The sequence below is a fragment of the Ixodes scapularis genome, unplaced genomic scaffold (assembly GCF_016920785.2).
Source record: "Ixodes scapularis isolate PalLabHiFi unplaced genomic scaffold, ASM1692078v2 PGA_scaffold7__128_contigs__length_106722199, whole genome shotgun sequence".
NCBI lineage: Eukaryota > Metazoa > Arthropoda > Arachnida > Ixodida > Ixodidae > Ixodes > Ixodes scapularis.
The window spans coordinates 39,226,502-39,298,590 of NW_024609882.1; the positions used below are offsets into that span (position 1 = coordinate 39,226,502).

At 43.5% G+C, this 72,089-nt stretch overlaps 1 protein-coding gene across 1 annotated transcript; it reads right to left on the minus strand.

Moving 5' to 3' along the window:
- Positions 1 to 5,082: 5,082 nt before the first annotated feature.
- On the minus strand, positions 5,083 to 35,805 carry LOC8029805 (DNA damage-regulated autophagy modulator protein 1). Its single transcript, XM_029995594.4, has 7 exons — positions 35,740 to 35,805; positions 28,928 to 29,093; positions 17,001 to 17,068; positions 14,330 to 14,502; positions 12,813 to 12,990; positions 11,911 to 11,975; positions 5,083 to 7,694 (listed from the first exon to the last, which is right to left on the minus strand). Exons 2-7 carry the CDS (start codon positions 29,056 to 29,058, stop codon positions 7,521 to 7,523), a joined length of 789 nt encoding a protein of 262 aa, XP_029851454.2. The 5' UTR covers positions 29,059 to 29,093; positions 35,740 to 35,805; the 3' UTR covers positions 5,083 to 7,520.
- Positions 35,806 to 72,089: the final 36,284 nt, after the last annotated feature.

The following is a 72,089-nucleotide window of genomic DNA, read 5'->3' on the forward strand; positions in this document are numbered from 1 at the left end:
CCACGTGTTGTCACCTGTGACGTCACGAGGGTCATGAGTAACGCCGAGAGGGTCACTAAGGTAACAAGTGTCGTCACGAAGGTCACTCGTGAAGGTCATGGCGAAGGTCCCGACCTTCACTCATGAAGGTCACAACCTTCACGAGGCATTCACGAGGGTCACTAGGGTCGCAGTGACGTAACGAGTGACGTCAGGAGTTACGTCAAGAGGGAGGGGGAGGGAGGGGGTGGAGGATGAAGGAGGAGAATGGAGGAGAGGTAGAGGGAGGATGAGGAGGAAGAAAGGACGAGGAGGAGGGGAGGAGGAGAGGAGGTGAAGGCGGGGAGGAGGAGGAGGGGCATACACTCCTCCCTTCCCCCTGAAGAGCTGCGTTCTTCGGCATTACAGGGCATTGTAAACGTGTTTAAAGGGATACTGAACCAAAGAATTTAGTGTCCATAATAAGTGGCGCACGTTCTTCCCACAAGCCAGCAGCCGCCGGTGTGCTCAAGCACACGCAACAAAAATGACGTCAAAGACCTCCATTCGCGGTTACGATGACAGTGAAATGTATGGGCTTCGGGCCAAAGGAGATTAAAGACAAGTTTTTCTTCTATACAGTCCAGTGGTGTCTGGTGTGAAAGGAAAGTGATCAATTGGTATAACAAGCACGTAGCTTTCACTTGTAGAGATGAAAAGCCTGTCTTTATTCTCCTTTGGCCCGAAACCCGTTCATTTCACTCAGCGCAAATGGAGGTCTTTGACGTCATTTTCGTTGCGTGTGCTCGCGCACACCGGCGGCTGCTGGCTCGTGGAAAGAACATGCGCCACTTATTATGGACACTAAATTCTTTGGTTCAATATCCCTTTAATTTTAATTGTTTGAGGCTAGGCCAAGGAGGATGAGGCGGGTAAGTGCGAGCCCCATAAGGCAACGTGCGCGGTGTGTGTTTCAACGTGACACGTTTTTATGTAGTTTCTACATATATCGTGAAGCCGCATCTCGTGAAGCCGTGGCCTGTGACGTCGCATGCCTCACAGTTTTCCGGCTATATTTAGCTGGAAAATTGGCGCCACGTAGCCTCAACAACAATTCGGTTTCTCCGCAAAATTTAGCGGGGAAAATGACGTTACGTGATGTGTCAATGAACGTGAACGTTTTACGTGAACAAGTTCAGTTTCCCCGCTAGATTTAGCGGAGAAATTGACGTCACGCGTCCTCAACGCCAATTCAGTTTCCCCGCTAAATTTAGCGGGAAAAGTGACGTCACATGATCTCAACACCAATTCGATGCCCCGATAAATTTATCGGGGAAACTGAATCGGTTTTGAGGCCATGTGAGGTCAGTTTTGCCACTAAAGTTAGCGGGGAAACTGAATGCGCAGTGTTGTGTTACGGGACATGACAGTCCTACACACCAATTCAGTTTCTTCGTTAAATTTAGCCGGGAATTCAATTAGTGTATTTGTCGGTGCCGTCCCAGAATGCAACGCGTGCGGTTACGCCAACGCCGCTATACGCAGAAACGGACGCCTAAAAGCTGTGCTCTAAAATGACTACGAAATTGTTGGGCAATTGTGTTGCTCGTGACGCGTGTGGTTTCAGTAAGATTTTTTGGGGATTGACGTCTACGCTCGCAGCGCTCTTCGTCGGTTAGCTTAGCGACTGGCTTAACCCGTGACACGTACACACTCGTTATAAATTCCTGGATTAGCGATACGGGCGCTAACGTGGGTTTTAAACTCCCGGCGCTCTTCCAGAGACCTCCATAACCGCTGATGTTTCTCCGAGGAAATCCAACCAGTGTCTGGCGGCCAGCGGTGGCAGGTGAGTGATTACGCAATCACCAGCTAATCAGCGTCGAGTGAGCGTGGCCTCGCGTGTGACGTCATGCCTCAACCAGCCAATCAGCGTCGAGCTATGGGGTGTGACGTCATCACCTAGCTCAGCCAATCGCCCTCGAGTTAATCGGCGGCTTCACTTTTCGGCTTCAGTAATTTGTAGACAACCGCTGGCGATACAGAATACGTTTCACGTGAAAATAACAACGAAAGTTTGGAGTCATCACATTCTTAAACCAACATCGTCACAGTTGACACTCTGACATTGCGCTGATTTCCATCGATAAAACAAAAATGACGTCAGAGTGAACGTTTAGCCAATCACAAATTGCGACCACAGGGACGCTTTGGGTCGCGCACGTCGCTAACACAAGGAGTGCCCCCCAAAGGCAAGATTCAAACAATTCCGTTGAAGGCGTTGACAGCAACCGAGACTAAGGTCCACTTCAATGCCTCCGGGATAACTGAGAAGAGCCATACTACGTATGCCGTGAGGGAACTTGCTCAAAAATTTGAGAGAACGGTTACATCGCTTGCAACGGATTAATCAAAGGCCGAAAACAAAGGACTGTTCACACGGTAACGTTTCCTTACGCTCTTTTATGATACGGGAGCCGACGTTTTATGTTTCCAGTCACCGCTACATCCATGCTTCGTATGGAGTGTGGCAACTAGTTCAAGGAGTAGCTTTGCACGTGACATTCGGAGCACCGATGTCCCGGTCACTCATACGCAACATAAAAAAGCGTAAGCAAACGCTTTTGTGTGTGCTGGCCTTAGTACAGACGCGTGTCTTCTAAACTCCGTGTTGCTTCCCACAACTTCGTCCTGCATTACTACTAGGGCTCAGCTACATACTTCTGTGATTAGCTTTGGAAGCTCCTTTCTCCTCATCTGCAATGCTTTTAGGGGCGAAGCTCCTTAAGGGGTATTCACACGAGGGAGAAATCCCGGGGATTTCTCCCCGGCACGCGCGCATCACGAGATGAAATCGCGAGGCTTTTGCACATCGCAAAGCCTGACGTTTTCGTCGTGGCATGCGCGTGCCGGGGAGAAATCCCCGGGATTTCTCCCTCGTGTGAATACCCCTTTAGGGGCTAGCCATGTCCGTATGTCCGTCCGCCGCACGAGCAGGAGCTCACGAGTTCAGCAGCGAGAGCAAGAAAAAAAATGAAAAAAGGGGGACAAAAAGAAAAAGAAGAAAAAAAAAAATAGAGGGCTCTGAGATGCCATCCCATCTGTCTTCTTAAAAAAAGAAAAAGAAGAAAACCACACATGCTTATGAATGAAAACGGCACCATCAGCACTACCTATGACCAAAATCAGTATCAAGAAAAAGAAGAAAAAAAAAAGAGTAGGGGATTCTGAGCTGCCATCCCATCTGTCTTCTAAAAAAAGAAAAAGAAGAAAACCACACATTCTGACATGAATGAAAACGGCACCATCAGCACTACCCACTGATCTCTATGACAATTGCTGGATCGCGCTTCCCCGCTTGTTCGCTGCAGCGCAAGTGAAGCCACCGGGCTTCACTCGCTTGGGATACGATTTGCCGTTTTTGCTAGCCTTTGCTTTGGTTTTCCAGCGTGCTGACGACACGTTTTCTAGTCGTTCGTCGTCATTCGCCGAAGAAGTTTTTTGAAGACTCTGTGTATTGTTGAGACTTTCCGTTGTGAACACGTGGAAAATTTTACGAAAGTGCAGTGTCGCAGGAAAAAGGCACAACGCGTCGAAAGGAAGGGCTGGCGGCGTGTTCAAAGCATCCTTGGCACGCCGAAGTGCCGTGTCTCTGTGCCTTCGCACGCTTGGATACCGACCAAGAACCGACGCCGTGTGTATGTGTTCAGCGAGTGCAATGTGCGTGAAGCTGTTCGTGCCTCTGGATCAGCGTCTTTTCCCCTCGCGGTTTAGGAACGAGCTTAATCCAGCGTCCACTAGCGACGGAAGATGGGGAGAAGGTACGTCTTTTTTTCGTCCTTAGACGATTTACACAATACCGTGCACAACAGCTCCTCATCACTGATTAGTGCTGGCTTATTATCAACCTACGCGACTCGCCTAATTGTAATTGGTCAACAGATTGCACACGACCATATCGGCCGCGCTTCAAAGATTTTCATTCTCGCCGTCTTGTACATTTGCTTTCGAAAACCCCCCTGGCTCCACGTACAACGTTGCCCTATTCGTGCTCCCACGGAATCTATTAGAGTAGATTTGGGACATAGCCATGGTTAATATAGTACATAAGAATACGTACAGATCTCCCCCTTTTATTGATAGCAACTCACCGGAACAGCTGGACGATCCAGAACTCCGTGGCCGATATATATAAATGATCTAAAGGCATCTACGCGCGACACACGCTCAGAACTTTGGCGCGGCGTCAATTCTTGACCGGTATCCAAGCGTGCGAAGGCACAAAGATGCATCACTCGGCGTGCCAAGGAAGCTTTGATCACGCCGCGACACCGGCGACACGTTTTCGACGAGTTGTACCTTTTGATACGGCTTCACGCACATTGCACTCGCTAAACACATTCACACGGCGTCGGTTCTTGGTCGGTATCCAAGCGCGCGAAGGCACAGAGACACGGCACTTCGGCGTGCCAAGGATGCTTTGAACACGCCGCCAGCCCTTCCTTTCGACGCGTTGTGCCTTTGTCCTGCGACACTGCACTTTCGTAAAATTTTCCACGTGTTCACAACGGAAAGTCTCAACAATACACAGAGTCTTCAAAAAACTTCTTCGGCGAATGACGACGAACGAGTAGAAAACGTGTCGTCAGCACGCTGGAAAACCGCAGCAAAGGCTAGCAAAAACGGCAAATCGTATCCCAAGCGAGTGACGCCCGGTGGCTTCACTTGCGGGAGCGGCAAGCGCGATCCAGCAATTGTCATTGAGATCAGTGGCACTACCTATGACCAAAATCAGTATCATCAGCACCACCCGAGCTTCGCCCCAATCAACATCATTCACCACGTGGAGATGCGGTAATTTTTCTTTTTAAACAAGAGCTTTCCAGATTATTTATATTTGACTTTGAGCGTACTACAGGGCGTGTGGCTCTCAAAGTTTTCCCCCAATAACAGAAAAACACTGTAGAAACTAATCACTGCGTACATAAAGAAAAGGTATACCCTTCAGGGAACTTGACGTAGAAAAAATATAAGATGAACCACAAAGGGGAATTCACCTGAAGACACCGTTGTACTACTGGAATTAGCAAAACAGGTAAGGCTGAGTAAATAACACTTCGGAAGAAACGTGCAAAACGATTCATTTAATAACATGAGAAACATCTGTACAGAGTATTTACAGAATAGGGAGTGCCCCACTGCAGCCCCATTTCTTTCAGTTCACATCCTCCTCTTTTTCATTCGCACTGCAGCATAAACTGAGGAACAATGGCACAATCATGACTACGGTCATTATACTGTACTACATCTCAGTTCAGTAATACCACCGCAGACTTTCCCCTTAAAGAATGGCCTCCAGCAACGTACTAATAAACTTGAATCGCATGAGATCTTATATTGGAAATGTGTAACCCGACACGTATACTGTCCTCCGTTTCATCTTCCGATGGAAGGCAGAGGACGCTCCTAGCGATCGAAGCCAATGTAAGGCAATGCGACCCACGTGACATTCGAGATAAGCCGCAAGGATGTGCGGGGTGCGTAGTCATGTGATAACATTCCCAGCACTGGATTGGCTTGAATGGCTTGCAGCGTCCGTTGCGGTTCATCGTAACGTGTAGCGGAGGATATGCAGACGTCAATTGCGTGGTAAAACTAAAAGGTGCAATGAGCCACACACAATGAGGAAAGCACGGCTCAGTTCCCTCTTGAAGGGAACTGAGCAGCGCTTTCTCTTTTAGGTTTTTATTGTACGTGTGTACAGCTTATAAGAAGCTTTGACATAATTATTTTTCGGAACATCAAGGCTGAAGGAATAAAATAATGTTCCCGAAATATGCATCTGAACTCTTAATGTAAAACAATCTGACACACAAAAAAAGACAAGTATTCGCTGTTTTTTACGGGTCATGTGACGGTTCTGCTGTCAAGGCTGGACAAGGCCAGGGGCAGTTTCTTTTAGCTTTAGCCACTGCTTTTTAGCGCATGACCCAGAGAACTGAATTGGCATGAGCGTGTTCCATGGCTCCGACAGCGATCGCAGCACTGTGTGTGCTCGGAGTAAGCGTGGAACAGAGGGTAATACCGCTTTTTACTAGAGCACCGGATATTCCTAAATAGAGAGGTTAATACCAGTGGACACAACAACATCAGTGGGGACAGAAAGGCAACAGTGACAACATGATCCCATAAGGAAGGTAGGGCTCACCTAAGAAAACTAACGTATACTGGATGAGAACCTTGCTGTGCAGAAATCTGAATTTTAGTAGAGTATTCAGTTTCCTATCTGATCTATTGCACGCAATACTGAATCTGAGAGATCAACGAGAACACTGCACACTCTGCCAGTTTGTCTCCAAAGGCTTTGGGAGAGAGAAAGTTTCTCCAAGTAAACTAGTGTCATGTCTTGACGAGTTCATCCGGCACTAGGTTTATTGCCAGCGCACGGGGATAGCGCCCAGTATGGCCTTTGATTAGTAGTGAATAATCGTTTACGCCTCACCAGGCTTTATATGTTTTAAATTTTCAGTTATGCTTCTCACTCGCTAGTCTTTTTTTTTTATTCTGGTTCACGGTTACCATATGGCCGCCCTTTCCCTTTGTGGTTGCAAATAAAAATAATTTCAAAAGCGTGCAAACAAAGGTGGTCGACTCCCGTCATGACGTCAGGGCTTCCCGTCAATAACTAAAACGAAATGTACAACGGAGTCCTAGAAAATTGCGGTATGATTACAGAGCAGAACATTTCGTTTTCTCTGAAACCATTGATGCATATATTGCAATATTTTTAAAGAAAAACATTTTTTTTTGTTCAATATGAATCATTCATAAGGCGTCCATTTCCTACACCCCAACAAAAAGAGGTACTTTCTGTTTCCTGAGCGTTGGGGAGTTCACAGAAACACTTGCGAAATTGTTATCAGCACACCCACCGAAGGACGTCGACAACTAATCACTGAAATCTACCTCAGCAACGCCCCCAACGACAAAGCTATACTTCGTTTCAGCTTAAGTACACACGCAGCCGACGCTACGAACTAATGGACCAATCAAGTAGCGTAAAAAGCGGAAGTCAATGGGTATTTTATATTTATGACCGGTTCAGCGCAGAGCAAACATGACGAACCCCATAATGGCGCACTTTTGACGCTGACTAGTTGGCCCCATCCGCTAGTTTTTTTCTTCGGCTTTCTGGACTTGAGGTAAAACAAAGTATAGCTTATATGTGTGCTTTCTTGGAAGGGCGCCAACGACCGAAGGCACTGTGAACTTTGATTTTTATGCTCTTCGATCTTATAAAGAATATAAAATCTCAATTCTGACGAGATTGCATATTTGTTTACGCTCTAAAAATAATGCCTGCATACTCACCGACTAGCTTTCAGGACAGATTGTACTGATCGGTGGTCGACGCGCTGGCTCGGGCAACTGTACACGGAAGAGTTTTTCGAAGGTTTCAAGCACGTTTCTTGAGCCTGACCGCACGGGTTTCTGATCACAGTCATCCGCCTTTTTGGGCACCACACTGAGTTCGTCCGCGATGATGATGTTTCAGGGAAAGTTCAGAGTTTCAGCATTTCGTTGGGCACTTCCTTCTCCGAGACATCCGCGAGGTTCTCTATATGAAGGGTGACGCGGACGCTCTTCATGTCTGGCACCAACGTGAGGATGTTGCACATGAGACCGATGATGAGAATCCATTCCCCGAACGCGGACCATGCGGTGTTGCCCTTGTACTGCAAACAAAACAATAAACCCGTTATAAGTAAGGTCCCTATTTAGTGTGCTTCAATCCGAAGGTATTGATCAACTGTCTTTCAATTTAACTTATGGCCGTAATAGTGGGGTCCACTCCTTTGAGCTCTTACTCCAGGGCAGTTACTTTTACTCTAGGGCAGTTCATCCTGGACACTTTATACCAGAACCACTCTTCATTCAAATATAATTTATCCCAAGAAGCTTCATGCGAGTTCACGCTGGCCCTATCCTAGGCATAATATGTCCTGCTTTAAGATACGGGGCTGAGTCTATGAACCCACACCAGCTTGCACCGGCGGAGAAAGGGGTGTACCGCGGTGCATAAAATATAATTCTGGTTGGATTTTCAGATAAGCTGCACACGTAAATTGAATACGGTGTTGAGCACTGAGTGCAGTTGGAGCATGAGGCAAAGATAAATTGAATAAACTCACAGTCTAATTTATCCTAGCATGAAATGTCAAGTTATGTACGGGTTGCATTGACGTCATATCAGCCAATTTTCTGCAACATAATTTGTACTATCTTTTTTTTTTTTGCGAGAGCAAGTAGGAATGAAAATCGTCATGGTGCCATGACGAAGGGTATGGTGCACGTATAAAATGTCAATGTCATGAAGCGTTTTGTCATAAAACACTAAAATAAAATACTTTTGTGTTGAAGTGTTCAAGATGTGTTGGGAATAAATAATTGCAGTGAATTGTGGTAGAGTGACAGAAGGTTTTAAATAAAATCACTGGGCTGGGGGGAGGAATGTAGCGCCGCTGCCTTCTCTGCCGGCTAGCAGGACACAATAAAATATTAACATACAGCCGACCAAAACCTCGAAAGGCGATTGGCTGATAGGTTTCGATTGCCATGGCAATCGACACTTTGGTCCCTTGCTATCTTCGAATCTTCGAAAGCGTCGTTCTAAACCAGTCGTGCCAAGATCACTAAGTAGTTTCATCGTGCTGAAAGCGTCACTCGCTACTGTAAGCGTATTTGGCGATATGTATGCAATAAAACTATCCATCGTCATTACCTCCACAGTTCTCTTACGCATCTAAAAAGAGGAAAACTATTTTTCGGTGCCCCCGAGCACAGTAGGTTAGGTTAGGATAGGATGTCAAAATCTTGGTATACAAGAGATTCTCCTATAAGGCTACCCGTCAGCAGTGAATTTAGATTGGCTCACTAAGAATGGAGAAGTGGAGAGGTTAAAGAGAAACTATTCACTCCATGAACCAAAATGACGACCATACGGGTAATTTGGTGCTACTCTCCCGAGGAGTTAGTGACTTTAGTTCTATTGGCCTCGAGATCGACCTAGAGGTGGCGCTACTGTCGTGCTATCATCATCATCAAAGCGGGGATAGGAGAACGGTCGCCCCATAGGCTCTCCACGTTCGTGTGCGAGACGGCGTAAATTCTTGCGTTTATTTTGTAGCATAGTATCGATCGAAAAACAATTCTAGCGGAAAATGGTGCGGTACTTCGGTGCTTCAGTGAAGATCGAATCGTGTTCCCAGCGTACGGCCTAAATTTAAATAATCGCTTATGAAGATGCGTCGTCAGCTCTAGGCAGACGTTGGGAAGCATGGATCGCCGCGATGGATGCCTGTCTCCAGCTAAACTGCATTATTTATGTTAAATGTTCGTTTCCTTTAAAATGGAAGTATCGGTTCATCATCGTAGGAATTCAACAAAACAATAAACTCCAACCCGGATAACGTAATACTGGTACTGTTTGCTGTGAAATCGCAGGTTCTACGCATTTTTTTTTTTTTTACTTTTAGCTCTTTTAGTAATATAAATATTTAGTATGAAGAGAAGTTAGTGGTGGATCAGAAATTGCTGTGCTATAGAGTTCCCCTGCTGTCAAGGTTTACCTTTACTGCTCCATGCTGTCGGCAAGTTTCTCCGAGTCTGAACAATTCTAACGGTGCGATGAGGAGAGTGTGCCTCCACTAGTTACGACCCGGTAACTGTTCGTTGGTAGGACGACTGAAAGAAGTGATACAAAACCTTTCTAATATATATGCTGCGAGTGTAATAAACGAGCGTAACCGAGCAACGCAGCAATGTTCCTGGTATTAAATGCTCTTCACGGTTGTGTGGGCTCACCCGCTTCAATTTTCTTGGTAAGGGACGCGAATGTAAAGAGGCGAATATTTTAAATTTCTGTCTAAATAATCTTCTATTCAAACAGAATAGTCTCTGCAACTCGAACAAACGACACGCACCACAATACAGACAGCATAGGCCGCAGCGATACTCGTTTAGTGATGAGGGCTAGCGACCTTCACGAGACATTCCGATCACCGTCCGCCCTCACCTAACGTATATCGGGACTGGGCAGTTCATAAATTAACCTTCAGATTATTCGAGTGATGCTTTAATTGTGATTTTTGTCGTTTTTTTCGGAATCTGGTGCTGGAGACAATCAAAGAGTCAAAAAATGCCTCCGTTAATATTTTTGACGTCTATATTTCTTTTGTGACACAGGCCTGCACGGTAAACCCCTTCAGCGCGCTTTTCATTGTCACCGAGGGTGATTATACTATTTAAATAACAACTTAAAAAATTACTCCACTTTAAAAGGGATCCCGTGTTCATATTTAAGTTGGTGTGACAACGTGAAGTTTAGAATGGGAATCCAATATGCCATTTATGATATAGTAAAACTAGTAAAAAAATGTTTTAACGTCTTCCATGCAATATAACCGGCGAAAAATCAACTAAAAGATTTATCGATTGATTAGTCTATTAAAGGGTAGCAATCAGTCCGCTTAATTTTCTAATTAAACCACGAATCCAATCAACATTCAATGTTTTATGAAAGCTATGGTTTGCGGGAGATACCAAAAATACGTGGGACGTGCGGTTGTATGCAAACCAACGAATTAAGACTTTGGAAGCGTCCGACTTAATAATAATCACTTTGCTTAATTTTTACGCATTTGAAACGATACAACACAAGCTTTAGTAAGAAGAAACGACCACAAAAACATCAATTATTTAATAAGAAGGGTCCAGCTCAGCCGGAAACGGGCTTGCGTCGTCGAGATCCATGCTTCTGAACGTGCACACATAGCAGACGACGCACGGCGGTATCCCCGCTTTCGCATGTTTCCAATTTCAGCCGCACGGGGGCGACACTGTTCGGTCTCGAGGTGAATACACTCGCGGCCATTGTCGAGCGTGAAGCTGCTGAAAGCTTGCTGACGGCGAGCTTCCAGGACGCCTTCGCAGCGTGCGATCCACATCAATATTGTCCTCCTCTGCAGACAAAACATTCGAACTCGTTCCGAACATGCCCTGCCAACAATGTACTCAATTATTACGTCTACTGAATAATACCATCAATACTGATATACTCAGTTTTGGGCGACCAAGAGTTGTGACTTCATCAGCTGGATTCTCCGCACGGTAAAGTTGCGGTATACTCATTGGTAGGGCACGGGCTTGAGGTACAGTAGTTCAACTGCCATGCCTGCAGTAAGTCTTCGAGTGGTGCTTTTACCGTCCTATATCGCGCATGCATCGAAAGCGGTCCTGAGGTGGCAAGAAATGATGCACCAAGAGTCGGTGTATCATGTTGTCGGACTTCGCGAACCTAGCGGTTGGTTGTAAAGTTCATGGAAAAAGTACGGGCGAACGCAAGTGCCGCTATCGTCGCGGCGTCCGAAACTCGGGTCTGCCGAAGATTCCGTGGACTGCAAACTGAAGAGGGACGTCCAACAAAACAAGCGTATGCTCTATCCACCTTGGCTTTTTTGCCACGGCCAGGATCACGGCAGGCGACATGAGAGCTACATGAGGTCTTCAGGAGAAAATGTAAGGGACGATTAATATAGGACGCGTTGAACACACCCTTCAAAGACACGTTTCAGGCACCTTAAGCTGAGGTCACACTGCTTATACATAATACAAAAAACAGCCTGCATACACATTCGAAAGCGAGTTAGAGCGAAATCCGCATTTCGAATGCAGCATGGCAATGAGTTAAAGGGGAAACTTGGCATGGGCGGCATTCAAACCACGAATATTGCTGTGACTCGCGTTTGCACACCGTCTTTTGTATGAGGTATGAGCAATGTGACACTATTCACCATACCGGCTTTAGTTAAACGTATAATTTTTTCTTTCACTAAATGATTATGGAAAGAGTGGATATATGTCTTTCTCAAGAGAAAATGTGCCTGCACTTACCACAGACCCGTGAGTGGCGCTAGGCTTGAAGTCATTCGGAGTTTCGAAAGGCGCAAACACTGCCACTGTATTGATGTTAAAGGACACAACAACAAAACCGGCCTTGCTTGACTATTGTACCTTATTTAAAAGTGAATTTGTTTGCATTTTAAATGAACCAGCATATAAAAAGGTGGCATAGTTTTAGCTCACGACTGGGTTTTCACAAGTGAGGTGGAATGCACTGCAGAAAACAATACCTGTAGTAGAATGACGCATATAGTCAGGCTATTGTGTTTTCCATGCAGGTGAGCCATAAAGCTCAAGACGATTGAAAATACATTAATTGGGCCTCCTGTTGCAGCTAGGGATATAAAAGATTTCTAGGGATATCTACCTCTTTCATGCGTTTGATATTTCAGAGCTTCAGACGCTTTCATTAGCAAATATGAAATTCTAGAACACAGCAGCTTTGTGCATTGGAAACAAATAAATTAGAGGAAGGAGAAAGTGAAAGTACCCGAATAAGTATCTATGGCGTGTCTATTATTATAACGACTTTACAAGGATGGTTTCCTAATTAACCCCCTCTATTGATGGTAAAATGTTACTCTAATAAAGAGTATCACGCCAGATGTTATTTTATTTACTAGCATGAGACGAACTTCAAAGCATCAAAACTTTCACTCTGATCATCGATGGAAACGGAGCCCGAGAGCTGAATAAGATTTCATAATAGCAATTCACACGTAAGTTGCACGTGCTACATATTTTTACAGCGTCATTCGTATGCAGAACATAGGACCAACACATTTGCCGTTCGTCCACTCACTTAAAATGTGTCTGTCAAAAGGTAACCATCTTGGACACTATTCACCATACCAATTGACCCCAGTTGAATTCTAAAAGTAATAAAAGGATACTGGCAACAGCTCCTGCGATGCAGGCCGCCGTGGAGGCCATTCTTGCGTAGCCCACCATCGGTCGCCGGTACTGCGGTCCCAGCATCCAAGCGAAGGAGATCTGCACCACGAAGTACGCGACCGAAAACACGAAGACTAGCGAGGCGCCGGCTAGATGAGGAATCAGTACGGGAAGGAGCTGGAAAAAGATGTACAAGAATGGCGATTCATCAGGTAACCCTCCGTTTCCGGCATCGGAACGTGAGGCACAAAATCAACACTTCTGCGAACTCAGTGAAGAGTCACTGATTATGGGTTTTAAAGGGATAGCTTAATATGGATACCCTCCAAAAACTAACATGGTAACTCAGGAACGGGGGGAAAACGTCCCGTTTTTGCCCCCACTCCTGGGTTACCATGCACCCAAGGTCACGTGACCCTCCAAGGTCACGTGACCCCCCAAGGTCACGTGACCCCCCATGTAAGTAACAGACCTGTTCGCCTGCGCACTTGCTTTAAGCGCGAAACACATGACGACGAAACCTTCCGATCCGACGTGCGGACTGCCGGAATGACCTTGGGGGGAGAGTTTTCGTAGCATCGGAGAGCGTTGAAAACCCTCGCCTCCGACCGTCGTATTGCGCGGTCGGACATCGGATCGGACGGTTTCGTCGTACATGTGTTTCGCGCATTAGTTCCAATGAAACCTCCAGGGACCTTTCTGGCTTGTGTTGGTCTGGTCGCATGGCGTCATAATATAAAATGATCTCATAAGGTCACGTGGCATCGTGGCGTCAGTTAACACTATGATGATTTTTTTTTTGTGTAAAATTTAGCGGGGAACTTAGCGTCATGTGGACATCAATTTACGTGGCACCACGGCTTCACAATGTCAATTTAGCGAAAATGATACTACAGAATATGTCTTTCACACACTAAAAGGACTGTTTAATGTTTTCTTATGAAATTTAAACGATCGCCCCTTCCACACTGCATGCCGTGCGTTGTAGAACGCAGAGAATAAAGGTCGCGTGTAGTCTAGTAGGCGCGGCGGTATTTCGGACCTTCTGATAGAAGGTCTTTAAAATTAAAAAAAAAAAAAAATAAACGACATCATGTGCTGCCGCAACTTCATTGAATTTGACAAAATTTCTAAGCTAGGTGATTTTCCGGACTGCAGGCGGCAAGAAAAAAGTAAAGGCGGAAGAAAGAAATACTTCAGAGGCCGCATCCCTTACAAAAATTATCAATAACTTTAAAATTAGGTTTTAATGTACTCTATAAGAATACATTAGAAACTCAATTGAAACTCTGTGATAATTTTTGGACGGGATAGCATTGCGAATGCTTTAGCATATTTTAAAAGAAAAAAAAATACTAAATCGTTGTCATTCATCTAAATCCGGAGTAGATGCCAGACTTCTTTATTATTTCTATATATCGTCCCTACCCCCTTTCCCTCTCTCTTTTTATAATATCCTTCGTAGTTTTTAAGGTGAATGAATGAATGAATGAATGAATGAAAAAAAACTTCTTACCCAGGTACCGTCCCTACGTAGATGGTTCATGGGACTGATGCCGACCATCACAATGCCGAGCCATGCCAACACGGCGAACACGAGGGCTAGGTAGTTGAGGCCCGCGATGAGCTTCTTTCGTGGGCTGTCTACCGCCCTCACGGAGAGGAAGCGTACCAGGAAGGGCGGAATGCCTGTTCAGAAGAAATCCAACGTGCAGTAAGCATCTGCGTCTCTCTGACCCTGTGCATTCGTGTTTTCTGTGATCAGTGACCGGAACCCCGTAGACGCTGCTCATCCAGGACGCGCTGGTTGCATTCAACCGAGCTTTCGATGCGTGTGCGACCAACTGCTATCAAAACCATCAAGCTCGCGCTCGAGACGGAGCATCCCCTGGGTTCTTACCCTTTCACCTACCATAGTTTGGTAAATAATTGTTAACGCACTTCTAGTCTGTATATGTTGTTTAATAGTTTAATTATAATTCTTTCACCCTAGGCACTACATAACTTGGATATCGTTTGAAGTGCCAAGTTATCGAAGAAAGGAAGAACATTTCATCTCGAGAATGCTGCAGAAGCTGCAGTCTAAGTGAGAACTGAAAGCGTTTTGCGATATTTATGCATACGCGGTACAATATCTCAACTAGAATGCATATTATCTTCGATCACAGCTACCGTAACTAGCGTGTGCATAGAGTCGTAAATAATGAGCCCTGGAATGATGAATCATTACAGATAAATAAGCTGTGTTGTAAAATTTGTTCAAACGCTGATGTGTTCAAATAATTGACCCGCTTACAGGTTAATGCTACGCGGGTGAGTCTCAGCATCTTGTAGATGATAAAATGGCACTAGGTCGGTTGCATCATATAATTTTTCTTTCAATATATCACTTCGACAACGATGAAACATCAGTAAGCCTCCAAAACGTAAAAAATAACCTTCAGCAAAAGACTGGAACTGCCTCTAAAGGTACACGTATAAATAAAACACAGTTCGCACCTTGAATATACTATAGAAGCACCGCTGACATTTATATGCAAATGGTACCGACGAACACACTGCGTCTCTTTTATATCACTCACCGTACACTGCATACATATCAGGCACGGGACACGAAATCTTTACACTAAGCTGCTTTCTTTATTTCTTCTTTTCCGTCATTTGTGACTGAAAATTGCGCTTCGGTTTCTTCAAAGCACAAAGAGTATGTTAAAGTTCGACTTAAGTTGTAAGCAGTGATAGAGTGCAGGCGACCTGGTAATTAATCGACATCTTGTAGACCCTGAGATGGGGCCCATCTCAGGGCCTACAAGATGTCGACTTAAGTTCTCCATTTTCTGAACGGCAGAAGCTCTTCTTAGTTTTCTTTGTTCTCCAAACTGCGATTAATATCACAGAGTGAGCGAATAGATATACAAGGTATAAATCGCTAAATTCAATGTCATACATGAATCATTATTGTAGCATAACAGTCAAATGAGATATTTTTAATTTTAAAACTCTAAAATGTATAAGGTCTTAAAGGGACAGTACAACAATATTCAGTTGGAATGTTTTTTTCTTTCACTTTACACGAGCTTACTGGCATTAATGGCACCGAAGCATACTCAGACGCAACGCCATTGACCAAGAAACCTCTTTGTTGCGGTATAATGTCAAGAATAAAAGCGATCGTTTTCTTTCATTGTTCCTTTCGCAAAACTTTATGATGTAGTATATGATGTAGTATGGAGGACGTTGTGTCTCTCAGTGACAGTATGTAGTCCCCCAGCAGCGATATTAAAACGCGGCGCAGAGATTTAAGCGGAACATAGCGTGAGCCCTCGATTTTTACTCGCGATAATCAATTGGAACTTTTAGTAAAGCGTTACAATGTTTCGCGTACCACACTACCGGAGCCTTTGAAGCATGCTCCTTAGTGCGCGTCCGGGTGATACAGTGATCACGGGGCGCGCGCTTAAATGCGTGCTTCAAAGGCTCCGGCAGTGCAGTACGCGGAACACGTTAACGGTTTGCTAAAAGTCTCTACTAGCTCGACAAGCATTCAGGTAGTGGATAGTGCCCAGTCACTTCAATGACAATAGCGGAACCCCAACAGTGTCTGGAACTCAGCCCATGTTCTGTACTTTGGGAACCCCTGCTCGTGGCTATGATCGGCATATAATCAGCTCCAGATCACGTGGCCGCTTGCTCTGGCCACGTGGTTCTGGCTGCAAGTTAAGGGGGAGAACGCTGCTCGTTTTTCTTTTATATTTTTGTGACTACCCTTGCACAAGGAGAGAAACTAATGCGTGTTTCATGGGTTATAAACACAAGCGATTAATTCTAATTGGTATTTACGCAAAGCACAAAAAATCATTGGACCTTAGTACTATCTATGATAATCAATGCAGTTTTAGTACGCTTTAACCCAGTAAAGCAAACTTCTCATACTTAATGAAGTTTTAGTACTAATTTAAGCATTTTGCATTTCATTGAACGTTCAGTACAGTAAAGGGAAGAAAGTTCACTGCTCTATATATTTGTGCTTTCTTGTCGTTTCTGCCTTGCAATCAAACCCTGGCCTCGTCAAGCTTGTTTCAGCGACTTTCTTTTTCGTCTAGGAAACCACAATATTATATATGTTGGAAATAAGCAATGAAGTTTTGACGTCTAGCTTCAAAATTTCGAATTTCCTTGGTGCTTACCGGAGAAAGCCGCCACCATGAGGGCGACTCCAAACAGTGCGCTCTGGGGAGCGTTTCCGCCAGCGTCACTGGAAGCAAAAAAAGAAAAAAATAAGTCGTGGGCTTTTTAAGCATGCCATCATCAGATTGCAGCACTTCGGTACGTTTTCTGCGGAAAAAATGGTCAACTCTTCGCGCGGCCAACCCGATGGTTTTCAGGCAAAGTACTAGCCTCCGGATATTTTCTTGTTGGGGTTGAATTACGCCCGAGCTGATTGCAATATGATGCAAGGTTTTTAAAGAGTAGGCGCCGTGTAGCCGAGAGTTTGTTGCGCGCTAAAAATTACTACATGGTATAAAGTTAAATTAATCCACACTTCATTTTTTGTGCTAGATCTCCTTCAGTGCTCTGGTACGTAAACCTCTAAAATATAATTAAGCACGTGGTGCCTTTATAAATGAGTTTAGATCGAGTAAAGATGGTCTTGTTGAAAATCAGTCAAGCTACTCGGACAGCTTCTGTCCGAAGCTTTCACGATACTTTATTCTTGAGTACAGTGTGAAATGCAGTCAGAAATGGGAAAAACCATGAAGTGAACTGTTCTTCTATATGTACAAATCTTTTTTGGTCGTCTCCTTTTGTTTTACACTCTCTCCCATAGCATCCACCAAAGGTTGACCAAACATTGCAATATCAAACGATTAGTCACACAATCACAGAGCGCGGCACAATTAACGCGAACACGGCCGCGACGTATTTTCACAGTTTGCGGTAAATAGCATCAAATCTAGCTCTGAATTATTTTTATTTACGCAGAATGAGTCTTTCACGTTACATTTTGTTTCATCCAAGGTTTAGCACTACCAACGCTACGACGAGCTAATGAGGCCAATGAAGCGTAGACATAGTAACACTGCAGGTAGGGGACAGCTCTCCTGCCTACTTGCTTTAACTTCAATGAAGCGTCTCGGAAAGCGCTAGATCATGCCGTGTTCTGTTTCTATTCGCGTGTTACGCCAACTACTCCAATGTTGCTGTTGCTGAAGTGTCTTCGTTGATCAAAAGACGAAAAAAAAGGGTCCCCCCCCCCCCCCCCCCCCGTTCTTTTTTTCTTTCCCGTCTTCTGATCAACGCAGGTCATTCTTGGCTGGCACCGTATACGACCCAGGGGACTGATCCAACCAAGCGCAAAGAACGAGTCGTCACATCGCGTTTTAATTCTGGGCGTTTTGTTTGTGTTGTAACTAGTTATGGGCTTCGCTTAGACTTAGGATAAAACAAAATATAGTAGTTTTGAACATTTAATATCTATATTCTAAGAAATAAAAGAGGAAAACAAACGGTAATTGCTTGTTGATTTTTAAACTATCGGACTCTTCCCTTCTCCTTGCGGTATTGTAAAGTGTCCTGAAATTCCAAATTACTTCGAGTTATTACTGTTTTTGAACAATACACAAATACATTTGAATATAACTTAAAATGGTATAGTTTGTCTGGAAATTGTTTTTGGCCCTCCCAGTATATCTTCTGAAGGCCCATCACGCCTTACCTCATGTCGGTCAGCTTTTGTCGTTAGTTTCCTTGTTGCGCCAACTTCTGCGTCAACGGATGAAGCTAATCTATAATTTAGGCGGTAAAGGAAGTTACCCCTATAATATAAAAAAGTACCATGATAGTAATTAGTTTCATATGGCGTTCGTCCAAAGCATTTCTTGACGCTATTTTTGCATATCCGCACCTTTCCGTGTGTCGCTCCTCTTTTCTCAATTTCTGTCACGTTTTGCACCAGGTGACATTTGCACCACACTTGCGCAATATTTTCTGACTGTGTGGGGGCAAGGAGGGTTATACTTCATTTAAGCAAGAAGGTTGCGTAAACAATTTAATGTATTGCTGCAATACCTAGAACAAGGGGAACTTCAGGTTCATGAAATGAAATACATATACAATATCACAACTTTTGAAGAATCACTGTTGTTATCGAAATGAAAAAAAATCAGGCAGTTATTTTTTATTCTTATAAATTTTATGAAACGCAAGTTTTAGAAAAAAATTAAATTGTATTCTGGTACATAGATGTAATTTATAGTAACTTAAAATAACGTTCTGGTACACATGTGCACAACAGCTTGACGGAGCGCCTTTCTCAAGTGTGGTTTTATATAACGCATATAGCATCAAACTATACATAGCAAAAGCATAGAAACTCAACACAACACATAGTTGGTGTTCCGTCTTTTCGGATAAATACGAAGAAACTCGTAAAACACTAGCTAATAAATTTCTGATAAACTTGGACTTATTTAAAAAAAACGCCTAATTTCGAGCTCACAACGATAAAATAAAAAGCAAAAACGACGGTGTTTTACAAATACATGTTAAATAAGGACAGCGTCAGTGGTCTTGGAAACAGGCAACTTCAGTTCTTTATTTGTTAACCTTGAACTACTAATTAAAGAGCATTGCCTTTTAGCTTGTCAAGTTTCTTTCGGGACAACGGGTCATGGTCCCCGGATGTCATGTATTTAGTGTTTTCAAGTTTAAAAAAAAATTGGGAACACTGAAAAATTAAACTCCGAAATTTGGAGAACTGGGAAGTATAATAAAAATAAACTCCGATAAACCTCGAATTTTCAGCGTAAAATAAACTCCAAAAAAACCCCTCCGAATCTCACGAGAAATCATCTCCGAAAACACGGAATCCTGAACATACGCAAAATAATGCGCTCTTTACTAATTCGTGGATTCATTTCTTTTCAACTGGTTACGCAAACATCTAATTGAGATTGAGTTAAGGTCGACATTATTGTTTATGAGAGCATATAGAGTAGTAGGGAGTGTGTATTCTAATGATTGCTGAAAATAATTATTAGGACAAAGTGGCACAGTTCAAAAGTCCGCCGGGAGTTGAATAGGAAATAGTAAGCCCTGTAAGATTAATAAGATTCCTTCTACAAGACTATCCATAGTGTCGCGTATCTGCCTGTTCAATTGTGTACGTTATTATGAAAGTATTTGCTGAGTAATACACACTCAGTAGTCAACGCACATACCTTCGTGTTTTCATACTCTTCATCATTACTAGCCAACCTTGTCTTGTGAGCATCTATTGCTCTTTTCATAGTAATAATGATACGATTTCATTAACTGAACTTTTTTAATAAGCTTGGGCTTTTTGTGCGTGGTATTGTGCTATACCTATTGATTACTTATGTGCTTGTTCAATGTGTTGAATTTCTTCGTTTTTTTTTTTTTTTTGTTTTTCGGTTCTCGGGCCTAGTCAGATAAAACCTGATCATCCTTGTTCCATCCGCTCCCGCTCCCGCTCCCCCTCCCCCTCCCTCCCTCCCTCCCCTCCCCCCCCCCCCCCGCCCATATGTCGACTGGTCTCGGGCATTTAATGAGAATATGTGATAACAGTACAGCAGACGGTGCGATTCAACTTCTTAAAAAATGCAAAGATAGTGGAAGATTAACGATAAAACACCGCAAGGATCGCTTCGTATTTTACTAAGGTAATAATAATAATACTGCCTTTATTTCGAACTATGACTTATAGTATTGGTGGGGCTTGGGAAAGAAGTTAAAACAGCTTGACTGGTCTCGAGTCCCCAGAAGTGTAACAGCAGCGGAAGAAGTTCACAGAAAACTCATAATATACATCAACAAGATGATTAAAACAGAAAAGTAGTGAAAGTATTGATATAACAAAGAATGAACATAAGTAAAGTTACAAAAAGTAAACTCACAAAAACAACAATTGGAGCTGCCAGTATGATCTTTAACGGTAAAATGCAGCCTTTTCTCGCAAATATTTAGGACAAATGCTATGTGACAATTCACAGCTAGCAATCCAATAAAAAATTGAATGTGCGGTGGATGCCTGTATATATATATATATATATATATAAGGTGGTTTTTTTAAGCTTAACAGATTTGTTTAAAAAAAGCCGTGAAAGTTACACTTATGCCGTTAGCGGAAGTGAGTTATACGGCCAGGGGGGACATGTTTTAGGAGGCTAATCGTAACGATCAGTCGTCTAATAAATTAACATTCGTTAATTAACTTTTTAATTAATAAAAATAGACATATGGCTCCAATTAGAAACTTGCTCAGCGTCACCGAAAACCACTAAATCAGTCATTTTCAGAAAGACTTTCGGCGCGTGAGAAGCGTAGTATTGTACTAAAGTTACCACTCGTGGAGCAGGTACAAGGCTGGGGCTAGATAAGAGACGGAAAAATCGCGCGGACGCCTTATCGCAAGTTCGCAACCGCTAGCTTTGTACCTGCTCCACGAGTGGTAACTTTAGTGCACTACTACGCTTCTCACGCGCTCAAAGTCTTTCTGAAAATGACTGATTTAGTACTTTTTAATGACGCTGAGCAAGTTTCTAATTGGAACAATGCCTATTTTCATTAGTTAAAGAGTTAATTAACGAATTTTAATTAATTAGTCGACTGATTGTTACGATTAGCCCCCTATAATGTCCCTCTGGCCGTATGACTCACCTCCACAAGCGGCATAAGTGTAACTTTTACGACCTTTTTTAAACAAATCTGTTAAGCTTAATAAAAACACCCTATATATATATATATATATATATATATATATATATATATATATATTATATATATATATATATATATATATATATATATATATATATATATATATATATATATAGTTAAAATAATAGCCTCTTGGAGGCCGATAGTGACTCAATAGCTTGACCTCTGCCAACATCTGGCAACCTTTACTCTTGCGCGGAGGTTGGGGAACAACGCACACGAGTGTCATTTTATCTTCTTGGGTATCTTATCGAGGCTGTGTAAACTTCTGAAAGCGACTGCCCCTTTTAAATCAGGAAGCTGAGCCTATCGCAAGATATGATATAGGTTGGATTGTCGTAGAGGCAAATGCCGAACTTTCATCCAGCATCGTAACACGTAGAAACGGAGAGTGAACGATCCTCAAAGTTGAGTCGGCTTGCGAATGTGTCAGCCAATTGCAAGTCGTGGCTAGCCTAAAAAATAATAGGGGGCTCTCTTCAGAGAAGATCCTGCACACGAGTCTGGACGTATTTTTTGTTTGTGTGTTATTTTTCTTAGGTTACTCCTCACCACGTTTAGGAAAACTAATCAAAAGAGATTTTGCATATAAAAACATAATATTTAAAGAGAAAAATATTTTGAGTGCCCCAGAACGGCATATTCGATCATGGGAACTATTGAGTGATATATGTACAGCATTGTGGAGGTCATGCATTTCGCGTCAAAAATGCGCAAATATGACTCCTTTGACGTTATGACACTAGCTTTCTGAGCCGTTTAATCCACAAAAATTGAATAGCTACAATACTAAAATTTGTCATATATTGTTGTTAATATGTTATTTCGAATGATATATAAATCATTGATTCATCGCAATGATTAAAATGTTTATGTCGCTCCAAACTTGTTCTACGTTACAAAGCTAAAAAATTTCAAATGGAGAAAAAAAAAAAAGAAAACCCAAAGCACTTCAATTTTCCGGAAATTTATAGTGATAGTTCTTCATCATACTGTTGGGTTTGTTAAAAAAAAAAAACAAAAAAACATGTTTGATCATTTTGTTCAGTTCAAAGTTACAGCACTGCATTTTTGCCCAATGCCACGAACGAGATTATCTTTTGATTCCGTGCATTGTATGACAAGGCATATATTTTGTGCCGTATACGGGTATTGGATCGAAGCTCAAGTACTCTACTTATTAAAACAATTCCCGCGTTGCTCATACTTTTTATAACTTTAACCGAAATTCATGTTTTGCCCTTTAAAACGACAAGTTTTATGAGCGTTAGATGAACCTTTTACACAAAAGCTGGAAGAAAACTTGTAGTCGCTACTACTACATTTTTATTTCACAGAAAGTAGTAGAAAGGTAAGTACAGTGGTGGAAATTATATGGGAATATTTATACCTATATTCGCGATGCAGTGGAAATATTTTAGAAACCAAGCTTGTTACACTGTTATTCATGATGGTCGTACGTCCGGCTGACCAAGGTATACCTGCGACTTCACTGGAACTGTCAGCAAAACGTCCGGGAAGATTAAAAATATTTGTAATTATTTATTTTACTAAAAAGGAAACACGTGGTGTTGAAAAAGTGGAAATGAAAATAACAAGTAAAGATATCGAGCGCACTATAGTTGCCCGCGTTGGCAGGAGGGCGTCTTAGAAAAGTCCTGTTTCGTGCCTCTTCAAACCAGACTGCCGAATTCCGCGAAGCACTCACCTGGGTCGCAATAATTCCAACGAGTGCAAGAAAAGCGGTCAACTCCAAATGTGGCTTTGAACAGGAAATGCACAAACTGGAGGATTTTGCCCAGTTATCTTCGGAGAATGAACATTCAAATCTACACACTACAAAAATTTCTCTGCTTTGATATCTTTCCCTTGTGTTTACTAAGATAGTGCAACATATTCTGCAGATGCTGTAAGTCGCGGCCATGGTTGAGGATGTTCTGTCAAGAGCCAATTACACGGAAGCGGCAACCCCTTCGTTTGTTTATGACCGCAGCGCTTGTTGTTTTGTCTCGCGATCAGAGTTCTCCGCGACCTCCAAAAAGCACGACACAAGAAGAAAAGACGGAAAAATAGCCCTTCATTAGCTTTCCTATGAAGCAACGTACAGAGCTAAGCACGCGGCAATCAGTTTCTCGGAATATAAAAGTGCACCCGGAGAAAACAGACGATAGTTGCGTGTGCTCTGCGGTCCACGCCGTCTCTGGTTTCCGTAAAGGGTCAAGGACGATTCTTTGAAAACCCATTCGTCGCCGGACAACTGGTAGACGGACAATTCGTCGAATGGACGATTCTCACTAAGCAAATTCGTCGAACGGGAAACTTGTTGAAGCGGCACGTTCGCAAAAATATTCGTCGAAAAAACTACAACAAAGTTCGAGTGATGTGCTTTTGAGCCTAGAAGGGAATCTCACCACGATTCGCCGACTTGCAAATGTAAATATGATTGTTGTCATTGGAAAAAGGGGCGACGATTTACGAACATAAACTGCTTCCTGGGTGCAGCCTTTTTGTAAATTCGTGACTAAATGATGTAGCTTAAAAATTATGGAGGTCAAAAAGAATAATTGCATGTGAGCTTTTTCTAGCTCAGCACAAATTTTGTCTTTACAAAGTTCTAGAAAGAATAATTCCGAAAACCGGCTTTATTGTCTTCTTGCGATAGCCGCACCCTTGAGGTTGTTCGGCAACGTAGCCTTACAGGCGTTTCTTTGCTGACAAATCCAGTACGCCGTGGTGGTTGTACCAACAGAAAGGTGGTGTTGGCTGTACGCGTATTACAAGTGTACATATTACCATTCATGATCAGAAGATTAGCACTTAACTCGGTCTTCCCACATTTCATGATGATAGAGTCAAGTGAACGTCTTCCTGCAGAGCCCGGCTTTTATTAGTTTGAACGACCCGCATTTTCACGATTCGCTACCGGACCCTTGTAAATTCTGAGAACTGAATTTGTAATCCTTTATTTTTGGCAAACAGGGTCCCATTATTGACCCCCAACGTCCCCGGGTAACCCTAGACACCCTGTGCAACTCTTTGTGACCGTTCCATCTAGTTCGACGAACGGGCACTTTCGCTCGATTCTGCGTTCTGCGAATTGGCCTGGGGCGAATTGCCGTATTCGACAAATCGTCCTTCTTCGAGTAGTCTGTCGACCAATGGGCTTTCAACGAATTGGCCGGATGTATCCCTAAATCGCCTCTTCAAGTTCACGAGAGGGGCCACCATCAGCTTGTGGGGTTTGCTTTCTGTCTGAGCCACCACCTTTCAGAATCTGCGCTGATTAAATCGGTGCCACTAGTATTGCACGTGTCGCTTTTAGGGCTCGCGGAATTTCGATTTTGACGCCGGCGTTGGCTCCTGGCCACGATAGTATATTGACAAAAGTGTTTCTTAACACCGGTGCCGCCAGTGAGTCAAAGCGATGATATATCCCTCTGTAAACTGTTTGCACGTGGAGAGGGTTACAACGGATGGATCCCTTTCAATCCTCGTGAGTCTAAAATTGGTTTCATGGGTGGTCGTGTGGGTCTTTAGCCTTAGTGGTTTTGCTCTGCTTTCCGATTTATGCAAGGCGAGAAAACAGCTTCCGCTTCGGTAGAACGCCGTCCTTTAAATACATCGACAACATGGTTATCCACTGTTTTTCCGGGAAGAATTCGATTCTAGTTTTGTCTGCTGTTTCAAGATGAGCTCGCTGCCACCTACCTAGGCTAAGACATTCAAAGAACCGGAGTTGAACTTGATCCACAAGAGCTTTCGAATACTCCTCCCGTAACGCTGCGACCGTGAGTCAGCGTCAATCAGTTCGTGCACTCCCTTTTTGCCACATTTGGAGTTGACCGATTTTCTCGCAATCTTTGGAACTATTACAATACACGTGAGTGCTAGAGAAACTCGTCAGTCTGGTTTAAAGAGGGGAAAAAACGGACTTCTCTTATACACCCTTATGTCAACGCGGGCAACTAGTGCGCTCAATATCTTTCCTCATTCATTTTTTTTTTTTACTTTTTCAATTTCATATTTTTTTTTTACTTCATTCGAATAAAGAATTCCAGATATTTTAAACCTTAACGGACATCTTGCTGAAAGCGCCGGAGAAGTCGCAGATTTACCTTGGCCAGTCGGACGTACAACCGTCATGAAAGCAGAGTAAGAAGCTTGGTTCCTCAAACATTTCGGCTTCATCGCGAATGTATAAATATGTGCATATATTTTGCACCACTGTACCTCAATTCCTACTACGTTCTGTAAAAAAAATCTAGTAGTATCAATTACAAGTTTTTGTCCCGTTTTTGTGTAAAACATTCAGCTAAAGCTCATATAAGTTGTTATTTTAAAGAGTAAAACAAGATTATTGGTTAAATTAATTAAAAGGACGAACAACGCGGTCAATGTTTTAATTAGTACGATACTTGGACTTGAGCCCAATACTGGAATACAGCAGAAAAATATATCTAGTCCTAAAATGCACGGTACCAAAATACAATCCCGTCTGTGGCATTAGGTAAAAATGCCTGCGTGGAAGGTACACTATGCTGTCCTGTAACTTCGGAGGGAACAAAATGATGCAACATGTTTTTCATAAATACACACAATAGTATGGTAGAGAACTATCACTACAAAATTTCAGAAAAATCGAAGATGTTTTTGTTTACATTCCACATTGAAATTTCTTAACTTCGTAATTTAGAACAAGTTTGGAGCGACATAAAATTTTATCCTTTGAGGTAAAACAACGATTTATATATCATTCGAAATAGTGTTTTAGTAAAAATTAATATATAACAACATTTTTTGTTATTGCAGCTATTCCGTATGTGAAGATATGGGCTCAAAAACCTAGTGACGAAACGCCGAAGGTGCCATGTTTTTACATTTTTGACGCGAAATATATAACCTCCACAATGCAGTACAGATATCTCTCAATAGTTCCCATAATCTATTGTAAGTGAAAAATATTTGAGATTTCTGATATTTGCAATTTGCGTAGTAGGCATCCTCAAACATGACATAAACGAAAACATCAAAAACCGAAAAAGCCGTTCTGGCGCACCAAACCATTGTTTTCTCTAAAAATTGCATGTTTTCTTTTGCAAAATCTCTTTTTGACTACGTTTCCTACACCTTTTGAAGAGTACCATATAAAACAATTTAAAAAATATACGTCCGGACCCGCGTACATTATATTATGCGAACAGAGCCAGCAGGCGTTCGTAATCGCGTCAGATTCGCCGAAACTTTTCTCTTTACGCAGGGTGTTCGCGAGTGCTCTTTGGTCGTAAACAAAAAGTTATTATACATAGGCCTATGAATAGAGTGCCACACAACTTTTCACAAAGGAAATTTTAGGTGGTGCATTAATCGTACTCAAATTTGGTGAGCGTAGGATTCTGGTAGAAAATGCAAGAAAAGAAAAACTTGCTCTTTCTTTTTTTTTCCTATGGGCGGGAGGAAAACAGAAGCAAACCGTCGGGTTGACGCGTCTACTCACATATTGCACATGGTATAGAAATTTGAAAGCTTCTTAAAGATCAACATCCAAATGTAGATCCAGGAAATCCGAGCGCGTGTGGCACAATATGTGAGTACAGCTTCAGTGGAATGTTCCAATAACACCGACAACGGCACCCGATACTCTGGTGACGCCTTTACGGATGCATCGTATCTTTATCGGGTGACGTTATCTGAGGTATCAGGACGATCTACGAAAATTACCTAGTAGCAGCGTCAACTCGACGGTCTAATTCTGTTTGATCCTAGAATCACAAGTTTTGAGTATGATCAAAGCACACCTAAAAAACACCAATGTGAAAAATGTCCTGGCACACTGTTCACTTCCTTGTTTATAGGAATTTATTGGCGCCGAAATAGCGCTCGAGAAACCCTGTATAGATTATTCCAATTACCGCGCTTTGAACGCTGCCCTCTTTATCTACTGGACAATTTCAACGCGTTCTGCTCAGTAGTTATCTTCTGCAAAATATCAGCCAACCCGGACGCGTCCACGGCCCCGCGAGTAGGCGTTTTTCGGCAATAATTCCTGAAGAGTTTTATAGATAATGGCAGACCACTTGATTCATCACAAAAATATCATAAAACGCGAAAACACGAAAATTGAGCGAGCGATATAATGGCTATGCAGCAGCGGAACGTCAAGAGCAACCACCATATATTTCTCTTTGTTTACGATAACCTGCACCTACTCTCTCACAGTGGCGATACGCAGCCGCAAATAGCTCTCCAAACCTCCTGTTTACCGTCGTACGAACGTGAAAAAACGTAAAATGTACAAGGGGAAAAAAATACTTGCGCTTTGTTTTATGTTAAAACGTTCAGAATGCAGCTGTAAACTTGTTTTAGATTGATTCCAAGTACGTGCGTCTTATGCGACAAAACAGACGCTGTAAATTCAGGCCGAGGGACTCGCAGTCTGATGGGCACTTGTTAGTGCAGGTCACGTGTTATGTGGCCTAAAGCGATTCCTAGAACTTCGCTACGGTTAGCCAGATGCCCTTCGCTGCTTTGACGCATACAGCCCCATAACATTCTGTTTTTATTTGAAAAACGTGGTACAAAGTAAGATGATATCTCCGTCGCCAAACGAAAGTGGAGCCATGAAAAGCGGAAAGTTGTGGCTCGGTGTAGCGTTCCACGAACAAATAAAAGTAAACAAAAAAGGCGACGGCCTTATTAAACCGTAATCGTTTTTGTGTGTGTTTTGTTTTACTACTACAGCATGTGCTTTAGACGCCCGATTTATTCCTCTGATATAAAAGCAAGCTGGGTTTCAGGCCGTAAGGAGAAATAATTAAAACGAAATCACTGTCGTCAAAGACAGTTTGAAAGTAGGAACACTTAGATGATGCTCGAGAAGCAAGCAACAAATACTGGATAGTGGAAACCAAAAATAAATAACACGATTACCTTATTAGGAATGCGATAGATTTTCCTTATAATATAACAACAGTAACTGTGTTAGATGACGAACAGGTTTTGTTGACGCAAAATCAGGATGATCCTCAAGCTCGAACCAAAATAAACACGGAAATTATTTCGGTAGCATATACTTCAACATTAGGAAGCCTTAGCTTATACTTTGTGTCACAATAAGTTCGGGAGCAGCCGACACTTCGAGCGGATGAAGCCACTCAAACAGCGACAAAAGCGCAACGTCATGGCGTTCGTCATACTTCTCCTGTACCTGTTTTTTGATCGCTAAACCAATCATGCGCAGGGAAGACCCAGTAACGTACGCTTTTATTACTACCTCTGTTCGCTGTTGTACCTCTTCGTGCCTCCAACCGCGCTCGGACATGTGATGAAACGAAGTACAAAAACTTCGAGAAGCAAAAAGTAAGAAACAACGACTGACCTCACGTATGGCAGAAAGACTGGCACGTCCCCGATGAGCACACTCCACGCGTAGAGGATCATCACGCTGAAGGTCAACGTACACACGAACACCCATGGCAGCCAGTGAATCTTGTCGAACTTAACCTCCATGCTTCTCGTGCGCTGTAGATCCGTGTCCGTTCCTCCTGAACGCAATAAAAAAAGGGATGACACAAAGTGACAAGAACATCCGATTAGGCATTCAGAAATCTGACACTGATGATAGATATCCGTTTGCGAGAGCAGGATTGCGTGTGTGTGCGCGCGCAGCGAGATCATTGCGTACTTTTTGGGGGAAGTTAGAGCGAAACGCCGGCTCCCGCATTCCGAACTACGAGCGACCTCGTTCTCGGGAGAGCTGACATCGCAGCACCTGCGGATACGGCGGACGGACGTTCGTTTGATAAGCCCTTACAAAAGCTTCCATGTGCGCCGGCGCTAACTCTGATATCGCACTCGTCGGAAAAAAAAAATAACGTAAAAAAGAAGTTATGAGGGGAAAATATTTTTTTTTTCTTTCCCTCTGTGGTAGTTTCTGACACTGACAGCCGCAAGGAAAAATGAATGCACGAACGAAGTAACTCTATGCTCCGCTTAACTTTATGTCTGACAGGAGCAAACGCTAGAATTCTATGGAGCTATTCAAGGCGCGCCAAAAAGTGCATCGTCTAACTCTAGCCGGTGGTAGGAAACGCACAAAAACAATCTGCGCCGTGACGAAGCACTTTTGGTTCGTCACGGAGCGTCGGCTGTGGTCGGGCTTAAAGCGAAACGAAGTAAAGCGGAAACATATACTTTATGGTTGAATGACATGGTGCATTTTACTTAGAATCACGCAGCTGCGGCGTAACTGGTGTGGCATAAAAAAAAAAGAAAAAAAAACGTGTTGGAAGCCGTGGTGTTTGGCGTCACAGTCGAAAAATAGAAAGCAAAATCTTGCCATGTGAATCGGGCGTTTCTTTACTGTACGTCTAATGGTTTGTGTACATTAAAACTTCTGGCGCTTTCCTGTGCATCGAATTAAAAGGTGTATCTTCAAGCGCTCTCGTACAAACAAGAAGCCAGACAAAGCCATGAGCTCATGTCACTAGCCCAGATAGCCTCGAAGATCAAGTATAACGCAAAGTTTAGAGATACTTTTTTTTTGTGCTGCGGCAATATAAACATTTGCGGGCGTCAGCGTATAAACTTCTGATAAAGAGCACAACAGTAACGCAGTGATATGCATGTAAATTATAAATCAATAAAATTATAAATGTTTAAAATTTGGCGGACAACATTTAGTCACCGAAATGAGAGGAGTTATCACTCGGACGATTATTTACACGGAAGCAGTCTAGAAGTGTGTGCAGTAAATATAATACTTAGCTTCATAGTAACAAAAACAACAGCATAAACCACGAAATGTTTGAGTAACAGAGATAAACAGTGTGAACTACTGTAGAACAGAAAGGGGGTACAAACCGAATTGTTCAAGCTGGAACGCGTTTCGTCGTTTTTTCATTTCGCAGTATCAACATTGCAGAACAAAAAAAAAAAAAAAAAAAAAAAAACTCGCGCAATTTTAGACGTAACGTTGAGACGGTTTTTTCGCGACTGGACGCTACAGTCAAGATGAAACGGAGTATGTTTTACCCCTATCAACACAGAAAGAAGAGATAGTATATCGGGATAACGTCGCAAATGTGAAGATTGCAAATCAGAGGAAATCTGAGTCGAGGAACGTTCCGCGGAGTCTCGTCCGTGAAGTGCACCTTATCGCGGAGATTTCGGACAAGTAAAAGCACGTAAAAGGCTTTAGAGCTTCCATCGTTGGAACAACTTACAACTCTGCGTTAAACCGGTAGCGGAAGAAATTTTACCGGCTTAGAAATGACGTCAAATGGAATTGAAGAGGAGATGGCACTTGGATGGGGCTTTTAACGAGCAGCTATCGGAACTTAGCAGAAGGTATTTTTCCGCTAAAGTTTGCTGGTAAATTGTTATCGTCAAGTCTCGTGGCACTATGAGATTACGTAGCACAGTGAGGTCATGTGAAAGTTCCAGATTGATTCTCAGGTCGATTTTTATAGACCGCGACGTCACCTTTTCGTGAGAACGTCATGTGACCTGAGTTCACGTGAAGTTAATTTTGTCGCTACATTTAGCGCAAATTACATCACGTAACGTCATATTATCACATGACACCACTACTTCAAACTTCCACGTCCATTTCTCCGCTAAAGTTAGCGAGGAGCTTGTTGTCACGTGAAAATGTGACGTCATGCGGTGAGACAAAGGCCAGCAAGAATTGCCTGCGGATGGTTCCCAAATAAAGCTATCGGTTTATTAATAGAAGTAAAGGCGTTTTGAATGGAGCGCCAATCAGTGGGAAGCAAGTTAGTTCGTTTCGGTGTGACCCAAACCAAAAAAAAACAAAAAAAACAATGTTACAATTTTGTGCGAATCAGCAATAATGTATACGCGTAGTCGTTTTAACCACCCTGGAAGAAGATATTTTAATTTAAAAATTATACCAATTGATGGAGCAATCTGTATTTAGAGATCGCTCACATGGGCTGTCCAGCTTAAATTTGAGTGAAAAGAAAACACCGAGAAATTTTTATGATTCCACGCATTCAATACTTGAAAATTGAGAAGACACACATTTTTTTTTCTATTGCGTATGTTTTTTATATAAAAATTGTAAATTTATTTTTTGACGTATTTTACTGAAGTTGAATGGAATATAACCAAAAGTTCTGTCGATTTAGCCAAGTTTCGATATCTCTTTCTAGTGCATCTAAACATTTACTGCTGAAAAAATACAATTGTATTATCCGCATATAAAATTATATCAGGTTTTGGCGAGATAATTGCAATGTCATTGATGTTCATAATAAAGAGTAGTTGCCAGATAATCGATTGATGCAGCACGCCATACTGAATTTCAGCTAGTGGGGGGCGCACGTTATTAAGAGGTGAAAATTGAAAACGTGGTGCTAAGTAGCTGCTTATAAAGTTCAATGCTCTGCCTCTTATTCCGTATAATGGCAGTTTTCGCAGGAGGGTGTCGTGCTTAATGGAGTCAAAGGCTTTTTTGAAGTCTAAAAACGTTTCCCAACTATCTTCTATGTTGTCCAGTAGTTCCATTTCATTAGATTTGCGTTTTTCAAAATTCATACTTGTGATTTGTAACGACGTTATGTTTATCACAAAACGTAATAAGACGTTAGTATCTGACATATTATAAACTATTTTTGAGAAATTAAAAAGCATAGATAGAGTTCTATAGCTCAAATTATTATGTGAACCACTTTTGCGAATTGTACAGACTTGCCCTATATTCATCTTCTCCGAAAAAATTCCAGTATTAAGAAATGTACTGCAAATATGCGAGCGTGGCTGACATATTCAAGATGAAACTGCCTTGATTGACTTAGGGAATATACCATTAGACCTGCAGCTGGTGACCTAACCGGTCGCAGAAGAAGACGAGGAAGAGGAGACGCGGATCGAGAAAATGCACGAGACCGCGGCAGCATACCAGTGTTGGGGGATCTCGGACGTCTTTGTATTTACATAGCCTTTTGTATACACAGGGTGTCACAAGAGAAAATTTACACGGTCTTTTTTACCGCAAAAATAAACTAGGCATCGCTGAACGCTCATGTTTCGCCCAAAGGTAGAGCTAGAGGTCACAACCAGATGCCAAAGTTTCAGCCCGATCCGATAACTTGATCAAAAGTTATAAGTGATTTTCTGAAAAGTTCAATGGGAAAATGGAGCCTATTTTTGCCTGTTTTCAGTTTCTGGCGCCATAGAGCCCCATGTGTTTGAAAACACCGTCGGCCGCCATTTTCCCATTGAAATTTTCAGAAAATCACTTATAACTTTTGATTAAGTTATCGGATCGGGCTGAAACTTTGGCATCTGGTTGTGACCTCTAGCGCTACCTTCGGGCGGAGAATGAGCGTTTGGCGATGTCTAGTTTATTTTTGCGGTAAAAAAGACCGTGTAAATTTTTTTTTGTGACACCCTGTAGTTGTCTGCTGTAAATGAAGTAAAGAAACCTTCGGTCCCCTTAGACCCTTTCTGAGATTCAGTCTGGCAATAGTGATTACTATCATCATCTTGAGTATACGGCATCTGTGCCGAACCAATGTCGGTCTTCTTGAGGGCGATGAAGAAATAAGTGGAACGTACCACCAAGCGGATTAAGCGGATCAAGAACAGAAAAAAAAAAAAATCTATGTAACCATTCAGATCCTTGGACTATCCGCCCAATGGGTAAGTGCCAAAAGTCGACTTCCGGGAAAAAAACCACAACAACAAGAATACCAACGACCAAGCGGAGGATATAGGAGGCCTGTGCGTTCTAGACTTCAGTACAACGCGACGCTCCAATTATGCATACCGAATTCGCCCAATTTTTCTCCATTCTTTAAATACAACGACTGCGTAAGCGTTTATTTCGGAGTGGAGTCCAATCAATTTATTCTCAAAAGTAATTGGGGTTGTATTGATATTTATTTATACAGGGTGTAGTTGGTCAGCCATTTCAAAGTTCCGACGAGTCACTCGCTGTAGATGAGCAATTTAGCCAGTGCAGTACAACCGCCAGCCTGGGGTCTTTAAGATGCACCCCACAGTAGTGATACACGACCGCACGCCGGTACGATGCTCATCCAGATCGAAACGGGCAGGGGAGGGGGATTGAGCCGAGGATCCCTGGGTTCTGTAGCGCGAGCTTTCCCTCCACGTGCTCCGAGCTGGTGTGCGCTAGCCCACTCGGCCACCGATCCCCCTAATTTATTCTCACAAGTTTAAATCTAAACCTTTTGATAAGGAAAATTTTGTCAAGGCGCTTATGACTCGCCACTTTGTAGTCGTCAGTTCTTATGTTCACACCATCGAAACTGAAACAAATAAAGAAAGGAGATTACGAGGTGATTGAAGAACCAAAATTCTCATCTTCCATTTGCGTGCCAAAGTGACGGTGCCCGATGAAGTACAATTTATTGACCGCCATTAGCTTGTCAAAATTGAAACTGCTATTCGACCCACCAGACGGCAGTGAATTTCGTAAAGGGTGTATTTAGGTTCCTTCAGCAACACCCCCTTCTTAACATGGCCGTTGTGCTGAATTTACGGCCTCATCTACAGAAAGTCGACGCTAAGTGACTGGAGACGAGTGCTGCGTCTGCGCTTGGCTGGTGCTCGTGCTCAATTTCTGCTCCGCGTTGGCCTTTCTTAGGTGACGTCGAATGTGCAGCACTACGGCCTTACCATCAAAGGGGTATTGCCCGAGTGTGAAAAATGTACCCGTGACGTCACGAGCGAGGATAGGACAGCGGCCAGGCTTAAAGTCAAGGGGCAGGAGATAGCACATTGCTCCAGGATACGGTGTTGTTTCGTGGATGATATATCACGAGCTTTTTATAAATTATATTACCAGGGGTAGAGGCAAGTTCAAAATCAGAACATCCGTGACCAGGACGTGGGTCACGGATGCTCGCGCCAACAATAAAATATGATCGAAATTTAGCACAGGTGCCTTACATTAGCGTACATTGGGTGGCTGAGTTTATTAATCTGAATATTTTTTGTCAGAAGGGGAGCCACCGGATAAGGGAGTGAAATAGAAATAGCTCAACGTTTTTAAGCCAGCAGCCCTTATCTGTGATAAAAGCAAAACACAAAAAGGCTAAAAAAAACACGCAAAAACACAAAGTTGCACGTTTTGTGTTTATCTCCAGTTCGGATCCCGGTCTTAATTATACGATGAGAAATAAATGTCTGCTAGCTTAGAGACACGCTCTTAATTACGTCGCAGTACTTGCATTTAGATTATGGTGGTCCTCAGTCTTGTACAAAGATAAGAAAGAAACAAGTTTGATCGTAATTGCGTCCCTATTAATAGTTATCTTATTATTACCAAAGATTGGAATGCTTATACTACTCTACACTCCGGTGGTGACCAGCATACCTAGAGAAACCATACAGCAGAAAAGTGTATAATACACATATTCACAAATTCTCAAGCGAGCATTTGTGTGTGGTATGGCGAATACACATGATTCTCGTATTTTGCGCATTTTCACACGCGCGTATAGTTTGAGCGAATCGCCCTCGATTTAAGACAACCAGAAAGATAAATGGTGGGGGTCGCGCGTTCCGTCTAGACGGTGAGTTCTGTCTAAACTTTAGTTAAACGTAGATGGTGAATTAAAATAACCAATTCGACCGTCGTTCCAAGACCTTAACAAGCTCTAATTCTGACAATATTTAGAACAATTTCTAAGGTCGTTGATATGTTTTACGAATGAACTGCGGTGGGGGGGGACAGCCAAGGTGCTGCACACTCCCTGCTGCATCCAGACTCCACACAATCACTTCACACCAACCATAAAGTCATGTGACGTCGCACTGTGGCGTCACACGACGTCATAGTCATATTGTGGGACGTGACGTCGCGTGACATGGGATATTCAGTGTCACGTGACGTAATACCCTAATGGACGTAAGGATATCACCTGCCTTAACATCAGGACGTGACGTCATGACGTCCCGTGACGTCATAACGTTAAGCAGAGAAATTATAACGCTAAATTTAGCGGGCATATTTTCCAGCTCCTACCTACACGGAAGGCGTCGCCAATAACGACTTTCAACGTAGAAACCTTGAGCAATTGAAACAATGCAATTATCGATTTGAAGTCGGAGCGAGCCGATTCACCCGTCGCAACTACTGTCGGACATTCCACCATGCAAAACAAACAATACTGCGAAATATTTTGCAGCCGCACTCACGTTGGCGTCGGAACTACAGTTCAATCCAGGGCACAGTCGAGGTAGTACAAAGAGCTGGCAAACATCCGCTGCAGTTTCAGCTGACATCGGTAACATGATCTACGTCACTGTCCGTCTTTCTCTCTCGCATATGGAACACTGCAACAACGGCCTCGAATGCGACGCGGGCTGTACTTTGTTTCACCTCAAGTTGGACCGCGGTGGAAGCGACGAGCCATCGAAACCAATCAAACGCCGCGCGAGTGTCACGTGACCTTCAGGAGGGTCGCAACGAGGCGCGTAGTCACGTGTCAGGTTAACAGAGCTGGAAAGGCTGGAATGGCTCGTAGCGTCCGCTGCAGTCCATCATAAAGTAAAGCGTAGTTATAGAAATGACCGGCGGCGCCGACGCAACCGGGTATTTAGTTCGATGTTATCCTATGTTATCAGACCTTCAACGACGCGAATATAACTGTCGGAACCTCGAGGCACTGGAGCAGCGACCTTTCCCGAGGGAGCCAAAAGAGATGTAGATTAATCGCGTTTGGCCCCGCAACGCCTTATCTGATGGACCCATATCTAGATAATAATTTAAGTTTGCAGCGGCTGCGACTAACAAAAACAAAACAATACTTCCTCGCAAAAAAAAAAGAAAAGGTTGGTATGCAGATGTTTGGCGGTTATCAGTCGGGCAAACAACAAACAAGTGACATTCGCGTATGCGCCGCGTTTGATATTTTGCAGAAGTGGCATGCACTCAGAAGGCATTGCACAGCCCATTAGACAAAGACGACAGCACGCAGAAGGCTAATATTGTAATGGTCTAGCATATCTGAAACAAACATGTAAAAGAAAATGAAATAACAAATGAAAAAAAAAAAAAACGAACGTGCTTGATACATTCACGCAGCACATACGCAATATCGGTTTCCCAGGAACTGACGTATAGGTAACTTCCGTCCTTGTATACAACGGGTGACTGAAAGGATGGATACGGCTGAACCCTTTTAATCGGGCGGCGGATTGCGCCACCCAGCCGACTGCTCCTAAATTCTACAATCAACTAATTTTCGATTAAATTTTGAAATAATCAAGAAGAACATAGAATCCCCTATCGCCGTTAAGCACAAGCATTGACCTAACACTCTCCAGAGCCGAAAGTTACCATCCGTACGACGGTGTTGCCTCTACACAACCCGGTCGGCATTTTTAGCCCTAGGATTGAAATGAAAAAAAAAAAAAAAAACAATACTTTGTTCTTTCGTCGACTTATACCCCTAGTCCGATAATGTGTTTTGCGATCTCCGCTTTCCAGGCGTTTATTTTTCTGTAGCTGCCTTTAAAGCCTAAAGCCTGTGCTAAGTCGTATCACCTTGAGCAACTTCAGGGTGAAGCCCTTTGCAGTAAAGTATTAAGTGTTCAGTCGTCTCCTTTCCTCCTTACAAGCTCCTTGCACTGTATCTATGTCCTGATATTTTGCTCTGTACTACCTTGTTCGCAACACCCCTGTCCTTGCCTCAAACAACAACGAGTTTCCCCTAGAATTTTCCTAGCAACTTTCCTTGGCAATCTCAATCATATTTTCTCTAAGTCCATAGAGCCGATTTAATCTGCGTCCTTACTAAACATACTTCCCTCTCCGCTGCTTTAACGTTCTTCTTAACTGTCATTTCCTGATCTGCGTCTCCATTATTTTCCAAAAATATCGACCTAAATTTTTCTATTTGCTTCCTCTACTTTGTATCGAAGCCCTTCATGTACAAATAGCTAAAAGTTTTCCGTTCTTAAGGTTCCTCCTCCATGTCTTCTAGTATATCTTTAAACAATGTCTTAGTACTAGCTTCGCTGCACTCAAATAATGACCAACCCATACAACCCCAGATCCCTTAAATCGGTGTGTTACCATGTGCTCCCAACGCTAGCCAACCCACGAAGCGTTGCTTTATTTTTAACCTTGCTTGCATATCAGATTTCATATACAGGACTGCGTTGACAAAAGTTAAACTCGGCACCATAATTCCCTTCAAAATTTTCCTCACTACTTCATACCTGCTATAATCCCATAAGGAATTATAGCAGGTATGTATGTTTAACGCTACAGAAATGTAGCGTTACAACTACATTTCTGTTGCCCTTACCAATTACAAATTTTTCAATCTCACTAAGATAATTAACACTGTCATGAACACGCATCCCCCTTTATTTATACGTGTCCACTTTTTTAACCCCGAATTCCTTTATATTAAGCTCTTCCTTCTCATCATAATTCAAAATCATAACAGCTGATTTATTGTTACCAAATTTTCGGTCGAGACGTTTCGCCTCAGCATCACACATATTCATCAATTCCTGCAGATCTGTACTTTTATCAGGCATTATCGCTATATTATCCGCATATATAAGAGCCGGTAAGGCCTGTTTAATCTTTTACCCTCCCCTGTAGGATGAGAGGTCAAAATCACGACCACTATTCTCCAGCCTTTTCTCTAATCTTTTTAAGTAAAACTTAAGAGCAACGGTGATAAAGGGCATCATTCTCTTAAACCTCCCTCTACCTCAACTGGCTTTGTTGCATTGTCTTCCTATGTTACTATTACCCTGTTACTTCTGTAAAAGTTTTTAAAAAGCTCCAGTATTTTCTCCTCTGCCTTTAAGCTGCTGATCATGACCCACGGGCACTAATAAGATACATTTTCATATGGTCCCTTTATATTCAAAATTGCAATTCAGAGTAGCCTACTTTCCTTCTCTGCGACCTCAATGCGCTGTGCTAAAAAACATACATTTTCAGCCTTCTAAACCTAAAGACTGGATGGATGGATGGATGGACTGATGAGGTTGAACCCTTTGAATCGGGCGGTGTCCTGCGCCACCTAGCCAGTGTCCTTTTTTTAATTTAACATGGACATCTCCACCTTTCCCATGTCAATTTTTTTTCTCACAGTCTCTAAATTGTGGAGCGCTTGTCAAATTAGTCGCCTTTTCGGCTTCTATAGGGTGAAGCCACTTACATTAAAGTATTAAGTGCTCAGCCGTCTCCTCCTCCACTTCACAAGCTCTACATACAGTATCTACTTCCTGATATCTAACTCTATATGTCTTAGTCTGCAACATTCCCGTCTTCGACTCGGGCTAGAAGCAGCTCCCCCTAGAATTGTCGTAGATAGGTTCCTTAGTAATGCCCTCCTTAAACGATCTGTAAATTTCCAACACCGAATTATTCTACATGCCTGCTGCCCATAGCTCCCACTTAATTTCTTTAACTCTCGTATTAACCTTTATTTTCTGATCCACCGCCCTGCTATTGCCCTTGTATTTATATCTAAGTTTTCTAGTCCGCCTTCTTACATTTGTATTGACGCTTCTCATGTGTAAATAGCTAAGAAATCTTTGTGCCCCATCGTTCTGAATCTATTTCTCTCAGCCTATCCTCAACCATCCCATACTGCCCTGTATAGATTGGTTCGATGTTTTAACATTTGCTCCCAGGGCCAATCTACCTACCCCACGTATCTTTATTTCTAGCCTTGTCTGGACGTCGAGTTTTATGCACAAATCTGCCTCTGCAAAGGTCATGCTCGGAACCATAAAGCTTTTCCACATCTCCCTCACCACCTCCTACCTGCTGTAGTCCTACAGTGTTCTAGTTTTCATTACAGCTGCATTTCTGTTGCCCCAACCAGTTACTCTTTTTGCATGTTCAATGAGGTATTCTGTACTCTCGTGAATCCATACCTTAGATACTTGTATTTATAGACTTGCTCGACCTCTAATTCTTGTATATTTAGCTCTGCTATTCCGTCATCATTGAACACCATGACCGCTGATTTTTCACTAGTGAAATCTAAGCCTAACCGGTGGCCCTCTGCACCACATGTATTTATTAGAGACCAAAACTCTATGTTTCTATCGGCCAGTAGCACTATATCATCAGCATACATCACACACGGTAATGACTGGCAGTGGTTGATTTTTCTACCTTGTCTGTCGCGTTAAAGGTCAAACCCGAGATTGCATTTTCTTAAGTTCTCCTCTAATCATTGGAGATTCAACATGAACAACAATGGCGACTAAGGGCATCCCTGTCTAAGACCCCGTTTTATCTCTATTGGCGTTGTTATCTTTCCTTCCCGCGTTATTAGTACCATGTTGTCTTTATACACTGTCGTCCACATCTAAGCTCCTCATTAGGTTTCACAACTTAGATTGAAGGACATTGTCAAAAGCACCCTTAACATCTAAAAATGATAAATAGAGTGGTCTAGACTCATTTTCTGGTACCTCGATACATTCTGTTAATGGAAATAAATTGTCGACCAACCTCCTGTCTTTCCGGAACCCATTTTGTAGCTCTCCTATCACATTTTCATATCCTACGGATGCCTGTAATCTCTCCTGGATAATATGCATGGCCAACCTGTAGACTACTGATGTTACGTTTGTGTGACAATAGTTAGCTAAGTAAGCTTTGTCCGCCTTTTTCTTGTATATTAAACTCATTCTGCTTAGCCTCCATTGTTCCAGGGCAGTTTCTTTCATGACGCTACTAACTTCTTTCCTTAGCCCTTCCTTATATTGAGGTCTTAGCTGTTCCATCAACTTTATTGGTTTACCATCTGCACCTGTTGATGTACTCGTTGGAACGCTTCAATCCCGCCTCTTTTTTTGATGCCCTCCGTTCTATTGCGCTGTTCCCATATATAATCAGAATCGCAAGAGGGTTGCTTCGCGCTTCTGAGATGTATTTTAAATAACCCATATACCATTAAATCCTACAGTCCTAGTTGTTCTTCTATCTCTTCTCATATTAACCTGTTCCTACCTTCCTGCGTGCTTATGTATTCCATATCTGCTCTACCTTGGCACCTAAGCTTCTTCCTCTAACACTTTTTATGTCACTTACTCTTTGTCACTTCTCCTAATTTTACTTCGTCTACACCGGTGCCCTCAGGGCTCCGGGACCCCCAAAAAATCTACGACGTGACGTCCAATCCTATAACCTACAGTGTCTTCAATGTACTGGATGTCCCATGCAAAACTGTCAGAGCGAGCCTTATACACCACCCTGTTCACTTCCATCACGCCTTACTGAAATCGTCGACTCATCCCCCTAATTACCCGGTTAGCGTCCACCACCCGCTGCTCTGTCTAAAGTGACTGCCCCCAGACCTCTGGGATAGTGCATATTTGCGCATGCACCCTTTCACAGACCTCCCTCAGCTTACGTACCCAAACCTCTATATGTCTGCAGATGTTCTGGCTCCTTCCCACGAGCCGTAACTTTTTTCAGCATAAAGACGGCACCTAGCGGCGAGCATACGAACTTCCTTTAAAGGAACGTCTTTGCTGCTTTCCAAAGCTTGCAAAGCAGCCGACACAAGTGACGCCTGCTTTTCGTCTTTTGCGCACAACTCTTCTCAGAAAAGTTGGAGAACATAATAGCGCTTGACGACAGGGACGAAGAGTAGGAACGAGACAACACAATGCTTTGTTAGGCTTACAATGTAATTAGTTGTGTCCAAATTTTTTCTATATAGGTTTTTATAGTGAAGAATTCGTATGCTATGAAAACGCGAGATAAGTCTTTCCTGTTAAGCCAAGATTTTCTTCGCACGTTGCGCAGTTGTCATCACGAATGTAGGAGGTAGTTTCGTTGCAATTACTGCGTAAAAGATAGCTTGTGGGATTAGGTTTAACAGTATGATGATAGAGGTTAGCGAACTAGTAGGGTATAAAGGGATGATGGATACAGTTAGTTGTAAACTCCAGGCCATGTCGTGTACCTGTCAAAACAGTGGAGAGCTTTAACCTAATTAAAGTCAGCTGCCAATAAATTTTTTTTGCAGAACGTTGTGCAATGGACATTTAGTTCTCATTTTCGTCAAATTTTTGCTGACGCGTTATTTCGAACGAACCACACCTATTGCATCAATTGAAAAGTTGTAAGTAGCGACATGCTTAGTTATACAAATAAAAACGAATAAATAAAATTATTTAAGCAGGTATAACGCGATCAATCATAGGTTTCGGTGACAGCAAGTAAGACAGCAAGTAGAGGTTTCGGGGGCCATTAACTGGACGGCTACAAAAACAGTTTTAAACATGAAGCCACGGTAGATGATCCCTAATTCAAATTCGCATCGTTATTATTTGAAGACATCACTATTCACTATTCAAAATTAAGACATCTGATTATATCAAAAATATCGAACATAAGAGTTAGTCAAACACTTAATTATCTGCTTCTGCCACATAGATGCCACTACTGTTTATGAAACACTGCCTTTAGTGTGGGAATTGGGCAAGGTCTGTGGCGTATTTTGTAGAATGGATAAAGCACTGTACATGCTCTGTGCCAGCACGTCTCCCACTAGCTTGTAAACTGTACGATGGCCTATACATATGCTTCAGCGAACACCAGCTTGATAACGCGAAGCAGGCCATCTCTTCTTCGCCCATTCAATAACGTAGCCGTCAGTGCACTTTACCTGAGGTCATAATAAAGCAAAGCTCAGATTGGGCGCAAGTTCTGTACGAAGCTTCGCTATTGGCGCTGGTGTCCAATCAGTGAGCTGCGCTGGTGTGACGTCAATCAAAGCCAAAGCGTGCCGTACGAATTTGCATCTTTGCGCTCTTCCATTGTACTGCATTGTACAACCTGGTATTCTTTATGTACCATAAAGAAGGCCAGTTCCAGTTGATGATCGTCCGTTTTCTAGGTAACGCTGTTTATATCACAAAGTACAAACCTAAACATATATTTTTTTTCAGGTGCAAAGCCTTCTGAAACTTCCTCCCATTCCCCTTTGTCAGAACCTTGCCTTCAGATTGTAGAATGTTTTCTTTTTCCCCCTTTGTTTGAAACGCTGAGCGTTTAAAGAAAACTATTAAGCCTAGGGGATGCACGAAGAGCTTCGGAAAGACGCTTATTTATCAGCCAATCTTTTACCTTGGCGAGAGGCTTACAGCTTCCGAAGGAAAAAGCGCGCGTAAGGACGAGGACGAGATCTTAACTGACGGTGAGTATACGACCCAATTCCGGTGTAGGCTTAACGCGATGCCATCCAGACTACACGAAGGAGAAGCAGAGACCTTAAAACTGGGAAGCCATACACATTTCTCCTTAATCCCTTCGACGTACCACACCTTGAAGGCGTTCCAATGAGCGCATGAACTCGGACGTCAAAACACAGCCGTAGTATGCGAGCTATACTCCATTTTACCCTACGATGGACCGCAGGCAACGCTACGAGCGATCCCAGCCAATCAGCACTCTGAACAAATGCCATGAGTACGCGTCCCGCGCGTCGCTTCACCCCTTCAAAAAGTCACGTGACTACTTACATGGCATTCGATTGACTAGGATGTATCCTAGCGTCCTCTCCGGTCAATGTTATCGTGAAACGGATCATAACAAGCAGATGTTTCCGAGAGTGTAGGTGGAATGCTCTGCATGTTTGTTATTCACCAGACGAGGTCTTTGATTCAGGGATCACGTGGCGTCTAGTCGCGTCGTATTTACAGCGCTGTAAGGCTGCATTCCTCCGGGCAATCGATTCAAGTCCTTGAGACGGCGCCGATTCCCGATTAGTTGTGTGGACGAAGGTTGCATAAAGCGATGCGGCAGTCGTCCTGATTCGAGCAACAACCGGCTTCTGTGCCGTCGTTCCCCTTTTCGTAACGGGCATTTTGGAAAATTTAAAAAAAGCGACTTGTTTATGAACGGTTTCAGGTAACTTATAAGCTCCTAGTAATATCTCTTATTAGTTCCAGCGTTTGTCACATATATATCGGATTGTATCGTCGTGAGGTTTACTGGGACTGACTTTGACTGAATTCTATTTTATCGCAACAAATCAATTCTTTAAATGCTTATGTTTTTATCTCTAGTTTTTGCCAGCAGGACTAGGGACCAATCTTCTCGAGTGAAGAACTTTAAGCTTTGTTGTGGTCCCTATATATTCTATCAACATAGCTGCAAGCAAGTAACTAATTGATTGATTGTTTAAAATGTATGGGGGATCGTGTTCTTCAAGACGTCTATTTGCGTGGTAAAATATAAAACAAACTGTAGGTGCTGTTTGGTCAAAGTAGCTACCAGGTCGCTATCTAGTGACATTTAATCCATCTAGCCTGTTGACTTTAACCTCACATGTTAGTCATTTGCAGAAGAACAAAAAGAAAGTAAGTAACAATCTCAACATGACAGACATGCTAACTATGCGTGTTTGCAGAACACATAACGAGAGAAAAAAAAAAAAAAGTGATACAGTATTTTTTTCCAGTTTTTGATTCTTCCTCTTGCGACAAACAAACCTCTGAAATTATGCGTATACCATTATTTGTGCAGCGTGGGTTCACATGTGTCAGTCATACACATAAGATATACCCGGTACCAGCGTTTAGAACCTAATGTACCACTTACAACAAAAAGAAGAAAAGAAAAAAAAGAGCTACTCGTTCGTATACGAACTCTCGCCTGCACACTTTCATTAAACCTGTCAAACACAACGTAAACATTAAGTATCAATTCTAACGAAAAAAAAAAAGGTTTCTTTTGGTACAAAAATCGGCTGACATTATGAGGTCTTTATAGCCTGCGACAGCCTAGGAAACGCCGGAGCGTGTCGCGTCTGAAACATCTCATTATTCTTCGGCAGGCAATGAGATCGTGGAATTAGCTGCCAAGAACGAAAAAGAACCAATCACGAAAGCCTGATCATATAAGGCCACGCCGTCGTTGTTTTAAGCAAGACCGTATACCACCTTCGACAAATTGTGTTTTGTTTGAGAGCGCGTACTTGCAAATCCTATTTACATCCTCGTGCCCCAACAGCCACGTGCGGATTAGCAGTAGCCCTTGAGTAAGTCTATTGAGGCGTCCATTGGGGGCTTAGTAACCTTTTTTTTTTTTTTTTGAGCTCGGCATTATTGAGTAGCAGGAAATCACACGGAACATCTTTCGGCCGACGCAAGTGAAAAAAAGCAGAGACTCTCCTCCTCGTCGATTCATGTTCCCGTCGTCGATTTGTCGCATGAGGAAGCATCGAATATCGCGAAAACGTGTTGCAACGTTTTTTTCCGTCGTGTGACGCCTTTATGCACACCGACCTAGAGCGCGCGTGTGTGGATGAAAGCACTCTCTACACCGACCGACCTTCGGGTGAATTGTTATGTGAGTTTTCCAGTTGGGGGTTTCGAGGAAACCGACGAATAGCTTGAAGAAGAATCGGTGGCTTTCGGTTCGACGCGACGCATTCTAAAACCGCAGTCATACGGCTCATAATACGTAATAAAAGAAAGACCCGGAGTTCTCTGCGCACACGGTGACACAGTTAAGCGGGCTTGTTTCATACATATGCAGGCTTCAAACATGTCTCCAGGCAGTTTTTGCACAACCAATGTGATCCTCCTACAGGGAAGCCGAAACACTCCCCAGACAGTTTCTGCAGACTGTCCTTTGTACGATGCATACGCAGGAATATCCGCGGCTAAAGAAATTCCCGGCGACATAGGAAACAGTCACGAGGAAATGCCGTCAATATGAGAGATTGGCTTAGTACGTTCGGGCGAGGAGTCGTAATATTTATTAAGCAGTTGTAAACTGTTTCCCCCTCAGCAGCCTCTAGAGCCGCGGTAGTATTGCTATTAACCTCATATAAAAAACAGTCTACCGATCAGTGTACATGTAAGGCGTATACTTCTTCCCCGTGTGACGGTTCCTGCTACACTGGCCGCACATAAAAACTGTCTGCGTATAAGTTTTAAGCACACATATGTATGAAGCGCAAACATTTCTTTGAACATGCTTGAGAAGGTGTCCATACATAATTCTGTTCTTCGTGTCTGCAGGCACGATGTACGACCAGTGCGGCCGAAGCCTTCAACGAATTTCCGATTCGAAGGGTAGTCATCAATAGGATTTAAAATCGATCCACGTTATTCTCACTTGTGATGAAGAAAATAACTTTAAAGCAGTTTAATTATGTGCGATAAATACACGATTTTATTAGTGTTTCGTGCGCGTGTGTGTATCAATATACCGGCTTTACAAAAAAGAAAGCTTACTATCAAAATGCAGAAGGCAATAGAAACCACTAAGAAAATGATCGATCATTAAAAAATATTGTAAAGATAGCAGCATTATTGTTATGACCGACTTTCTCTTCATATTTCGGCGCTTGAAAATTTTGTCCTTGATTGATGTACGACAGCGAAAATGGCGTCAATAGCGTTAATACAGGATGGTTGTAGAGCCAATACTAGGTTTGTCTATCTTGGAAGTATCGTAGTATCGTTTTATATCTCCTTCTGCGACGAACCGTAATAAAGTCGCTGTATTTATAAGTGCATCTGTTACGCTTAAAGACCTGTTGCAGTAGTACGTTTTGATTAACGTCCTTGCAAGGTAACGCAATGTTTTTGAAAATAGGCTGCAGCCGGCGCGACCGTTCGAAAACAACAACTTCCGTCAAGGGCAGCTGGAATTCAAAACGAGCACACTAACATCGCCTGAGACCGTGAGCCTATTTTATGAATTTCTGCGTCGAAGCGGGCAGTGGCGCGCTAAAACGTCGGCACTTACTAGTTTTGCGGCAAAAAAACAAAACAAAAATACACATGACACATTTTCATATTATATCGGCCGCCCAGATTACGCTCTACAGAAGCACGAGTGATTGACTCTCTAGCCTTCAAAACTCCATGCACGAGCGAAGCGAAAAACTGTTCCCTATGCGGCGTAAAAAAAAAGAAAAAAAGTAAACTCTTATTTCGAGAAACAACGACAACAACAACGAATACGTCACTGAAACAATTAAGAGACGCAACGCTCCTGGGGAGATACAGTCATGGGTCGTTAATACAGACTTCCTTAATATGGACAAACCTTTATATGGGCGAAGTGTGCGGAGACAAGCAAGGTAAGTACTAGGGCTGGGCTTCGTTTAAAAATTTGTACCGGATTAATCGGCACCCTTTCGCTGATTAATAAATCGATTAATTTGCTTCGTTCCTTCCCATGCATAATAAATTTGAAACAGTAATTTTTTCCCCTTTGCTAAATATGCGATAAAAGGCGCAATGTACAATTTGGGATTTTAAATCAACTTTATGCGTAGTTGAGAACAGCAAAAACACCTTCACCCGCAAGTTATTCCTGCAGCCAGAGGCAAAGAGGTTCATTGATATTCTCCGGCAACAGCGAACTCCTGTTTTTGTTCATTAATGTCTCTGTTGCGCTAAGCGGACACTCGCACTGCGTTGCAGCAGCCAAGGCAGCTATAAGCCTATCCACCTTGTTTGGACTTCCAAATCTCTCCCCTTCAGTTTACTTTAGGTCAAAATTTCACATAAAATCTGCCTTCACGCAGGTGTACTCGTCCACGTCTGCGTGGTAGAAGCGTTGATTTTTTTTTTGTTTACCAAATGTAACCAATTAACCGGTTAAAAGATTAATCGCGATTGAAGTATTATTCGATTAATCGGTAAAAGTTAATCGATCGAGTGACAAGCACTTCACTACATAAACGGATTTTTGTCTCGTCACTTTGGATTACTCCCATTATGGATGATTTTCTGCGGAAGCACGGAGGTGTCCAGTATACCAAGACATCACTGCATCCAAAGAAACCACATCAGAAACCTGACAGACAGAAATCCGAGATTCAGTGATCAAGCGTGAATGTGAAGCTTCCATGAAGTGATGATGATTCCCGACAGCTTCAGAAGCGCGGAGCGTGACGGACAGAGATCACCTTAGCACAGCTTCGCTGTCAATGCAATTGCCGAATTATAATTTAGCCGATAATCACGTCAAAGAACGAATCCCGAAGCATGAAGCCTGAACATAATTAGCCAGTGACTATAAACACCTCAACGAAAGCGGGACCTACCAGGTACGTAGCCAGGATTTCGTTTCGGGGGGGAGCGGGAGAGGAGGTCCCAGCAAAACTGAGGATTTTGGGGGGGGGGGGGGGGGGGCGGGCCCCCCGGGCTACCCCCTTGGATACGTGCCTGGGACCTACGCTTTCTTTTTGCCGTAAGAGCGCAGGCGACCCTGCGAATCGATGTGAAAAATCATAGCGCGCCAAGAGTGGAACGTCACGGCGTCTGTCATCTTGTTGTCCGTCTGCTATAATCGGCTAAACAAATTAGACGCAGTGAGCTCATGGTTACCTTGTGCCTGTAGTATGCCTGTCTACGTTTGTTGACATCGCGACACTGCTAGCGGCAACAAGCGATCTCGATTGTTCCTTTTTTGTCTCCGAAGATAAAACAGCGGTAATAAATCCAGCTATAGGATCTCGAGAATTCTTCATTCGAGGGAGTAACTCAAGCTCTGAAATATGGTGCCCATCAGAACTTAGTATGAGTAAAACGCCGAAGAGCGCCGATGTCGTGTTCGGGCCAGCGGTGTCGAGCAGTGTGCATTGTCTACCCTTTCACTGCGCTCTTACTCATAACATAAACAATGTATCAAATGCTCTTAACGGTGCTTGACATTTCAACGTTTACACAGGCAAGAAAAACCGGTCAGGTTTCCCCCACCAACCGCGCGACACCCATTAAACAAAACAGCCGAACACAAACAAACAGTCATCTCTTACTCAGCAAAGGCGCCATTCTGCAGAAGTCCATCGCTCACGGACTACTCACCCAACGGTCACCGGAGAATTACTGAAATATCCCAGGCGACAAAATCAGGCGTCACCATCGGGCGCCGCACAAAAGAAGAGAACCCTTTTTTTTTTAACTCACGTGGTAGCCCGGCTTTGTTCGTCCGGCGCTCCAACCAGTTCCACCGGGATGGCTACCAACAACTCACTGTGGCTTCGACGGAGAGAGTCCGACACTTTCCCCCGGCGAAAAAGAAGCAACAAACAGCAACGCCCTCGCCAAAGCGAGAGGGTACTTACGTAATTTCCTCGTACCTCTCTTCTAAGCGGCCTTCCGATTGGTCGCCGAACCGTCCACAAGGCTATCCAGGGAGTCACCTGGGGCGATACGACCTAGAAGACACGGCCTGCGAATGACGTCATCGGTAGTGGCTTCCTGACCGGCCCTTAAGTGGCAGACACGCTAAAGCTTGACGAGAGTAGGCCGGCAAAGCGCCAGAAGCTCGCGTCTTGGCGTAGCCGTGTACGTGCGGCGCTCTCGTCGTCCAGGGGTGTCCATGCAGGGATGTCCCGGGGTCTTTATCACACCAGTCAACAGGACACTCGGCTGTGCACAGCCGCGACGAAAAGCGTCTGGATCCCGTTCTTTCTTTTTTGAACGTCTGCCAGTCCGTGATTTGATACACTGCAAACTTCGGAATGTATAGCCCTGAACGCGATCTCGGCGTATAGCGTATACGTTCTACGTGCCCGCGCGAGCACCTGATCAAAGTCTGTATAAATAATAGCCGGGGAAGGCTGTCAACTGCTCCGTCCTTCTACATTGTGAGCGATGATGCCGTCTGGCTGCTTACAGAAGCTGTGTAAAGAATGAATTTATTTTTCGTTTATTTTGTGTGCGTCTCGTGTGTGAAGGAGGATTTCCATCCGAACATTTCAGAGTAAATACTCCGTTTCATCTTGTGATGGGCCGTAAAGACCTTTAGAGTCATCAAAGCCCATTCAATCCAGCATGAATGCCACGTCACCTTCGGGAGGGGCGCGGCAACGCGTTAGACACGCAGTCACCTGAGAGGTTCCCAACGGTGTATTTGCTTAATGACTCGTATCGGCCCGCGCTGCGGCCCATTGTGATGCATTACCGAGTACGGATGCTTCTAGGAGCTGCTTAAAGAAAGCTTCTTTATTTGTTCGTCTGTGTGTGTCAGTATTTTGGGTGAAGGAAGGTTTTGATGCAAATGTCTCAGAGTCTAGTAGAGTGTAGATATTTCTCATCGCGTGACTTAAACTGCGTGAACACAAACACTTTTTTGCTTGTGGGCCTTCTCTGCGGGGGCAATTAGCGAAATGCGTCACGTGCGTCGAAGAAAAGACAATCGTAGTTCTGAAATGTATGCTGACCTCCGACGAAGGAAGTCGGTGAAGCGGGAAATAGAACCGGAGGGGAAGACCAGCTGGCAGGGAACGGAGAGGTGACGGTAGCTTCTGGTATCAAATTAGCCTGGTAATGAGTCACGTGAGCCAAAAGCAAAAAAAATTAATTAATAAAGTGAGGGCTAAAATAACCCCAAAAACATCGTGTCTAAGGGCGATCTGTATTTTTTATGTATCGCAAATTTCATGCCGTACAGAACACCTGATAATTAGAGGTATTGTATTTAAAGTATAAACCAAAAAAAAACTCTTTACCAGTAAGAAAAAAATCGGCATTCTTCTGTGAATAGGGTTGTTTAATACTTGAGGTTCTAAGTGCTTAGGAATAAACAGGTCTGCTCTAAAAACTAGAAGTTCTAATCTCCGTTAGTTACGTGCCCTACATCCGGCTTGAAGCTCAAAGAGTAAAAATATTTCATGAAAATAAATACCTAAAAAAAAAGAAATGCCAGCAAAGGTGAACTCGCTACTCGAGCCCTGCGAAGGGAATCTTCACGAATTTCTGCATTCTTTCATTATGCGCTATAAAATGTTTCAACATTGACAATCTAGTTATGAATAGAGCTTCCAAATAAACTTTCTTTATCATTCGCATACTCTTTAAAATTATGCGCGTTATACATGATTAAATATGTAGATTTTCTTTGCACAACCTATACACGCGCAACTGTCGAGTCTCAGACACTCGCTTAGTGAATGTTTACCTTTTTTATGTGCAAGATTTCAAAGAAGCTAAAGCATTCCATATCAGTTGTTGCTATTTGCCTTTATGTCTTTTGACAGAACGTTAAACTATAATCGTAACCGTTGGGAGCAATTCCTGAAGATTTCTTTGTAAAGGAGCTATGGGTTTGCATTACTTCCTACCCACGCACTGCCAATCGTCACAATAGGACGGCAGGAGAGCTTCCGCCCCGGACTACCCAGAGAGAAATGATGTCACTACTACACTACTGTAGTCATTGAAAATATAAGGAACTTGGGACGCGGTAGGTCTAGAGCATTTCATTAACTCTCAGCAGCCAGTGATATGGCGGCTTTAGCAGATAAGAACGCTAAAAGACGAATCGCGAAGCAGCAAGCATGGATATAATAGCCAAGTTCAAATAAGGGTTACTACGCAAACGAATCGCTAAACGATCATAGTGAAAAAAAAAAAAAAAGAATACCTTGAGTCTACTGACAAAAATAGGGACGAAAATATGACAGTGTTAAGGCCCGTTCACACACACGCAAATTCTCGGGACCCAGTGCCTTGATATCTCATACAACCTCCTCCGATGAGAGAGCACACTGGTGCCATCTATCGGATATAAGGGGAACACGTGGCAGTCTCGTATCATTTCTTTTTCGCATCAGCCTTTCTTTCTTGGCTTGAAAAAAAGCTTTCGTAAATATTATAAACGACCATCGATATGAGTAGTAAACACATTTCACCTCAAAACTACCGCGAAACCTTCACTATTGTGTAATACAGTTCCATGGTCAGCGTATAGACGGCGCCAGCGTGCCAGTGTGTTCTCTCGTTGTAAGGGATTTTAAAGGGCAACTCCGGTCGAAAACGAAACCAAAAAAAATGACTGATATCGCTTTAGTGGCACGAAATATGTTCACAGCCGAAATATCGCGACAAAGTCAAGCCGCGCACTCCACTAAAACTGATTTTAACGATGCGGCCAGCTGCTCTTTAGCGGGCGCCAAGCTGGTTAGCTTTTAGTCAAGGAACACTGGCGCAGCACCCTTGTGAGGTCTCCTCGCGGTGGAGCTGCCCTCGATTGGTTGTTCCGCGTATACAGCATGTGACGCCATCTCGGGGCCGTGCGGCCAATGTTATTAGGTTAGCTCAGTTACGGAACTGCTCATATACGCTGCATGCAAGAGCAGTACCCTCCACCCCCCTTCCCCGCCCTCACTCACCACGACTCGCCTCCCGTCGCTCGACGCGCCAGTCTGCTTCTTTGGTCTCTGCCGTGGATTCTATGGGATACGTACGTTTCGATGCGCGGCGTCTAGATGGCGTTCCACCGTACTCTATGGAATACACAGTTCGTAGACGAAAATCTAGATGGCGCTTCAACGACGGGAGGCGGGCTGAAGTGAGTGAGGGGGGTACCCCCTTCCGCGGCAGTTCCACAACTGAGGTAATCTAGTAACGTTGCGTACGGCTGATGATCAGTGTTGCCATCCTTCTAACATATAGTTTCGGATTTGCAACAGACGCCCAAAACCAAATTTTGAACCGTAATATTAAAAATAAAAAACAGAAAAAAAAATCCTAATGTACCAGTTTTGCCTTGCTGGGCGAAAACTGCTCCAGTTTCCGAGGAAAAGGGGACAGCTTCTTTTAAACTTCGGTTCGACAAGCTGCGCATTCCGAACGAATCCTATGTTTATGTACCTGGCGCTGACTCTTAAAAAAAAAGCTAAAAAAAAATTCAAGAAAAGAAAAACGAGTTACAGGTGAATTTAGGCGTATTTTTATCCCGTGAATCTGAATATCACGTTCGTTTTTCTCGAAGATGTAACTAAACGCGAGAAAACATGAGAGCCCTTAGACCAGTCGCTACGTCATACGGAAATCTTTCGGCCGCCAAGCGCGTGTCGCTCGTGTGGACAGCGCGTGCAATTGCAAGTTCGACGTTTTCTGTTTCCGGTTGTTCTCAATCACGTAGGTTCCGCATCTGGTATGCGGGGCGAAAAAATACTGAAGCATTTCAATCTGTAATATGCGAGAAAATATAGGTGAGGCAAAACAAGAATCGGTGACAATCATGAATTTTTCGCAAATTCCTTCCAGCGGCGTGGAGAGATCAAAACGATGGTTTACCGCATACCAGAAGTGATGGCATTCAAGGTGGCTGCGCTCTTGCGGAAAAGGTGTTATCTTTTTCTGGCATTTGTTGAGTGTAGCAAGAGTCCGCACACATAGCTTTGATAGGCGCTGAAGACGCGCGAGATCGGAGATTCCGAAAGCTCTGAAAATGACGTCACGCTCCGGGAAGGTGGCGGTTCAACAGTACTTTAAAAATTATTTTCTGCAGCCTACGTGCACCAAATTGAAAAAGAAAAAAAAAATCTCGATATTAGTGATCACGGAGGTCAAATGAAGACGATTTAAGTGTATTTTCCCAACTACAGTACTGCTTCAGTTTACCTTTAATAGATATAAGGGGGATTCACCCGCTATTTCTTTTGTAGCCTTTTCCTCGTAGATGGCACAGAATTTTTTCGGAACAAACGGGTTGCATGCTCGCAGCTGCACATGCAGGTTGGGTGCTAGGGGTGAGCTTGGGCCACGGGCTCTTCTCCGCAATCTAGGCAAGCTAGGGTTTGTTCGCCCGGCGTCCGCAACTACCGGAAGGGGCCGAAGACCGGCATGGAGCGCGAGAAATATAAAAAAAAAGGCTCAGATTTCCAACTGGCTCGTGTTCGGTGAACACCTTACATATATTTGCTGATATTTTGATGTTTTTGTGCGTTGGTTTGCACTCGAGTTTTCGGCGTTTGCAAGTGCGTCATTTGTGTGTAGATGAAGTAACTCACGCAATTGACGCCTTGACATCGTGCACTGGCTTTGGCGGCGGTCATCGCTTGTTTGTAGCAAGGAATTCAGCTTCAGACAAATACGCAACTTCAGACAAATACGATAAATGAGGATATTTAGCACTTTACTAGAGTCAGATTATGCGCGAGTTACGGTTACAGGTAGAAAATAGCTTCTGACCGCGATGCCATTTTCGGGGCTTGTACGCACGGCGCGTGCTTTGCTCGCTTTCGAAATTGACGAACACATGCGTGTTGAGCTGCGAAGATCGCATGCTGAGCAATGCGATATTCACAGACCAGTATTTTCTAAACAAAGAGTTTCTGGCCGGTTCGATCTTCGGCGTTCATCCGTATGTCGGGTGCTTTGCTCACTTTTCGAAATGGCGAAAATTCATAGCAGTCTGGGCTGTGATTTTGTAAACGCAGAAACGGTTTATTAGCATATTTCAGCATCTGCACATCAGAGATATTAAGGCGTAAAAAATTGAGAAACATAGTGCACCACATCTGGCGTTTTGTCAAAACGCTAGCAGTGGTTTCCTTCCCACTTTTTCATAATTCTTACTTTTAGTTCGCGTTGCTCGCGCGCAATATGAGAGAGCATGCTGGGGCGCAGGGCATTTCTAAAGAAGTGAAGAGCGCGTGCGTAAAGCTTTGAGCGACGCTCAAAGCTACACTACACTCTAGGTGCGCGACTGCATGGGCACCTGTAGCATCGGCGTAATAGTCAGAAAAAGTTTAGCTACATTTGTGCCAAGCAAATGGTGCATGGCAGGCTCCGCGTATACCTTGACACCGGACGCGGGCGAGTTTGGTTTCTGCGAAGAACTACAAGGTTTGTTTGCCGCATAGAGATTGGGTCCGAATAAACGCATATAAAATAATCAAACCCTGTGCATTAAAAATTTGCTATCACCACAATGATATCGAGCGCAGACAGGAATAGGACGCGAGTGCAGCGCCAACGTTCGGCTGGAAGTCGTGTCCAACCAAAGTGTCGAAGGACGCTCCGTGTCGGGCTCGGGTGTTTGGACGCCATTCAAGTGTGATGTCGTACCGTTGAAGAAAACGAGGTTGTTCACAGGATCGTCTGAGATGATGTACGTATGTACAGTCTCCGGCAATATGAAAGACCCACTGGGAGCGCGTGGCCGAGGCGGTGGCTGGCGGGGGCGCTGCGAGCGCTCCGGGCGCTTCCATTCTGCTTCGAGGGGAGGACGCTCACTCGGGGCTCAGTACAATCTGATAAGCGCGTTTCGCTTTAGCTGAGCCCGAGTGAGCGTCCTTTCCTCGAAGCAGAATGGAATTGCCCGGAGCGTTCGCAGCGCCCCCGCCAGCCACCGCCTCGGCCACGCGCTCCCAGTGGGTCTTTCATATTGCCGGAGAGTGTACGTATGACGTAGTGATGCCGTGACAACGCGCAATGCCTCAACGCCGCGCGCCTCCCTTTCACTTGCAAAACCGGCGCAGCGCTCAACGGCAGCGAGCTATCCGAGCAGAGTGACCCAGGGCTTCCACCCAGCTTGCTTTCGATGCAATTTGAGAAATGCGAAGGGTTTAACAGCGCACGTTTACAGATTTGAGCCGCGCTGAAGCTTCACGAGTGCACGGACGCCAAAAGCTTTCGCCATAACCTTTTTCCTGAAACGTAGGTTTGTGTAGTGAAATTCGCCTATTGAGTGACGAGTGGGTGAATCTCCCTTAACTACCGGGAGCCAAATCACACTTCATCTTAACATGATTCCGGAGCTTTCAACTCTGATTTAACTCCTCAACCACACTTGATTTTACCTCGACTTCATGTCTCTAATCTCAATCAAGCTCCGCAATAACGTGCAGTGAGGGATTGACGTCCTGATGCTTCCACGTATTCGAATACTATTCCGTTTATCGATTCTAATATTAGAAACATCATGAACAAGAACTATGATTTATCTTCTATTAGTGACTCTTTTAACTAGAACTCTGCACGGGCCCAGGTCGGATAGCTCAGATTGTTTACGGGCCCGGGCCGAGCACTACGGATTGTTTCTGGGCCCCGGCTGGGCTCGGGCGATGGTGTAGCGCACTTTCTAAAATGTTGAGAAGAAAATGCTAACGCAGTGATCGTCTAGATTTCAAACAAAAAAAGTCGAAGTGTGAACTCGCTACAACGCACCTAATCTTTTTTTTTTTTTTTTTTTGTTAGAAATATTGAATCCAGTTTTGGATTAGGAATGCCCAGAAAAAGATTGGGAGAAGGATCCTGGGGATTTCCATCAGCATAGGGAACCAACTGCAAGCAGGCAAGAAAAGGAGTGCAATCCAGTCACTAGAAACAGTAAATTGCCTTTCCCTTTCTTTTTCGAACTCCCGAACAAAGAAAGAATATTCTTTCTAGCTAATAAAGATCAGCTATGTCCTTTATGTTTGTGTAAGCTTCCGAAGGTTCACTACGCGACTGCTGTATGACGGCGTTTTTCACGCAAATTACGCTAAACGATTCAAATGCACCAAAACCTTTCCAGTGCAGCTTTGATTTTAGAGATGCGGGACACGCCTTGACCTCTCACCGGGCCGGTGGCGGGCCGGGACCGATCAGGTAGGCATCCCATCGTTCGCGGTCCGGGTCATGTAAGACTCAAGCGCGGTTCAAACAGACTGGGAATACGAAATCCGGAAGCCGGAACCCGTACTGACCTAATCACTTCCGGCCCCCGTTACGGGTCCAAGTCTTTACGGTTTGGTTTGAACGGCGCGTTACTGTCCACGATCTCCATCGCCCGCGCGATGTCTTCCCATCGGTTTTTTCGCTTGTGTTGGTCCGTGTGGTCGCTACGATACCTGTCGTAGGTCCAGGGGTACCGCTGAACTAGCTGAATTCATCTATAGGTTTTCTCGGGTACGTCAAACGTAGCGGCAATTTCAACCCTCTTCGCGGCAGCGGCACTCTTCTTTGCAGCTTGAGCAGCTTTCCTCGCGTCAGAGACGGGCGGGAAGTTCATCGCCGCAGCCTTTCTTGCAAGCAAGCAGGGAGCGTCTGAGGCATTTGCACGCGGAACCACGTGAACGCCGGAGTCAAGGAGGGCGGAGGAGGGAAGCGCGCCGCGCTGATTGGCCGCGGAGAAAATACCGAATCTTACGTTCCGACACGGAAAGGAGAAAGTTGGAATTTTTTTAACTCTTGACTACGGGTGCCGGAAACAGTAATTACGTCACCACCCGTACGAAGGAAGCGCTGACGTCACTACGGGTTCCGGCACCCGTATTTGTATTACGGGCCTGGTTGAACAGCGCTTAAGAGCCATGTGCCCAGGCCGGGCCGAGCCTAAGCAAGTAGGAGCGTGTACACTCTAAGAAATGCCTGTGCGTCTACTTAGCCGCAAAACGCTCAACGAGCCAATCTCTGCGATCTACGAGATCAGCTCAACGAATGATGAGGCGGAACATCTGTTTAAACTTCAAAATTAAGTCTGCGCTGTGGCATTACGGAATGCAACTATAACGCTTTGCATTGCGTAATGCCACAGCGGAGACTTTGGTTATAGGTCTAAACGGATGTTCCGCCTCATCAGCCGCTGAGCTGATTTCGTGAATCGCAAAGATTGGCTCTGAGTGTTTTGCGGGTAAGTAGACGCGCAGGCATTTCTTAGAGGGTAGTGATGTATTTTGTAATGCCGGCGTTGTTGTTCTTACCGGGACCTGGTTGTCCAGCATTACACATAACAGTGAGATTTTGAATTGTCAGAAACATTTTCATATGCACCTTCATGACAGGGTTAAAAAAAAGCGGTAGTGGCGTGTTTATCGCAGTATCGGAAAATATGCACACATTTTATATCAACGTTGTATCGGAAACGGTGCTAGTGTGGGTTGGTCTTAACGTAAAAAATAATAACAAATAAATTTTAGGTGCGTGTTATCGCCCTCCCCATAGAAGTGACACTTTTGTTTCTTAATTTCACAAAGTAATCAACATAGTCATTGTTCGCTTTCCAACTGCTCTCAGTCATACTTTTGGGCAATTTTAATTATCCTTCCATAGATTGGTCAAAAGTTTCTACTTATCTTAGTTCTTTCCCTTCAGGGTGAAGGTAGTTCGTGAACTTGTCTTCGTTTTACTTTCTCACAAATGGTTATCCCACCTACGCGTATTGCTGCACCGACCTATTTTGTTTTAGACCTCATATTAACAACATCGCCCGAGCTCATCTCTTCGTTAACTCACTTGTCATGTCTAAGTGATCATTCTCTATATTGCATTTTTCTTTAAAATCTGCCTATAAGCTCTAGGTCAAAGAAATTTTTTTTTATTATGCTGGAAAGGGGTGGGGGGTGGGGGGCTGATTTCGATCATTATTAATATGAAATTTTTGACCTTATTCGAGTTTTACTTGGATTGTCTCGGAAAGCGGGACTCAGTTGAGAATCACAGGTGTTTATTTAAAGAAAAGTTTCGTCCCTCATAAAAGCGAACGTGCCACTACGCACTATTTCTTCTCACAAATCGCCTTGGTATAGAGTGGTCTTGATAAGGTTAGCAGACAAGAAAAAGAATGAAAGAAGTTTACAGTTCTCTGTAATGCCGATTTAGAGCGGAGCTTTTGAGGATGAGGAGGGGAGGGTACGGAGGGGAGGGCATACCCCTCCTCCTCCTCCGTATCCTCTCTTCCTCCTCCCTTCCCATTTAGCGGTAAATGTTCGCTAACTTTCCCGATAAATATAGCGAAAATTTTTCCACTAAATTTAGCAGGGAAATTTAGCGAAAAATTTCCCGCTAAATTCAGCGGGGTGACTAAATTAGTGTTGAGGTTACGTGACGTCAATGTTCCCGCTAACCTTAGTGGGGAAACGTCCTATGATGCAACGCGCGTCCCCCATTGCACCACATCCACGCTGCCCCCCCTGCAGCACACCCACATTTAATGACTCTTTCTTGCCTCAAGCCTCGATTAACTGGGAACCACCTTCGCGAAGCCATTGCCACCATCACTGCCTCGGATATTTTGAAGATTGCCATTACTAACCAGTAAATTATGTTTCGTAGTAATTTTTTGTGTATTTTGCCTTTTTGTTGCTATTTCCTTTATTTCTATATAATGTGTCCCACGCGTCTCTGTAAGGTGAAATTAAATTAAATTCACGGACACTGCTTGAGCTGATAGCACTCGCAATGCCAAATTAAAGAAAAAAAAATTGATCCGACGGATGAATGGTATAACTTTATTTACAAAAGGTCAGAAAACCAACGTGCCCCGGTCGGAGCCCTCAGTCCAGGGCTCCGTTGGCTTCTCCAATCCGACGGGCACGATGAACCAGCTCACGCTGGTCCACGAGCTCTAAGCTGGACAGGGCCGCCTCCCAGGAGGTTGGGGTAGGGAAAGGAACGGGGTTGGATGCCCCTGCCCGGAGGGCCAGGACATTTCCAGACGGTGTGGTAAACTACGGGGCGGGGATGCCCACATCTCGGGCAGGTGCCCGAGTAGCGGGATGGAAATCAACGGTGTTTATGGAAGAGATTAGCAAAGGAAAGCGGTTGGATTTGCCTCCAGTTCATCGCCTCGGCCCTGGTGAGTTCGGGATGAGGAGGTGGAAGTGTTCGGAGGCTAGCACGGTAATATTCTGTCACGAATGCGTATGTGCTCTAGGTGTTGCCGTTTAAATGACATACGCGAAGGAATTTCCTTTTTTTTTTTTTTTAAACAGCCTAAATGGAAAAATGATGACAAGAAACAAAATGCAGAGCTATATTTACGGAGCGAAAGTAATTTGTAGTTAGCGCCCGCTAGAGCCACCACTAGTCACGTGGTAGACCTGTGGGCCACTGCGCTGCACCGCCGACACCGGAGTCGTTCAGCGCCGCCGCTAAAGTCTCCCAAGCCGCCGCCGCACTCTTAGCGTGGCGCGCCGATGGCTGAAGTGAGCACTTTTCTCCACGCCACGGCCGGAAAGAAACTCTCCGGCGCGCCGCCGCCGTCAATTTCTGACCGCCGCATAGGTCTATCACTTGGTGCATGCGCTCTTTCGGGAGCTTCCTATGGTCTCTAAAGGTTGTTTACATAGTCTTTGCTATTTTGTTGCACTTAAAAGGAAGATTATTAAGTAACCTTTAGAGCCCATAGGAAGCTCCCGAAAGAGCGCAAGCACCACGTGACTATAGTGGCTAATCACGTAACTCTAGCGGTCACGTTTCCGCGGTAGTTGTGCAAAACTATCGATAGTACTATCGATAGTATCTATAGTCGCCAGAAATCTGACTATCGATAGTCAACTATCGAAAAACTATCAATAGTACTATCGATAGTCGACTATCGAAAAACTATCGATAGTACTATTGATAGTCAACTATCAGAAAATTATCGTTAATCGACTATCGGAAAACTATTCATAGTTTTCCGATATTTGGGCGACTGTGCTCGCTCCACACGGTAACTGTGCTCACTCCATACGCGAATACTAATACAAACTAGTAGTGCAAATCTATCGATAGTATCGATAGTCGCCAAAAACTTGACGATTTGTACTAAAAAAAAAAAAACTACCGATAGTACAATCGATAGTCGACTATCGAAGAACTACCGATAGTACTATCGATAGTTTTGCGACACTATCAATAGTTTAAAAAAACTATTGATAATATCGATAGTCAATTTATCGATTGTCTTGCATCACTATTCCGCGATCTCCCGCGGGCGCCAACTACACATTCGTTTCGCGCGATAAACATAGTTCTAGACTTTCTTTTTTCGTTGTATATTCGTTTTATGACATAATTTTTCCTATAGGACTTCGATGACGCAGGCGAGCTGGTGTAGATTCACCATCCAGACTGTTTAACTTTTTTTTTTCTTTGCATATCTCTTTTGAGAGGTTGTAAGGCACTCAGTTCTAAAGGCCCGTTCACACGCTTGGACTTTATCAAATGCCTTAATATGCCATTTTTTAGACCACCTGAGACTGGGTGGAAGAAACACGACGACGTTTGAGACGTCGTCGTGTTTCTTCCACCCAGTCTCAGGTGGTCTAAAAAATGGTAAACTTACACCAGCTCGACTGCGCCCTAACTGTTTTTTGCATTAATATGCTTCGCTACGTTTGAAATTGTGCGAAGCGTCGTATTTGGTAGCAAATTCCTGACAATATTTATAATGTATCAGACAATAATATATTTTATTCGCGTAATTCAGCGCTTATTTAATATTTTTTTGTTTTTAATATCTATTTTCGCTCCTTGTATTTCTGTGTGTTTGTAGCTATAGTATACGAAAGGTACAAAAAGTAAGGAGAAACGATTAATCACATGAACTGGTTTTCCTACCGCAGCTGCAAGCTGTCGGTACGCACGCGCGATTCCTGCACATCCTTCTTTATTTTTTCATTTAATTTATTTTTCCGCTCAGGAGGAATATTTGAGGCAACACCTACCTCAACAACCTCGTTCATGCCTGGCGTAAATAAAGGTTATTATTATTATTATTATTATTATTGTACACGAATACGCTTCGGGTACGTCTGGTGATATCACCAGTAGTTGTAGTGATATACATTTATTTTAATTGTTGCTTCAATAATACTTTGTAGAGCAACCTTGTATGTTATAAACTTATATAGCTATCAGCGATTTCAAATGCCACGTATGACGATAGTACGAAAAAGCGGTGCTAGCGTCCTGAAGGAAACCAGCAGTGTCGAAGTTTAACGAGATACCGTAGGGTCCCAACGCTTAGCTCGTGGGAATATGCGGAGCACGGGAAACATGTACATCAAGGAGACATAATGGACATGAATGTACATTGTTTCAAGCGCTGCACACGGAAAACAAAATGCTTGTATGTGAGTGCTTCGACAAGGTGAGCATGTCCGCAATTATAGTCAGATTATCTAAATTGTAAATAAGAACTGAATAGAGAACGAGAAAGCTTATTTTAACGCCAATGAAAGGTGACATTACGTACCTAGTTTCGCCGTAGAGGCACTGACGTAATGAAAACGGCAGGGCGTGTCTTTCAGACACCCGGACTCAACCACTCGCTCGTGGCCTCTTTTGTCGTGCTTTGGCCACTGGTGTGAGGCACTGACGCGTTATTGAAGGTATATGGCTAATTCTTTTTTAGATATTTCTGTTGCGGATTTCATCTGTGGAAATCGGCTAAATATTAATGTCTGTTTCTTTTTTTTTTTTTTTTTTCGCCGCCGCCTGAGACACATTTCGTTCTCTGAGTCCGCAAAACTAGACAAAGATTGAAAGCAAGGCATGCTGTTGAAAACACGACAGGAAAGCGATGTAATTTCGAGGTATTGCCAGGTATTGGCAGTCTTAATTATTGATAGCAGTCTATCCTGCAATAAAGCCAACTATGGATGGTGTCTCCCTCCCCTTCACCGCAAGGCGATACACCTGCCCCTTTAAATGAAAGTCATCTTCCGCCCGCATTGTGGCCTTTCCTTCTATGAATGTTTTATTAAAGAATATCCATACTGTAGCCTATTAACGCCTTATACGGAGTCGATCACATAACCCACGTCACTTTGACTCTTTACCAAAGTCAAGATTATTGCACAAGAAGGAGAGAGAGAGAGAGAGAGAGAGATAGGTGCTGCGATGAAGCTCTCAATCTCTCCGTTGACCTCTTTCTCCGTTACCCCGCTTCAAAGGGGAATTTGAGAAGGCGACCTTAACACGGTCCCTCGCTGTCGCCGGTAAAGAATTGAGAACAGCGTCCGCACAACGTCGTCGACCTTGCCACGTAGCAGGATCGCGAATTCAGTACGCAGAAACGTTCTTCAATAATAAATAACTGCCTGGCGTAGAGAGATTTAGTCAAATTCAGAGAAGGTGCGATAGTATTTGGTTGGAATTTCATCGAGCATTACTTTGTATCGAAATTTCGTGTAGATGTTTTCCCGTTAAATCTAGCGTGGAAATTGTCACGTTAATTCAGGTGACGTGTAAGCTACCGCTAGATTTAGCGGGGATATTGACGTCAGGTGACGTCATCGTATCACGTGACACTGCGAGTTAAAACTTGGACGTTAGTTTCCCCGCTAAACTTGGTGAAAAGTTTGATGTCACGTGATATATTTACGTCACATGAAATTTTGACATCGTGCGGTCAGACCAACACGAGCAAGAAAGACCCGTGGACGATTCACATCTAGCGCTATTGCTTTAATGGAGTACTCCGGCGATTCTTCGAGCTACCCCAACTAACTATAGTTTCAGAATCCTCGGCCTTTACACTTTTCGGTATGGTATTTAGTATCGCGAAGTTTATAATGGTCATTGAGAAATCGGCAAATGAAAATGATGCGAAAAGCAACATTCAAATACAACCGCGCTTTTCAGTGCCGTGACGTCAGTGGTAGGGAGGCTTGCCGGTCGAGCAAAGTAGTCAAAACCTAGACTATGCCAAGCATTTGTTTTGTGCTGGTGCGCGGGTAGTGGAGCGAACTTCCAAAGCATGCATGACATCATGAAACTGCTTGTAATCAGTTGGGAACAAATTCTACAGTACAAAGAGTGAACCCCGGCCTTCCACTGGGGTCACTTTTTCGTTGTAACAACTAGAGACCTTCAGTTTGTACAACACGATTAGGACCGAAATTGTAAATTCAATAATTTCGTAACAGAAAAGTATTTTGACCTAATATTTAGGATATTATTTTAGCGATGCTTCTTGGTTCGCTTAGCAAACTTTCAAACAAATCGGGGATCATGAAGAAATCGCAGGAATACCTCTTTAAAAGTCAGAAAGTATAATCGATGTGAAAGCTGCCGAAACTTCGCATCAATATAATCTCCAGTACAGTTACAATTAAGGCAGAAAATAACATCCGACATTTGACGTCCCTCTGTCCAATGCTACTCCTTGCTTGCAGACAGAGCTTCAACTGTGCTGTTGCAGCTTATATACCTGTGCTAGTTAGTATGGCATTGCTAGAAACAATCAAGGCTAAAGAAGACAACGAACAAGGAAAGAGCACCTTTATAAAGTGGGTGCTTTGGTTTCCCTCTTGTGGTTCGCACTTTCCCTATTGCCTTAACAAAACTCGTATGAAAATGGAAAGTTAGCGCTCGGTTTATTTGTTTCTTTTGCATGACCTTCTTTGGCACTCTGATCGTTTGTTGTCGCACTATGCTTTCTCATGTCTATATTTTATCCATCCCATCAATATTTTTTTTTTTTTGGCAGGTGATAAGCGGAGCATTTTTCTGTTCATGTAATGAAAAAATTTAGGCTTGTATATGGCGGTTGAGGCGTGGGATTTATAATACTATGAAGAATATTATTGTTTTTTTTCCACATGCTAACTGGGACATACATCCTAATATCTCGAAGCAACTACCACCTGAGTTGAACTCAATGCAAGAGTATTGTCACGGGTGGTGACCAATAAACTAGAAATTAGCAGGAATAAATAAACGTTTAATGTGGCGAACTTGTGCCAAAAATAAAGAAGGAAACAGAAGAAAGCAGAGCGTCGCGGGCGTCGAAGTCGGCGTGTCAGCAGAGTCGAACGCTGGAGCGAAACTGACTCGACAAGGTCGCGGGCGGCCTCTTATCTAGAGTGAGTCACTATCTCGAAGATTCGGCGGGGAAGGTTCGAGCGTAGTGCGCTTGGGGCGAGAATAAGCACGCACTTTCTAGAACAACAAAAGCAGGCATAAACGATAGAAGTTATGTTTGTAGCAAGAATAAACGAGAAGCTACTGCAAGTCTGCGCGCGGCAGTATCTGTCCTCAGCAGACGATCGCCGCGCGCAGCTCAAAGAAAAACTCCGGCGATTTTTCGATAGTCTTCGATTGGGCTAGAAATTGGCAGACAGCAACAATAACCCTTTCTGAATTAATAGCCGGAATATGTAATAAAAATAATATATATAAAGTATATATACAGCGAGACCATGAGTATTAATTAAACCTTTCTTAATGATAGCGCTCCTCGTGTGACTTCTTTGGGGCGAATGGAACTCAGCCTGATCAGTCGGTATTGACAGGCGACCCACAGCCTACAAAACATTCAAACACATGGTTTGGATAAACATCACAGAGATTCGATTGTAAAGTGTTCAAATTTTAAACTTTGAAAGTTCGAATTTCCTGTGCTCAGATACAAACGTCTTGAATCCATCAAAGTTTGGCGCCAGGTTCTGGTTTGCCTAGTCCGCGCAGCATCGCCCGGGCCGGGAGGGGGGGGGGGAGGGGGGGGGGGGAAGGGGGGCTGATATGTTTCGAGAGAGGCTCGGGCTTCCGCATCCTTCCTCGCTCAACCTCATCCACCCCCCCCCCCCCCCCCCCCCATCCACCACCGTCAGTGCATAAATTGAAAACAACGGTGTTGAAGTCGATAACAGACGTGCACCTTTGTTGAGAAACTGAGCAATAAAATTATGGGGATATTGATGGATTCAATTGCTCCAGAGGAGATATCCTGTTTTCCGGAGTCGAAGAAGCGCTGGGAGAAGGTTAGGGCGTCAAAAGAGATTCAGTCCTCTCTAATGTGTAGAGAAGCAAAGGACACCGAGGAGAGGGACAATCCCGTCATATTAGAAGGAGTTTGTAAAACTCCAGAGTAGCAGGACACGTAATCTGGTACGATAAAGCGGACAGACAGCCATGTTTTAAGAATTAATTTATTTTTCCCCTCTGAGAGTGGGCTCTCGGCAGTGACACTGCCGCGTTCAAGTCTTCAACAGTGAATTGTTTGATTTCCGACCTAGGCGAACGTCAACTCAGCATCGCCGTGAACTAATCTCTAAAAACGTGATTCCATCTAATAATCTGCTGCCAAAACTTTGTTTGTGTTTCTGACTGTCTCCTTACCTTTTTGTGTTAGAGAGAAGCGCCAGTCCCGTGCTGTGTACCGCTTGCGTTTGTCTCATTTGTGGTCTATCAAAAACGCACTTGAACACGAACTAATAGCCTTGAGAAGTTGAACACGGCGAGTAAAACATGTTTTCTGTCGATGAAACCACAGTGCCTGCTTCGAAAATATTTTAGCGCAGTTGTATACATCTGTAGTATTTATACGACATGTCGAGCTTTTCAATTCACTTGTTGAAGATTTACTGACTTTATTTTCTGCATGGCAATTTTAACGCTATTTTTGTTAACTAAAAGCAAATAAATCTGCCACAATCTTTTTCAGCCTGCGACTTCTTCAACATGGCTGTACATAGAGTTTTGCTGAACATTTTTATTTGTATATATATTTTTTACTTTTCAGCTTTTTTTGTGTTTGTGCGAAATATTAGTTAACCACTTTTGATACGTTTGTACACTGAACGAGTAATATTGCTCCACTTCTCTGGTGATGAGTCGAGCATAAGTTCTTAACATCCAGCTTGGTAACTAAATGTACCTACATGTAAGCCAAAATTCAATACGTTGATCGCCTAACTGCCAGTCCACAGGGTGCTAACAATTTCGTAGGAATTGTAAGTTTTGGAAAATATGTTTTGTAGACTGGTACTGACAAATACATTTGTGTTACATATTAAAATTATGTTTTAGGGTCAACGGTTCCTGCAAATTAAGTTTAATTGTATATATGGTATGACATTTAATTTGTCGAGCATTTTATGTATTGCATTTTTTGTGTTTTTACCGTACTGTAGTATTGTAACAACCTCATATAAAATGTGGTTACGTAATACGTATTTCTCCTGTCCTATTTATAATCGAATTTGATGGTAAGTATTATTATGCGGCTATTAATCATATCCATGCCACAATATTGGTAACAATAGCACCGAAGAGAAGGGGCATTCAAAACCCACCTTTTACGAGATTCAAGCTTTAAATGCGGACACCCAAACAATATACTACAATTTCTATTTATAGTATGTAATGAACCGCTGTCATACCTTACTATTGCTAAAGCATGAAGGACATTAAAAATTGGGCTTCTAAAAAATCGATTCCAAATTCACAAGAAGTTTTAGATATTTGTTAATTCAAATAGATGTAGCAGATAGTTCCTTAGACATATACTATTGAATTTATATTTAATCCAAAGAACTAAGTTTGAGCGTTTTCATTATATCAAGTTCATTAAAATATATTGACTAGGTAACACTTCAAATATTGCCAAATTTTTATAAAAATGATCAGAGACACAGTTCGTCATTTTTTGTTTTAATATTCTAATGTACAAAAAAAACTTCCGAATCAGTAAACGCAATGAAAGCTGCTTCGAATGTGTTACCAAAGAGTCCTAGTGCAGTAGTTTGATAAGTAACAAAATCGCCATTCGTCAAACATGAGATCTCCAACAGGTTGAAGAAACGCCAGTTTTAGCCTTGGCCGCTTCAATGGCCAGGAAATTGAAAACGAAAAATCCACCAAGCTTGACGTTTACGCTTTTTTCATTTCAAGAATGTGGCCAAAGCATATTTTTTTTAACAGAATTAAAATTTCGATTTTAAAACTACGCCTGAGTTAAGATGAAAACACCCAAATGCACAATGTTTCTGGCGTCACAGAATCGGAGAGCGAGAAACATGCGGGTCCGACATCCCCCAAAATTGTCACAAGCCCCTCACTGCGACAACCCTGCTATGAGGGGCGGCGAGTGAGGCCGAGTGACAGCGGGATTAGCGCAGAGTAGCGCTTCTTTGTGTCCTGGAGCTCAAGTAAACTTGACTCACTTGAAGAAATGGCTTGTCCCCGCTCCTCCCCAACGTAGAAACGCCCGTCCACTACAGGAAATGTACATACTGCATCCTCACTCAAAGGAGAAAACAAAATGCAGCGCCCGCTGTGAAGCTCATCTGGTGCTCCCGTAGTTTGTGCAGTACATGAGGAATCGCGCGCTGAAGGGCAACACAAAGGTGACGTCTCTGCGTTGCGTATCCTGCCAAAATTCAGAACGTGCAGGTCTAGATTGGAAGATATTTCGAGAACGCATATTAATTCCCCCAATGTTTATACATAAAATAAGAAGAGAAACAGGGAGTGCTGCGAAGCACATGGTACTTAAAGTGCTACTTCAAGTGGGTTTAGAAAACTTGTACTTCACTTGAAGTATATTCTCTGAAAATATACTTGTACTTTACTAAAGTATTTTTTCTGGTACTTTCCGAAGAAAGTACAACCCCCGACATCGAGGTACATTCACCAAAAATATGAAAACAAGAGATAGCGTAACGTCCGGTGAAAACGCGCATTCGTCTTTGGAGACGTCATCCGGTCATTTCTATGAGTTACGTAATGGCGGCTAAAGACCGATACAAATAAGTGCCTTAAAAGTTGACTTGGTAAATAGTTTGTCAGCGAGAGTTAAACAACAGCTCTGTGGCGACTTGACTGTTCTCCAATATTGGGCATTTTTCCGAAAAAACTGATGCGCCTCCGGTTACACCTGGAGCAATGCATACCAAAAAAAAACAAAAAGGAGAAAAGGCAACTCTATAGGGGATGAAAGGGCATAAAAAAGATTATGTTAAAATGTACTTGTACTTTACTTTGAAAGTAGATTGCATTTATAGTACTATACTTCCAGCACTGTGCTTCCGGTGTGCTTACGACTTTACTTGAAGTACATAGAATCTAATTTACTTTGAACTTTAATTCAAGTATTTTTGTGTGCACTTTACGCAACACTGTTTAAAAGAAGCAAACACCGTCTGAAAAATCAAGCTCACTCAGCGTTAAACCTCAAAGGAGAAATGATACATCCGCAGTACATCATGGACCAAAAAAAAGAAAAAGCACAAAACAATTAGGCACACAGGAAATGTACCAGCTTTTAAAGCATATCTGTGAAAACACGCCGGTTAATATTTGGCTAGAAGAAATTCGTTAACGAATCAAAATTCATGTATTTTCTTGTTACCATAAAAAAATACAAAATTAACTTCAAAAGTAAATGACAGCTTTATTACGGTAGTTAATAATTTACTCAATTACTATATACCGCGAACGACTCATTTTTCAAGGGCTCAAATTTTCGAGATTTAGGTCAAGGCTCAGGTTTTGGAATAATTCGCGGATTCAGGTTTTCAGGACGCAGTGGGATCTCAATACAGATTCCAGTGTGTTTACATTTTACCGGAATTGTTCTTGGGACCTATTTCTCGCGAATTGTATGCGATTTGCAAAATTCGCGAAAATTAGGTCCTCGCGAAAATTAAGTCATTTACAGTATCGGTGTAATTTCTACCCTACTCAAATTACTTTTGAGGACAATACTCAGTAACTTAACTTCATTACTTTTTGAGTAACTTGTGCATGTCTGCAGAAGGCGGCTCTTTGCTGGCAACAATGAAATATCCCCACTTTTCCCTACCCGTGTACAAATCACCGGCAGGCAGGCGGACGAGCGTCCCGTGCAGCCATAAAGCGGCTTTCCGGGCGCCAGCGATCGATATAATTGTTTTACAGGTTCAAGGTTGAAAGTTCCTGTGCAATGGGTACCAATCTGTGCACTGCGGTAGATTGTAGAAACAGTGCCGAGAAAAAGCTTTTTTTTTTTTTTTTTAACCTTGTGTATGTAAAAAAGAAGCGCTCCCCGGCATCAGTCGGGACAAGCCGTCAAGGTGTTTTTACGCGAGTCGTGTGCCGTGAGAAATAATGTCGCATGAAACGTACTTGCGTATGCTCAGAATAGTTTAGAGTTACGAGCTTGAGTACCAGGCTACATATTTTATAGCCGCGTGCTGCGAGTTGAGTATACCTTCTGCAGTTGGAACAGCTTGAAGAGCGGCAAGCGCTGACTCAAGCCGGCTGTGACCACAACCCATCCATCCAAAGAGGATTGCTAATAATATCGAGGAAAATAGTGCACAATATTGCACCATAGTTGACATTTGGCGCAGTCATATTTGTTGTTCACAATTGCTTCAGTGATTTTTTTATTATTTTTTTTTATTTTTATAAATACTATATTTCTTTGGACATCGAATCTAGCTCGGGCTACTCTCAGAGTTCCACTCACGTGGACGATTTGTTGACAATGAGAAGTGAAACGTCTAAAGAAAGTTCAAATTTGAGTTTAGACATTACTTTCGACACACTGCTATTCGTGTTTAGTATTACAGAGGTATTTTATACGCCTCTCATTGCACCTTGATGTTTGGCTTGGTGGCTGCGGAGCTCTTTTAATTTTCATTTTAGCGCGATCTTCATAAACAGAAACCTGCCTTCAGTCCTACACGAATGCAGTTCATTCCTTTCTATACATCTTAATTCTTAAGAGAATCACAGCGTACATGTGTTGGGTCACCAACCAGCACGTGGATACTCATCGCTTTGGAAGGCGAGCAAGCTACGCACCACACGCACGAACGTTGAAAGTGGCATTAAGCACCAAGGAGCACACGCATGCTACAAGGGTAGCTTCACGTGCTGGTGTCTGCCACAGTAACCTTTTTAAAGAAATTCTAAATCAAATAGCACGGTCCTTCAGTTAAGACGAGCGTGGAAGACACCTGTATTCACATTTCAAGCGTTCTCCGTGGTGCTTAAGTAATTTGTCGAAAAATGTACTGCACGACTCGTCGACATTTCTTTGCCAGCGTGACTGCCAGCTTCTGATAGAAAAAGAACAAATTTGCTAGCAATTTCATGAAACTATACTCGGCGACAACTTTTCTTGGCAATGCCCTGGCGAGGAGGAGAGCCCGCGCACAGCTTTATTCAGCGCTCAAAATGGGAGGGGGAAGGTGTTCCCGTACCCTCTACTGCACTGCCAAGAAAAGACGCCGAGTATAGCGAGCTGCGGCTTAAGCGTACAGAGTTGTAAAAACGGTTATTTCAAGATAATAATTGCTTCTGTTTGTTTTTTTTCTTCTTATAGTTCAGCACGTAAGTCAAGCCAAGGTCATGCATTCTGAAAATAGAAATTATTATCAGCTTCAGATAGCTGGAACGCTCACGTTTTCTGGATGTTAAAAGGATGCTAAACCGAAATCTGTATTCCACAAAACACGTCAGCAGAAGCGTGCAACGGGACGATGCAAACACCAAAACATCACTCATACAGCAACATGTCGAACAGATGACCGTATTTTTCTTAAAAAAGAGGCGCATTTGACAGATATGTTGACGTGTTGTTTCTCGCAGAAAAGTCGACAAGTAGAGGAAACGGCCTCGCGTCTTCTCCGTCTCGCCGCCTTGAGGTGGCGAAGCGTAGAGGAGTAAACGTGACATGTTGACGTCACGCGCCTCGTCGGCCTCGTCCAATCGCAACCTCTTTTTCCAAAAATACGGCCGTCCATTCGAGATATCGGCTAATGGGTGGTGTTGTAGGGATTCTAGCGTCCCGCCTACCGCTCCTGCATTGTTTTCTGAAATCCGAATTTCGGTTCACCATCCCCTTAAGGCCGACCCACATAGGGCGTATTCTCGACGAAGTTACGCGCGTTTCAGCGGGGGTAATCCCGGTATCTGGCGGGCGCTTTTCTCGCCAAACCACACACGGCGCTTTTCGTTGACGTCTCCTCGGCGTTTAGTGCAGTGTAACCCGACTCGCGCCCTTCATGAAACGAAGCAAAATCAAGATCGGCTGCTATATTATTGCCTTCCGCAAGGAGACAGAAATAACTAAATATTGATCAACTGCAAAAACCTAATTTGCTACCGCCTGTTTCATAAATGTTCCTTGCAATCACTGAGTTGCCAACAAGTCCCGGAAGGAGGACCGCGATCTCTGCTCAAAACCCTTCCTTTTATAATTTTTTTCCACATCGCCCGCTACATAGATGGTATTTTCTTCCTTCTCAGTCGTTCATCGCTCGTTCCAAAGAGATATAGCGATTTCGTACAGTTTGCCGATAAACCGTCGAACGCGCCAAGCGACCTCCCACTTCGGCGGCTGAGCCAAGCCAGCCAGCCGGCCGCATAGCTAGGCAAGCCGATTCGCGAGCAACTTCCTGCTGTCGATTCGGGAGCTGATTGGCCGGCACCGCGCCGTACGCTTCCGGATAAGCCACGCCGAAATACGCCGAAGCGTCGAGATCTGTCTCGGTCGGATCGCCGAATTCGCGCGTATTTACGCCGACGTCGAGGCGTCGAGGAAGCGCTCAACCCGACGCCCGCTATACGACGGGATTACGTCCGCCGAAACGCCGACCGTAAATACGTCGCCTATTTGCCCTATGTGGTTTGGCCTTTAGACGTGAGAAAGGCGGGAGCGAGCGTACCCGATTGCTCACCGCGCGCCTCGGTGCCGGCCGGTGATGTCACGTTTGGATGGCGGGGAAAACTGAGGAAAAACTAGGGAGAACGATGTTTCGGTTTCGCAGCGAACAAATTATCACTCTTTAAATTAACTAGAGTGAATCTGGGGAAAGGAGATAGAATTTCAGAATCAGAAAGCCACCCGCATTCAAACGATTCCTTTGGATTAGGTAAGTCAACAAATCAACGGAGTTCTCCTTTAACGGAACGCGTCTATTCTATTAAAGGTTTGCGTAGTACCCCTAATAAACTAAACTTACCAAGCAAATACCCATGAGAAAGGTAGCCGGTCAAAGGACTGAACGATTATATATATCGCAAAAATTCGTATATTTTGTTGTTCTTTTCCAGCGCAAATGTCGAGGACATTCAAACAATAAGGTGTAGACCTCTACTAAAACTGCCCTTTGCACGGTACGCCTACATTTGCTTTATCTTTAAAAAATCCTTTGGAGAGTAGGCAAAAAAAAAAAAAAAGCCTTCTTAACGAAGCTTGATAGTTCTGCAATTGTTGTTGAACTGGCACGCTCTTGACCATAATTATCTCTACTCTGTCGTGTCTATAGCAGAGCCACGTGCTAACTCTAGTAAATTGTCCCAAGTTTAAAGTACTA

What these genes read in the sequence shown, in the direction of transcription:
- LOC8029805 (XM_029995594.4), bottom strand. Translation starts at nt 29,058, where the DNA reads ATGGAGGTTAAGTTCGACAAGATTCACTGGCTGCCATGGGTGTTCGTG. An exon ending in TACGTAGGGACGGTACCTGG is followed by an intron (nt 12,991 to 14,329) that starts GTAAGAAGTTTT and finishes ATCTTTTTCCAG; the next exon opens with CTCCTTCCCGTACTGATTCC. An exon ending in CATCGCAGGAGCTGTTGCCA is followed by an intron (nt 11,976 to 12,812) that starts GTATCCTTTTAT and finishes ACATCAATACAG; the next exon opens with TGGCAGTGTTTGCGCCTTTC.